The 60,901-nt window shown below is 46.9% G+C and overlaps 5 protein-coding genes across 8 annotated transcripts in view; 2 read left to right on the top strand and 3 right to left on the bottom strand.

Moving 5' to 3' along the window:
* LOC117412925 (rho GTPase-activating protein 7-like) overlaps positions 1-17,599 on the top strand; it is a 32,834-nt gene extending 15,235 nt beyond the window's left edge. The window contains exons 2-15 of one of the 3 annotated variants that reach the window (XR_009308255.1): positions 8,448-8,519; positions 8,757-8,838; positions 9,166-9,229; positions 9,523-10,853; positions 11,186-11,356; positions 12,131-12,290; positions 12,592-12,790; positions 12,880-13,096; positions 14,659-14,773; positions 15,049-15,252; positions 15,530-15,747; positions 16,166-16,339; positions 16,725-17,122; positions 17,185-17,599. Coding sequence is in view for 2 of the 3 variants with exons in the window: in XM_058997233.1 (XP_058853216.1) it covers positions 5,477-5,489; positions 8,448-8,519; positions 8,757-8,838; positions 9,166-9,229; positions 9,523-10,853; positions 11,186-11,356; positions 12,131-12,290; positions 12,592-12,790; positions 12,880-13,096; positions 14,659-14,773; positions 15,049-15,252; positions 15,530-15,747; positions 16,166-16,339; positions 16,725-16,833 (3,129 nt within the window). In the remaining variant the exon portion in view is untranslated. Of the gene's footprint in view, positions 1-5,141; positions 5,490-8,447; positions 8,520-8,756; positions 8,839-9,165; positions 9,230-9,522; positions 10,854-11,185; positions 11,357-12,130; positions 12,291-12,591; positions 12,791-12,879; positions 13,097-14,658; positions 14,774-15,048; positions 15,253-15,529; positions 15,748-16,165; positions 16,340-16,724 lie in introns of those variants that run through there. The other 2 variants (XM_058997233.1, XM_058997231.1) reach the window with 2 other exon arrangements.
* Positions 17,600-17,893: 294 nt separating this feature from the next.
* On the bottom strand, positions 17,894-27,829 carry LOC117412940 (arginine--tRNA ligase, cytoplasmic-like). Its single transcript, XM_058997234.1, has 15 exons — positions 27,682-27,829; positions 26,818-26,952; positions 26,263-26,451; positions 25,936-26,044; positions 25,079-25,179; positions 24,622-24,743; positions 24,109-24,229; positions 23,570-23,699; positions 22,630-22,734; positions 21,898-22,076; positions 21,606-21,715; positions 21,015-21,120; positions 20,429-20,601; positions 19,968-20,215; positions 17,894-18,094 (listed from the first exon to the last, which is right to left on the bottom strand). Exons 1-15 carry the CDS (start codon positions 27,724-27,726, stop codon positions 17,985-17,987), a joined length of 1,983 nt encoding a protein of 660 aa, XP_058853217.1. The 5' UTR covers positions 27,727-27,829; the 3' UTR covers positions 17,894-17,984.
* A 3,831-nt stretch (positions 27,830-31,660) lies between these two features.
* On the bottom strand, positions 31,661-49,590 carry LOC117431506 (protein KIBRA-like). Its single transcript, XM_058997230.1, has 22 exons — positions 48,504-49,590; positions 44,412-44,521; positions 44,043-44,246; positions 43,203-43,279; positions 42,331-42,410; positions 41,216-41,345; positions 40,827-40,973; positions 40,520-40,593; positions 39,905-40,147; positions 39,373-39,462; positions 38,157-38,695; positions 37,612-37,729; positions 37,345-37,509; positions 36,969-37,161; positions 36,716-36,841; positions 36,078-36,178; positions 35,563-35,713; positions 35,229-35,393; positions 34,044-34,130; positions 33,441-33,674; positions 33,035-33,153; positions 31,661-31,940 (listed from the first exon to the last, which is right to left on the bottom strand). Exons 1-22 carry the CDS (start codon positions 48,620-48,622, stop codon positions 31,874-31,876), a joined length of 3,339 nt encoding a protein of 1,112 aa, XP_058853213.1. The 5' UTR covers positions 48,623-49,590; the 3' UTR covers positions 31,661-31,873.
* An 842-nt stretch (positions 49,591-50,432) lies between these two features.
* On the top strand, positions 50,433-57,103 carry LOC117413509 (ADP-ribosylation factor-like protein 9). Of its 2 annotated transcripts, none has more exons than XM_058997228.1 (4): positions 50,433-50,682; positions 51,166-51,331; positions 54,135-54,310; positions 56,748-57,103. In XM_058997228.1, exons 1-4 carry the CDS (start codon positions 50,539-50,541, stop codon positions 56,868-56,870), a joined length of 609 nt encoding a protein of 202 aa, XP_058853211.1. In that variant the 5' UTR covers positions 50,433-50,538; the 3' UTR covers positions 56,871-57,103. The 2 variants fall into 2 exon arrangements, with proteins under 2 accessions (XP_058853211.1, XP_058853210.1); XM_058997227.1 differs by lacking the exon at positions 56,748-57,103 and adding an exon at positions 54,672-56,700 and having other exon boundaries at positions 50,435-50,682.
* Positions 57,099-60,473, bottom strand: LOC117431508 (nucleolar protein 16-like). Its single transcript, XM_058997229.1, has 5 exons — positions 60,244-60,473; positions 59,555-59,663; positions 59,221-59,290; positions 58,922-59,028; positions 57,099-58,455 (listed from the first exon to the last, which is right to left on the bottom strand). Exons 1-5 carry the CDS (start codon positions 60,348-60,350, stop codon positions 58,312-58,314), a joined length of 537 nt encoding a protein of 178 aa, XP_058853212.1. The 5' UTR covers positions 60,351-60,473; the 3' UTR covers positions 57,099-58,311.
* Between the last annotated feature and the right edge of the window lie 428 nt (positions 60,474-60,901).

Raw genomic sequence — 60,901 nt, 5'->3', positions numbered from 1 at the left:
TGCGTTTCAAATACAAGCACATGTCACTGTCTCTGTGCTTCATCTTCACCAACGCACGGTGATTGGGGTGGTCAGGGGCGCGTACCCTGCAGCCTGCAGCAACGCTATCTTACACTGCACGCCACAGAGCTGCGGCGTCAGACACAGGGAGATTGAATTGAGACAACCACTACCGCCCAGGACAGAGGAAGGTCAGCAGGCTCTGAGGAGACAGATGGCGACAAGCTCCAGAGCTTCCAGTCCCTCATAAGCAGTAAATAATTAAATTTACAGATTTAGCTAAATACTCAGTTACAGATTGCAGGTACTGATAATTAGCATTAGCAAACCAAAAATGTTTAGTGGTCTGAAGGTCGGGGGAGTGGATGACAGCAAAGGGCAGGTGTTTGAAAGTGTGGGGAGGGGGTGGGGGGGTTCAGCGGCTTCTCAATTCCTTAAAGCACCCCAGCCCTTATTGCTGTGCATCCTCAGCCTGTCTTCCTCTGCAGCGCTGTAGGATCTGAACGGAGCCAGCGTGTTCATGCAGCGCTTTGTGACAGGCACCTGGTGGGAAGGATTGGGTTGGTCTTCTGCCCAGGAACTGGAGGCTGTTGTGTGTGTGTGTGTGTACTGTATGTACCCAATGTGACATGCCTCTCAGTGGACAGACCGTGCTAAAAGGATTTGCAGTTGTTGTCTGCGTTCCCCTGGCTCAGCGTCTGGCATGCCATTCAAATGTGATTTTCGAATGGAAATCAATTCATTTCATGCAGGGTTGGTGTGACCTTGAACTATGAAAGCAGAGCAGCTGTGCAGCATCGATGCCCAGCACGCTCTTAGAATGACCCGTTTGGAAAGAGCTCCGCAATTAGCTAATGCAGTGCTCATGAGCTAGCTGTATTTGTCTGTTTCCTGGACCTTTCAAAACCATCCCAGCACGTCATCGTCAATTTGCACAAAGCCTCACTCTGTAGACACACGAGGCTTCAATTGCATTTAGTGTATTTGCTTTTTTTAACCAGTTCTAAAAAAAAAACTGATTGCAGGTTGTGAGATTAAATTACCTGCTGTAATTTGCCATTTGTTCCTATATTGGATTTTATCATGCATGTAGACTACATAAGTAGTCCAAACTACTTGACTGCTTCATTGATATGAGTCTCTGAATTCCAGGCTCCACAGCTGGTTTTAAACCTGGGCGTGAGCCTTCATTGATTCTGATTTAGCAAGCGCCTCTAGAGTAGAGAGCGTTATCCCGAATCAGCTGGGGATACAGCTACAGATTCATACCATGTCAGGCACGGGGGTACAAGAGCATTATGCTAATTGTATTGGTTCCAGCAGCAGGGTGAATGTAAACAGGCACCAAGGACAGCCTGTTTTACCCATGAGAGATGTGTGAATGATACAGAGCCTTTCCTCTCCCGGAACACAAACCCACCTGATCTCTCTGACGTTAGCAGCTTGATTGTGCTGGGCTCCTGGGCTGCCAAATGCCCGTTCATATTCCACACACTCACTATCACAAAGCATGCACTACATAGATACAGAGCCTGTTATACTGACATAAATACATACATCTTATTTTAAAGCTAAAAGCAATGACTGCAATCATCCTGATTGTCCGAGCACACAGGGTGATGATGTCATACCTCCCTTCAAAAGCAAGCCTTTCCTTGTTTTCAGGCCCAACGCTTTGCTGGAGTTTTCCAATAGGATTCTGCAGTGAGGTCCCTGTGTCTGCTTGGAGACGGGAGAACAGAAAACAATAGATACAGCATATTGACTATATATACATATATATATATATATATATATATATATATATATATATATATATATATATATATATGAGGGATATGTGTGAGAAATATAATGCAATGCAATGGCTGTTTTCACCTGATAACAGGTGCAGTGTTGTTATGTGAGTGGCAGTGCTTTCACCATCTGGATCTGCAGGCTTGAATTTTCATGGCATTGTCAGACTCCTAATATAACTCTGATTAAAAGTGACTCATCACACCCTAGCAATCTTTCCATCAGCCTCTGCTAATGTATCCTCCTGTGCTGCTGTGTCTATGCCAGGCAGGAATCTCCCTCGTTTCTTTAGATAGCGTCTAGACAGCAGAGGTTTCTTAAAGCAGAGTGGATGCATCACAGAGCCTGGGTTTCCCCTGGGGGTTTAGAGACTAATAATTGCAGCCACTTATAATGATTGTAAACATCATATAAAGTTGAGACAGTAAAGGAAATATCTAATTTATTGGGGCACTGCAAAGGGTGAAGCAGGAGTCTCTGATAGTCTGCTACCGCAGCTACTGTACGTTTCCTGTCCTCGCTCACCCTCGAATCCTATGCATCTGCACTAAACGGTTAACAGAGAATGCCTTTGATACCCTTGAAGGCAGCGATGTTGTTAAAAGATAATGACTGTCGTTATGCAGCTGATGAAGCGCGTGGTACACTCGGGAGAGGAAGAGAGGAATGCATGCAGTATAAACACTCAGAGCTCTGCAACAGAATCGGAAATACCAAGCCAGAGCCTCAATGGCTGGCTTTAGATGAGTACCCTGGAGAGCTGTGCACAAGAGCACACTGTACACAGGGCTTTGCAGGTTCAGTCCAGGGAAAGGACTGCTCACATTCTAAACTATTTAACAGACTCCAGCACATCAGGAGTGCATGATTCTAAATGATGTCAGCTGCCATCAGGGGCACCAAGCATGAACCCATGAATCCATACAGTGAACATGAATCCATGAATCCATACAGTGAACATGAATCCATACAGTGAACATGAATCCATGAATCCATACAGTGAACATTAATTCATACAGTGAACATGAATCCATGAATTCATACAGTGAACATTAATCCATACAGTGAACATGAATCCATGAATCCATACAGTGAACATTAATTATTATTATTATTTGTTTATTTAGCAGACGCCTTTATCCAAGGTGACTTACAGAGACTAGGGTGTGTGAACTATGCATCAGCTGCAGAGTCACTTACAACTACGTCTCACCCAAAAGACGGAGCACAAGGAGGTTAAGTGACTTGCTCAGGGTCACACAATGAGTCAGTGGCTGAGGTGGGATTTGAACCGGGGACCTCCTGGTTACAAGCCCTTTTCTTTAACCACTGGACCACACAGTCTCCTATTAATCCATACAGTGAACATTAATTCATACAGTGAACATGAATCCATGAATTCATACAGTGAACATGAATCCATACAGTGAACATGAATCCATGAATTCATACAGTGAAGATGTTCATAATGTTTCCACAAGGCCTTTCATGCATCAATATTTTTTTTTAAATATTAATTTTGGAATAATGTTGCATGAACATGGCTTTTCTCAACACAGATCCATTTTAAGTTAGACAGTAAAATGTCCCTCTTTTCTCCTGGCCAAACAAAAGCCACGTTAAGAAAGGCAACGACAGATCGTCAGAATGCTTCCTTGATTAATAAAGTAGAGTCTGAAAACAGCCGGCTTCACTCTTCTTTCAGCACCAAGAGGCACGTCGACTGAAGTAACGCTAGGAGAGAAAACCACGTCAGAACAGCCCTCCTTGCCCTGAGGAAATCGTAATTAAACAAGCCGATGTATGGGTTCCACTGGGTGACATCATTCCTGGCTGTATGGACAGTGCAAAGGGGTGCAGAGTGGCTGTGGTGCAGGCCTCACTGCAGGAGGACCAGATTAAACAGAGATCAGCAGTGCATTAATATGTGTCTGTCCAAAAGACAGCGGATTCATACTGCATTCACAACACATCAGTGAACAGCCATCTAGCATGTTTCTAACATTTTATTATATAAAACTAAAACTTGCAGAGGAAACTTGGATTACAGAGGTTTATTTCTCTCTCTCTCTCTCTCTCTCTCTCTCTCTCTCTCTCTCTCTCTCTCTCTCTCTCTCTCTCTCTCTTTGTTTGGCCTCTGAAGGAGTTCACCAAGGTGACTAGCATCCTCCAGCCAGAGGCGTTCAAAGCATGTTTTCCTGTGTTTAAATTCCTCCCATTTCCTTTGATACAGTGGGTAGTGGTTTAGCATCCAGGGGGGTCGTATTCAGCAGGGTCTGTTCCCAGCTCCCCTGTGGTGTGCACAGTTGAAAGCCGAGCTCAGCGCTGCTATGGATCATGCTGTGCTGTCCTCACCACCAGTGAGAGGCCACCATTTCCGGGAGAGTGCCGTGTTTACAATGTCTGTGTTTACTGAAACAGAGTGGGGTGGGGCAGCTTAAAAAAGTCTGGAGGGTCAGCAGAATCAGCGCCATCAAAAGATTCATCTTGCGCGTTCTTACTTTCAATAAAAACAACTCCCACTTGAAGATGGGTCCTTCTTACCCTGTACGAACGTACAGGAGATGGGAACTTAGCAAACCATTCATGCAGCTGCTAGTCTGTGAGAAGCAGCAGCTGTGTGCCATGCATCCCACGCACCCTCTATGAAATCACTGGAATGAGGGCGCTGGAATTCGTAGCAGGAACTATGCGATATAACTAGAGAATGGTGACACCTGAGAGGGATAGAGAAGACTTGGCAGCCCAGTCTCTGATATCTGAAACACAGTATGTCTCGTTCAGTGTCTGAGCCCACAAACAGGTTGAAGCACTGCGACAACGAAGCATTCCATTCTTGGTACATTGTTACATTTACTTTACTTTAGACAATATAGGGTACAGGGTTCCAGATTTTCAAGACCCTAGGAATCATCACTACAGAAACTAATAAAGAGCGCTTCAACATGAACATGTGTTTATGTTAGTGGGTTCTCTTTCTTATTCTGGGAAGAGACAGAAAACAGCCAAGCGCGCAGCGTGAACACAGTAGTAATCTGTGAGTTACTTTGAAGGCACTTTTCTGAAAGATAATTAATTGACTAATCTATAACAGACAGTGACTGATTGCTCCTCCAGAGCCATTGTGACAGTGTGCAGGTGTTGGGGAGGAACATCTGGGGTCAATGAAATGCAGTGGGGGGGGGGGGGGGGGAGGAGGGGGTCTAATACACTGGAACGCTCCATTCGTTTATGCCGGGGGAAGGTACTTCAACACAAACTCGTTCTTCTATCTCTGTAGATTTATTTTAGACGCTTGCTGCTTTGTAAATTTTGCAAGCATACGCAGTGGCACGCTACGTTACTGCTGGTTTTAAGGTTTTGCGAATGTTCTTATCACCACTTGAATCAGGCTTCCATTATGAATCACCCCCGTGAAGGCTGAGTGCAGTTGGTATAGTCCACCGGGAGAATGCGAATGCCTCTGCTTTCATTTCACTCCTAAACCAGATGTGCGGAAGGAGAGCTCTGTGGTGTTGGGGATCGTTTGGTAATAACATTCAAAGGCCAGTTGGGATTTATTGAGAAAGCAAACTGTGCAGGCTAGTAAAGATGTGTCTTTAAAAAATAATTCAAGAGAAGGAATAATTAAGAACCATCTGGAGATTTAATAGCTTACATTTAACGAGGACCGGAGAGAATGATCTTAACAAGTAAGTAAAGGCTATGTGCTTTCAATGAGTTTTTATAATCTTTTAGTAAACGGTAAACGAATGCATCAGAATATGTGATCTGTCATTCTCTCATAATTACTTATTGCCTGGTATAATCTTTGCTTATTGCATTAACTAGGTTGTATGAAGCATAGAAATACTCCAGTCATGTGTATTCATATTTTTGTATGTGTAGTCAAGAGACCATTAGGACTAAAGTAAGCTAATGTTTTAAATAAAGTATTGAAGTCTCATGAGAGAATCGTATGAACATGACATGCTGGCTTGGTAAAGAGCTCACTTCTTCTGGTTTGGTTTTTACTTCTGTAGGAATAAGTTTTGGGTATCTGACCAAGAAAGAGCTGATTATCTCTTACAGTGGTGCTTATTGATTGGGGTCGTGTTTAATGAAAAGATTAAAACCAAGTTAGTTTACTTTACAGTCAGAGCCAACCTGGCACTGCTTATTATAACAGAAACAACGACTTGAAATGTGTCAGCAATTAAAAATGATTCAAACCAGCTGGGAAATGTTTTCAATGACAACACTGCTTCCATGCACTGGGTATTATAAATACAAAACAGATCTGTTTATACAACGTGTGTGTGTGCGTGTGCGTGTGCGCGTGTGCGTGCGCATCAACCCTAACCCTAACAACAACACAAAAGTTTGTGTTAGTGAAGGATGTGGTGGAGCTCAGTTCAAGAGCATGTTAGTGGAGACTGCAGAGTGTGCAACACCACAGACAGCAAGTGAGAGTTAACCTGGGGGCAGGGCTAAGGAAGGAGGAGGACAGGACTGTCATTGGGTACAGTACAGACTAGATACAGAGATAGATAGATACAGTAAATACTCGAGATATTCCTCTGTATAGTATGTTTTTGTATAGTGGGTTGTGTACAGTACAGACTAGATATCTACTGTAGATATGCTTTTGTATAGTATATTTTTGTGCAGTGTATTGTGTACAGTATATATTGTGTGTGTTATTTTGTTTATCTATTGTGACATGTACCCCAGACTTATCAATGCATTGGCTATATTCTATTCCTTCAATACAGTACATTTACTGTACTGCATATCCCACACAGAGAAAGCGGTTTTCAAATAGATATTTTAAGTTCTGTCGAAAGTGTGGAAAGATATATAAAATATGCAGAATATTCCATGCCCTATTGTGCCCCCGTCCCGTCCCGTCCCGTCCCGTCCCGTCCCGTCCCGTGTGCCTACACTGTGATCCGAACAGGGGTTCACATAAGGATATCATATTATTTTGGAGGGTAGAGAAAGCTGCCCTGTAGTGATGCATCTCTTTCCTGTGAGTTTGACACATCAAGCTGGAATGTCCTGCCTCATGAGCAATTGAAAGGGTAGACTGCGCTGCTCTAACTCTGGGAATCCTGCCTCCTGACCCCGTGGCAGATGGGGGGCTGTTGTTAGCAACCAGTTCAGACAACAGAACACTCGGAGAGTGACATCACGCTGGGAGCCTCTGCCAGCTGCAGCGCGATGAGAAAGAAAGAAAGCAAGCAGGCCTGCGGAAGATCAATGTCAAATAACTCAGAATGGGGTCCAGTGTGGCTGCAATGCTCTCAGCACCTGCTGTTATTAGCTGGACGCATCACATGGGGAGGCTGCGCGGGGAGAAGGGGAGGAGAGATCTCCCCCCCCCCCCCCGGGAAAGCAAGCAGCATGCCTGTCTGAGGCCAATCTACTCTTAAAAATAATAATAACCAACCATCCAACCAAGCAACCATGTAGACTTTAGGAATGCATTCCCTGCACGGCAGACAAGGCTGCACAAGCCTCTGAGTGTAGGCTGTGTGGTATGCAGCACAGGCGAATCTGCACGTAGCTCTCTGAGTACCACCCTATCCAGCTCCTAGCAGCTCTCAGGCTTCCTGAGGGAGGGGGCTGGGGGGTGCAAACTCCTGATCTGTTATCAAAGGGCCTTCAGACTGGGAAAGAACTTCCTCTGAGGGGATCCGGTGTTTCCAATGGGAAATGCCTTTCTACATTACATTTGTTTGAACAAGGCAGATATGATCGTTCTCCTGGCGTAAAAACACAGCGTTCGGTCAGCCCGCTCTTCTGTTGTGATCTATTGCACTGCCACAGTACAAGCACACACATGTGAGGCTGCCCTCAAAACGCAATCTTTTATCCAGAGACTGGTAGCGCTGAACAGCTGTTTCATATTAATTTTATATTTCCATGTGCTTCTCATGGGCCATCCTCTTTTGTGGAGTAACCACAGTACTCCCTAAACGTTCATGGGGTGTCTCCTGCGTCTTACCCTTAATCTGCTGCAATGTTAATAACATGGTTAAACCTCCATATCGAAATGGCTGAAGAGTTATGCATTTCAACCCGATTGTCCATTTTATTGTAAAAACATTTGCAATTTAACTGAATTACAGTTGGAGGTTAAGCAGTGAATGCTGGGCCATCTATAGGCAATAGCATAAACTGAATGTTACATTATCACAAAAACCTTTCTGTTTTGGGTGCTACAAGAGCCCTATTGTCTAAACTCTTTCACAGCTTTCCACCTTCTTTTCTTTTCTCCAAAACAAAAACATGAAGCTATCTGGATGTTTGGAGAAATGTCCCCAGCTGCCATTGTTCATCCATTGGGAAAATGTTAGTACACTCCCAGACGTCCTCCTCTGACACAGTGCTGGTGGCGAGCCCATGGGAAAGTTACCACCCCAGCACAGAGTCTCAGAAATGTCCTGGGATCGCATCCTTAATGTCTACCACCTGCTCCAGGCTGTGTTGTGATGTCATTAAGATTTGCACAAGTGAAGGCAGATGGCTGGAGAAGGAAAGCAATGTGTTAGAATGGGAGGAGGCCGGCTGATCCGTGCACCAGGACTTTATTTCTATGTGTTGAAAATGAACCTATTCCAGGCATCACAGAGTACATGTTTGTTTGTTTATTTATTTCATTTCAGAGATTGAAACAAAGGAGGCTTGTGACTGGCTTCGGGCAGCTGGATTCCCTCAATATGCCCAGTTATTTGAAGGTAAAAGTGATTGGTGAGAGTTCTTGACATCATGTGGGGGTACGGACTGTCTCATCTGATGTGGTTCTTTCACTGTAATCTCCCGCTACTTGTGCCATGTACTGTGCCATCCTACAGCATTTTCTGTGCAGGAGTTGCCCTTTGCCCATCTCTAAAAAGCACTGCTTGTTTGCTGTTTGGTTTGAAATGCAGCCGATCACTATTCACAACCTTTAAGCTGTTGTTTGTTTCTCATAGATTCCCAGTTTCCTATCAACATAGACCTTGTGAAAAACGATCATGAATTCCTGGACAGGGACTCCATCGATTCACTCTGCAGGTAAGCCCAACCCCCAGTCTAAATGATCAGTCTTAACAATATTATACTTTTCATTGGACTGAGCAGAACTAGGGTTTCATTCATGCAATGTGTGTGAGAAAGGATTTGATTGTTCCTGCTGAGCGGTTAAAAAAGGAAACGCCCACGTTTGTAGATAAACAGTAACCGCTGAACTGACGCAAAGCCCGATCCTAAGAGTACATGTTTCCACTTCTGTGTAGTTTATCTTTAACCGTGTCAAAGCATCACATTCCCTCTCGTGGGTTTTCTTTCTGTTATTTAGACTGAATTAAATACTAAATGCCTGTGTTTTCCCTTGCATTGTAGGAGATTAAATACTTTAAATAAATGCGCGGAAGTGAAGCTAGAGCTTGGGCAGCCCAGTCGAAGGGTAAGTCTGTTCTTGTGGCTATAAACGTTATTCATATATGCAGGGTTAATTGCTTGGTTTTCAGAGATGCAAGCAGACAAGCTTCTAGGCACTTGGCTCAAGCACAGTCGATTGAGTTTCATAAGAGGCTACAGCCACCTAGGAATTTAACAGTAAATCCACCAACGTGACTTTTTTTTTTTTTTTTTCACTGCAAGTTAAATTTATTCAACCTTGTTTGGATCTGTTACAAAGCAACATTTCCATCACACCCCGCAGCCACTCAAAACACACTTCTGTCTCTCCTGTTGCAGAGTGAGGATTCAGAAGAGGAGGAGCCTTGTGCCATCAGCTCAAAATGGGCCTTTGAAAGACACAGCAAAAGGTGGTCCCGCTTGGAAAGTCTGGAGTGCTTCAGCGTTTTGTCTCCGGAGAGCTTCTACCTCAAAAGAATGGACAGCGTTGACACCACCTTGGACAGCGGAGAGAAGCAGGACGCATGCTCCTTGCACAGCTCCAGCAGCGACGGATCCTGCGTTCAGAAAACAGCCCTGGACAACTTGGAGACCAGCAGGAGCTCTTCCAGATGTTCCTCGAGCAAGCCAGCGTCCCTGGACACCTCCTTCAGCGGACCCCCATCCCCGAGCGAAATCCAGAGTTGCGGCGGCGAGGAGAAAGTCCTGGAGAAGCCTCCAAAGAAAAGAGGAAAGAGCCTGCTGAGGAAGATGGAGAAGCTCCGAATGCACAGCTCCAGCCTGAAGAGGCCGCCCCGCGGCAAAGCCAAGCCGCTCATCAGCGGGCCGGTCCCACAGGAGGGCTTCGACGAGGACAAGCTGAGGCGCTTCAACTGCGTGGACATTTCAGAGCTTCAGGGAGAGCAGAGCAGGAGCAACTTGTCACTTTCCAGGCTGTCGTGCAGCAGCAGCAGCAGCAGCATCAGCCCGTCCGAAAGCAGCAGTGCCGTGAGCACGCCCAGCCCCGTCACGAGGGTCCGCAGTCACGCCAAGAGGGCCGGGCTGCGCGAGGAGCAGGAAACGGCAGACCTGTCCAACGGGAACGAGAGAAACCTACAAGAGAACCTCATCTTTCAAATCCCGCAGGGGCATAAGCCAGGGACTTTCCCAAAAGCGCTCACCAAGGATGTTTTGTCGCCCATAGACAACACCTCGGTGAACTGGAGAACAGGCAGCTTTCACGGGTATGGAGGCAGAAGGTCGAGGTCTTCAAAAGACCAGGAACTTGCCTGCAGCCCCCTCGCTGTTGCTGACCACCGGATCAGCATTTATGACAATGTTCCAGGTGTCCACGTTCATCTCAGAAAGCCGGGAGAGATCGGTGACGACGATGTTTTTTCGGAACTGGATGAGGTCATGGAACGCATCAACGGCATTCAGCAGCTGGTCAACCAGTGGACGGAGAAGATGTCCGAAGACGGAGACTCTGACTTTGCCAACGACTCAATCTCCCCCTGCCCGTCTTCTCCGAACGAAATGCACCTTGAAATTGACAAGCATCTAGAGGGGGATGACGTGGGTTCAGAAACAGAGGTGGATGATGCAGATAAAAATGCCAACGAGCTCCAGTCTGCAGAGGTCAGCTTTGTCAGAGATTCTGGAGTTGGATCGTCTTTAAGACATCGCAACAGGTTAGTTCTGTAATGAATTTTAAAAAGTTTTTGATCTGAGAACTCCGTGGGTCAACTTGTAGGTTCCCCGGAATACTTGCAAGCGCCTGGATTCTAGGTCAGTATTGTGTGCTGCCACTATAAACGAGATACAGCATTTTTGGCATTAATCATTTCTACGAAACGATGCTGAATTCACAGCAGAGTGCGCTGTGACCCTTCCTGAGTGAAACGGAGGCAGCATTCTGGTTACACCTGCTCTCTGTATAATACAGCCTGGTGCCTCGGGTACATGAAAACAGGGATTGTGCACAAATACAGAAGTATTAAACCTTGCTGTCTTTTCCTCTTAGGCAGCAGAGGTTGCACTGGTCCGGCGAGCACAATCTCCACTCGCAAACGTCCTGCCTGCAGATTGACAGGCAGTCAGCAGCTCAGCTGAACCTGCTACAGAAGATGGCTCTGCTGAAACTCACAGCCCTGATGGACAAGCACTCCCCCTGCAGCAGGCAGGGCTGGAACTGGTAAGGGATTAAAGGCAGCTTCTGTATGTACTGACGCGCACGACCTTGCAGGCCGCCCGCGAGACCAGACAATAAACAAACACTGGACAACAGGAGCTGCCAGCTCCAACAGTGCCACTGCAAAGTGGACCAACACAAGCAATAGCGTGAACAGCATGCGGTGGCGTTAGCTTGCAGTTCAACTCCTCTAGTGCAGTTCTGAAGCAATCTGCCGTGCAGAGCAAGGGAGAACAATAAAACATTTGATCATTTTTCAAGTAGTTCAGCCAAAGGCGGCTAAACAGAGACTCGGTCCTCAGCGCAGCTCTTCTGTTAATATTTATTTTTCATTTCAGTTTTGATTGTGATCAGTGCTGAGAGACAGTTCATCAGCGCAACTCATTCAGCGCTAATGTGCCGGCGTGTGCTTCCACAGCTCGCTTCTGCAGTTACTCCAAAACATTAGCCGTTCCTTTTCATTTGTTTCTGTAATCGTCTGAATTTAAACCCAGACAGAATAATGTAATGGAGTTCTTTCAGAAGGAGGAATAGTGATTGCGCTGTCTGTCTAGCAATCCTCAAGCTAAGCAGAACAGAAACAGGCACTGCAGATTCCCAGCATTTCCATCGATCCTCGCTGCTTTATTCAGGGATAAACGACTGGATTTCAGAAGGTTGGGCTTGGTTCTGAATATCTGGAATATGATAAGCCAGCGTGTTACACAGCTAAACACTGCCTGCTGAGAGGCAGCCCCAGGGTTATTCTCTGTCTCACATCATTCATCTTTTTTTTAGGACAGTTCCCAAGTTCATCAGGAAGATAAAGGCTCCGGATTACAAAGACAGGACTGTGTTCGGTGTTCCACTGCTTCTTAATGCCCGGAGAACAGGGAACCCTTTACCACCGAGCATACTGAAGGCAATGCACTACCTCAGAAACCAGTGCCTTGACCAGGTAAATGTGCTTACTGTATAGCAGGGGTGCTCTCCATTGCAGGCTCTTTCACTGCACTGCAGTGCAGCATGCTCTTCATTATCGAATCGAGCAGCTCAGAGTCTTGACCAGGTAAATGTGCTTACTGTATAGCAGGGGTGCTCTCCCTTGCAGGACAGTAGAGTTTTGCACACGCTGCTTTCTGTATTAAATGCTTCTTGTATAGTGCACAGATAGCGGCTCCACTGTCATCGGTTTTACAAAGTGCAATGACTCAGCAGCAGAGTACTGACTCAGCTTGTTTGCTGTCCTATTCCCGCAGGTTGGACTGTTCAGAAAATCGGGAGTGAAGTCTCGTATCCAGCACCTGAGGGAGATGAACGAGACGGACCCGCAGAGTGTGAGCTACGAGGGCCAGTCAGCCTTCGACGTGGCTGACATGGTGAAGCAGTACTTCAGAGACCTGCCTGAGCCCATCTTCACCAGCAAGCTCTGCGAGTCCTTCCTGCACATCTACCAATGTAACCCTCCTTCACAGTCTCCCCACCTCACGGCTCTCATCCCCACAGGCACTGCAATGACACGCTTCTTCCTATGTGTTTCATTGCAGATTTCCCTAAAGATCAGCAGTTGTCGGCAGTTCAAGCCGCTGTTCTCCTGCTCCCAGACGAGAACAGAGAAGCTCTCCAGACCCTCTTGTGTTTGCTCCGTGACGTGGTGGCATGTGTTGCAGAGAACCAGATGACTCCTACAAACATCGCGGTCTGCCTGGCTCCATCTCTCTTCCACCTCAACACCTTGAAAAGGGAGAGTCCGATAACGTCCAGGTGAGTCGTCATGGGCCGTCGAATCCAAGCAACAGTCCAAGGAAAGAAAACAGACATCTGTGGCTTGAAGAGCTGAATCTGTAGCTTTGTTGTGTTCCTCTGGTCACCCCAGGTGTTGAGGGGCACACTGCCCATTGTTCAGAGGAAGCTTCTTCCCAAGCTTTGCTAATATTTATAGAATAATCTTTTGCTGTTGTGGGTAGCAGTGGAGCTCAACTTGAAATTGGGAACATTTGGAATGATTAGTTTCGTCTTTGTTGCAGTTCATCCATAAAGTTTGAGATGATCATGAAACTGTTAAAGAGGCCAACAGCAGCGCAGGACAGATTCCCCGTCTTCAAAATGTATTTCATTCATTAAAACAGAATTGAAATGCTTTCTTTAGACGGCATCTTAGCCTGGTAGAGCCGATCTCTTTTTGCACATGTTTAATATGTGCTCCTTTCACTCGCTGAGCAGCACATTCTTAACCTGCTGTATTAACCTATGTGACCCCCATAGAGCTGCGGTACCCAGTCCAGCAATTACCATATCAAAGACAGCAATATTATTCCAGGCCTGCTCTTTTATCTGGGAATGACATAATAAGCACATGGGGGGAAAAAAAACACAAAACTGTGCCTTGCATTGTGGGCGGCTTGGCACAAGCCTGGCTTATGCAATGCATTGCAGGCATACATTCCGCAGTAATTACTTGCCGACAAAGTAGAAATTGTATCTGTAATTCGTTTGAGCTGTGTATGGAAACGCGGCACAGCTGGAGAAAGTGTCTTTATCTTTGAACTCGGTGTACTCAGATGATTCAGTGCTTGACGTTGGGGCTCGTTCTTCAAAGTCAAGCGATCTGGGAGCTTGGTCTCCAGAGCAGTGAAGCCGACGGGCTCTTATCAGCGCCGGCTCCGCTCAGAGTGCATTAGAAAGAACGTCCCGCGATAACTGGAGTGCAGCGGAAAGCAGCAGAACCGCGATGATGTCATGCAAGGACAAACCAAGAAGGGAAAGGCTAGCAGCAGCAGAAAAACATTGCCATTGAGCTTCGGGTCCTGGTTCCAAACACGTGCAAACACCAAGGCTGACTGCACCCAAGTCGTTTCTTGCTAGTATTGTTCAGTTAAAATTGCTTTGTTCCTTTGCCTTCATTTCAAAATAGGACTGTTTGTGTTGAAAAGCAGAAGTGCTGATTACAACATGTGAGGCCCTGCTCCTCTCAGTACACAGCGTTCTCTTTGGAAAGCCCTGAATACCTTCACCTTCAAGCCAGGCCTTCATTACTGTTTCACTGTGTGTATCTGTGCCTGGCAGTATTGTGTGACACTGCCAATCTGTATGAGACGAGGTGAGGGTGAGAGCTCTAGAACCACGAATGCAGACGAGCCCGGCTCTTTTGCACAGCGGTCAGGACACTCGTTTGCGGTGCGCGGGGTCGCCAGTTCCCTCCCAGTCTCTGCCCTGTTACATACATCAGAATGGTTTAACTACATGCATTGGCACAGTAGGCTTCAGTTTCCATGTGAGCAGTGCTGGTGTTTAACTACAGTTTTTTTTGTTCTGTTCTGATGCAGGTCTAGCCAGAGGAAGCACAGTCTAGGGATGCCAGACCAGAGAGACCTGACTGAGAACCTGGCTGCCTCTCAGGGGCTGGCGCACATGGTAGCAGAGTCCTCTCGGCTCTTCCAGGTACGTTCTACACCCCTTCCGGCACGAGAACAGAAGAGAGCAATCAGGAGCATGCAACCTGTTCAGCCCTGCCTGCTTTATGAGATCAGGAGCGTGCAACCTGTTCAGCCCTGCCTGCTTTATGAGATCAGGAGCGTGCAACCTGTTCAGCCCTGCCTGCTTTATGAGATCAGGAGCGTGCAACCTGTTCAGCCCTGCCTGTATTAATCAGAAGGGCAGCTAAACCAAATGTTGGAATCCAAGTATAATGGAACATTTCTATGCATTTCTTCCAGGTGCCAGAATACTGGCTATTCCAGAACGAGGACTCTTTCAGTGATGAGATGAGGCAGAGTGAAAGGGGGCAGTGTCCCACACAGAACAGCACGCAGGCTTACCTGCACGATTCAATGCAAATCGTGCTGACGGAGGCCAGGGATAAATTCAAAGGCTGGACGACCTGTGTTGCCTCAGAACAAGTGGAGCTGGCTTTCAAAAAGGTACCAATGATTCTCAATCACTGTCCCATCGACACAAGCAGCTGCTGTGAGCACACATCCACAAACAGAAGACACTCTTCTAAAGGAACAAGAACAAAAAACAGCAGTTTAACTTCCTAATCCTCTCTATTAAATGCCATTACATTTAGCATGCCAGAAGGGCTGTTTTTATTACAAAATGTTTCCATTGGCTCCTGTGCGCATGCCATGTTCTTTAAACCCGATAGGGGTTGACCTTAGCAATAAATGTAATATATTATTAATACATTATAATCAGGTAGATGACGCACATCCCTTGCGACTCTGGAAAGCATCGGCCGAGATCGAGGCGTCCCAGGGGGAGGTCCTCAATCGAATACTGAGGGAGCAGAACATTTGGGACAAGAACTTCCAGCAGTCGAAGGTCATTGAAGCCCTGGACAAACACACTGAGATATATCACTATACAACACAGAGCGCCGTGTCTCAGCCACCCCGAGACTACGTTGTGCAAAGGTAAGCCAGACCAGTGCTTTATCCTGCAAGCAACAAGCTATCACAAGAGCCAGGTGACCCTGTGTCTCTCCTGCACTTCTGAATCACTGCAGACTAAACACTGGAAACTGTGCCATGCAGCAACCTCTTTATAACCCCCTGTTTAAATGACTCAGTATAGTACAGTGGAAAGCATATTCATGAGCTGAATGATCACTTCTTGAGTCTCAGATGAATTACACAAGCTTGTCCATTCACAGCAGTGTACTGTAAATGATCCACACTGTAAAGCATGTTTTGATATTCTGCTGGTGCTTCCTATACAGTACGTATCAACATACTTTTACAAATAATTGTTTTAAAATAAATACACATAAAAAGGTCCTAAGTGCTTTTCATGGGAAGTGCAGTGAATGTACGCGCCTGTCTTTCCTCCCAGGTCCTGGCAGGCTGACATTCACACAGGAACCTGCGTTTTAGCTGCTGCCTCTGTGGAGCACGCTGGCGCCATGTGTGAGGGGATCAGAGGAGAGGTGATGGCGTGCCAGTACCTGATCCAGACCACGGGACTGCGGAAAACCAGGCTGACTCACATCTGCAGAACAGACTCCAGGTACTGCAGCTCAGAGAGAACGACAGCTTACTGACAGCGCTGGGTAACAATTAGCTGCATTCACCAGCATCTGAGCATTGCAAGAAACCAGAAATCATTCCTACATCGACTTCACACGTCCAGTTACTTAAAATCAAACACCTGCTGCTCAGTTGGATTTATGAACTGAATCTAATGCAAAACACTGATTGGTGCAGCAGAATGTTATTTTAGAATACAGTGTGGGGCTCTAGTACACAGGTGAGGTGTTACTACTGGGGCTAGCTGTGTGTCCTGCTTAAATCATCTCACCCTTTGCAAAGGCGTGCATGTTTCATTGATGCCCCTTTCCACCTTTTTACCTGCTTTGTCTTGAAAGAGTTTCTTCTTGTTCCCTTTTCCCCAGGGGACGAACCCCAGAGTGGTACAATAAAGTGTTTGGACACCAGCATGCTGCAGAGCTGCTCCGGATACAAGACTCCTTCAAACCCGAAATGAAAGAGACAAAAATCTAACCTTCCTCTGTGGAGGACAATGGACAAACAAACAAACACAACACAGGCACTTTAACAACGTTAGCAAACCAGGATGAGGAACTCTGCCAGCCCAAATAAAGAGGGATGAAGGGCTTCTTCAGAACTCAGTCCTACAGTAATATAGACTTCTGTGTCTGGGCTCACAATGACGATTGTTTGATGAACTGATAAGTGTATCCAGTGGCTATGCATGATCAACCCTGAGAATGAAGGCCCAGAGCACGAGCACACTCAGGCTCTTAGACTGCATTCAGTTCAGCTGCATGAGGTCCATTCTGCAGCGCTCTGAACCCCCAGGCTCTTATTCTGCATTCAGTTCAGCTGCATGAGGTCCATTCTGCAGCGCTCTGAACCCCCAGGCTCTTACACTGCATTAATTTCACCTGCATGATGTTTAAATCTACCTCTTTGAGGAAATACCTAATATAAATAGATTCTAGACACATATACAATATAGCAGCAGGGGGGGGGCACTGCTGTTGTACCCTTGAGCAAGGTACTTTACCTAGATTGCTCCAGTAAAAATCCAGCTGTATAAATGGGTAATTGTATGTAAAAATAATGTGATATCTTGTAACAATTGTAAGTCGCCCTGGATAAGGGCATCTGCTAAGAATTGTAATAATCTGCTAAGAATTGTAATACAACATATATTCATATATATATATATATATATATATCAATGTAAAAATAAACAAATGTAAACAGATTGAAATGTAAGAAATAGAAGGATCACACTTCACCATCGTCGTGTTATTTAATTGCTGTTATTTGTGTGTCATTTTTTTTTCAAAACATCTAAAAGTCCTGCTAGAAACACAAAGCTTTCCTTCCCTAGTTACTTAAGGAATAGTTTTTCAAAGCTTTTTTTAAACATAATACAGTTGCTATTCAGAAACGTGCGCAGAAGAGTTGAAGATGAAGTTGTTTTTTGTCCTAAGATTCTTCAGGAATCTTCAGCCCTCGCTCCTTATCCTGCTGGACACATCATCACACCAAGACAATAACGAGAAGCAGCGGGTTTCATCACACCCATGTCTTTGTTTTCTTTTTTATTTAAGATACAGTAAAATATAAGAGCTGATACAGCATGTGCTGTGAGGAGTGGCAGGCGCGTGCGCGGCTTCATCCTACATCCTCTGGACTGGCTTGATCCCCAGGATGTCGAAGCCCTTCGCCATGACGATGGCCGTGGCATCGCACAGCAGCATGCGCCACATATTGACCTTCACCACGTTACCTGAGGGGAGCAAAGACAACACAGGGACAAACAAAGGCATGTCAATCAAAGAAAACACAAACATTACAGGACAAGTCAAACACAGCCCTGAAATAAACAGGGACATTACAGGACGAGTCTAACACAGCCCTGAAATAAACAGGAACATTACAGGACGAGTCAAACACAGCCCTGAAATAAACAGGAACATTACAGGACGAGTCTAACACAGCCCTGAAATAAACAGGGACATTACAAGACGAGTCTAACACAGCCCTGAAATAAACAGGGACATTACAGGACGAGTCTAACACAGCACTGAAATAAACAGGGACATTACAAGACGAGTCTAACACAGCCTTGAAATAAACAGGAACATTACAGGACGAGTCTAACACAGCCCTGAAATAAACAGGAACATTACAGGACGAGTCTAACACAGCCCTGAAATAAACAGGAACATTACAGGACGAGTCTAACACAGCCCTGAAATAAACAGGAACATTACAGGACGAGTCTAACACAGCCCTGAAATAAACAGGAACATTACAGGACGAGTCTAACACAGCCCTGAAATAAACAGGGACATTACAGGACGAGTCTAACACAGCCCTGAAATAAACAGGAACATTACAGGACGAGTCTAACACAGCCCTGAAATAAACAGGGACATTACAAGACGAGTCTAACACAGCCCTGAAATAAACAGGGACATTACAGGACGAGTCTAACACAGCCCTGAAATAAACAGGGACATTACAGGACTAATCTAACACACAATGCAATACGGTCTGAATTATTTGGGTTTAGATTTTGGTTGAATATTTAAGCATGGCAGCCTGGTTTAACTGCACAGCGTGACATGACCTTTACTGCAACGCAAGTGACTACAAGCAAATAGCACACATTACAACCACTGATCTCATCCACTGCTCCTGGACAGAATAATTAAACACAACTCTGGAAACGCTTGCATCACCGACCGACTGCATTTGTTTTACACTCTCCTGTAATGCACTTAATGCCTTTAATCTATATTGTTCCAATTAATCCGTCCCGTCATTTCACATCGCTGGGAGGAAACCGTGCCGCTGGCTAAGAGTGCGTTGTGAGGAATCCCAGCTCGGAGGAACTGTCTCCTTGCATGTGTCTGTGCTTAAAGGGCTTCATCCTCATTTAAAATGGAAAGAGGAAAAAGGGAATGGACGTACGGAAAACACAGAAACATCTGCACGCGTGTTCCTTTATGGAGATCAAGCAGAATCATGAAACATCTGCACGCGTGTTCCTTTACAGAGATCAAGCAGAATCATGAAACATCTGCACGCGTGTTCCTTTACAGAGATCAAGCAGAATCATGAAACATCTGCACGCGTGTTCCTTTACAGAGATCAAGCAGAGGTACCAATTGAATTATTAAATCAGATGCCGTAATTCAACGCCTTTTACAAATTTCAGGAGAATGCGTGTTAAATAAAAATGATCACATCAAGTGCTGTGGGCTGTAAAGGATGATACTGCAAAGACAATGAAGTGAATGTTCAGTAACACATGACAAACCACACACTGAACAACAGCGCCACCTGCTGGAATCAAATGAACTTCTTCACACACACACACACACACACACACACACACACACACACAGAATACAGAAGAATAACCCAGAGGAACTCATTTTCATGTGCCCTATACACCGTGCAGATACATGAATCTCCAATGTGCTGAGAGAGCACTTTGCACAGGTTAACAAGAACATGCATCACGTGCAGGGCTTTTTAAAGGGACCAGCAGAGCAAACCCTGAATGCATTCTGCAGGGGGGGCTCAGTAAAGCTGTAACAGGGTTACCAAGCAGGAGTCCCCTGCAGCAGCGGCGGCGCGCACGCCCTTACCGGTGTGCCGGTCCTTCTCCACGCAGTAGCAGTTGTCGTAGAACTCAGTGAAGGTGGTGGCGAGCTCATACAGGTAGTCACACAGCGTGTGGAGCAGCAGATCCTCCAGGATCTTCTGCAGGATCTCAGGGAACCTCAGGATGCACTTCCCCAGCTTCCACTCCTTCTCGTGGTCCAGGACCATCTCCGTGCTGCCAGCCGCCTTGCGCAGCGAGGCCTCGTCGATGTTAGCCAGCCGTGCGATGGACCTGCGGGGGAACAAGCGGCGCACTTTAAACACCTTTCAGGATTCACCAAATGCTTCAACTGAAGAGGAGCCACCAGCTGATTTGAGTTTGTTCCTGATGTATTTGCCCTGCACACTTGAACATGAACACAGTGCTCCCTAGTTATATTTCACTGTGTGATTATTCTCAGTAACCTTGCAGCAGACAGCCCTCTGAACACACTGGCTGGCTCACCTGATCCTGGTGAAGGCGTACAGAAGGTAGGCTGCAGTGTTCCCTCGGTCATCCAGCATCTTGTCAAAGGAGAAGATGTAGTCGTTGATGCGGTTGTGCGAGAGATCCGCGTATTTCACACAGCCAAACGCCACCGCCTTCTGGGCAGCTTCCAGCTCTGCAGGGGTTAATACCTGCAAGAGACAATGACCAGGTGGCGTTTCCTAAAGCACTGCAAGACTTTCTGAAAATCTAGCTAGCGCTTTCCAACCTGGAGTTTTTTTCAATCGACTGCTTTTTCATGGTAGATTCATTCCAATTAAAAAAAAATGAATAAATGGAATCTTGCTAGTACTCAAATTTGTAAAAAGTAAAAAGTTCTTTGTTCCAGTACAGGTACTGTGATCTTTCTCCGGACTCCTCTGCTTGTATTGCATGCCTTTTAATAACTAATGCTGGATGAGACTGATGCATTGTTTTATTAGGAGTTGTACTGCTGAGGCCAGTCTTCAGGTTTTTCTTCATGGCTCAGTATGAGAGTCCCTGTATCAATGCAGTCCTCGCCTTGTCTCTTTCCTATCAGTCCCTGTGTCAATGCAGTCCTCACCTTGTCTCTTTCCTTGTCCTTCAGTTTGTCCATGGAGCGCTTCAGTCCCTCGTCCAAGAGGTCCATCAGTCGAACCGTGTCCCCTGACCTGGTCTTGAACTTCTTCCTGGAAGCACATGTAACACCAAGAGGAATCAGGAAAATTAAACAGCATAATAATAATAATACAATAGAGCTGTGTCACAATGAGGATGGGTCACTTCAGGAGCTGTCTGCTACTGAACTGACAGAGGATCATGAGCACACGTTCCTCTTCATGGGAGCAATCACACTATTAACACAGGGGTGGAGTCCACACCACCCAGCAATAGAGTCTGAACTCATTTCAACACTGAAGACACTGAGAAAGACTGCCAGTGGAAACGCTAGGCATTGAATAATTCACACTGAAGACACGGAGAAAGACTGCCAGTGGAAACGCTAGGCATTGAATAATTCACACTGAAGACACTGAGAAAGACTGCCAGTGGAAATGCTAGGCATTGAATAATTCACACTGAAGACACTGAGAAAGACTGCCAGTGGAAACGCTAGGCATTGCATTCACTGGGTTTCTTGGAGTTTTTCTAGCCCTTTCTGAACAGCACTTACTTGTCCTCCCCCAGCACTACTCCGAAGCCAGCATGCTCCACTCTGGTCACCTTGGGGTCGTACCAGCCGATCATCTGTGCTGCTGCGAATATGATCTGGAAGTGACCAGCCTTACACAGGAGGAGACACAGCCTTAAACATCACGCTTTGAAATGACTCTGAAACTCAAACTGCATTACATTTTATGGGTACCTCCTGAAGCAGTATACTGGTCTATCGTTTATAAAACAAGTTTCCACACAGGTGCTTCCATAGCTCCCAAGCCTCTGACTTGACCAGTCTGCTGTCTCACCTGCCCACTGTCCGTCACATAGATGATGATATCTGCCTTCTCCTCAAACAGTCTGTGTCTCAGAGCTGCCAGGTCCGAGGTGTCGTAGGTGTAACCTCCATCTGACTTCACAACCGTCAGGGGCACGGCACAGCCCGGGGCGAACACCACTCGACGCCCTTCATCCACCTGCACTAGCCCTGCACAGGAGGAGGGAGGAATCTGTGACAACACTGCCCTCTGCTGGAGGAACATCAACACACACAAGCTTTGAAAACTACACGAACCTGTGCATTGCTAACCCAACCCCCTTAATCGCCTTATTTAGTTAAGCCACAGGTATGTGCAAGTGCACAATATTACTGGTTCACATACGGCTTTATATATATATATATATATATATACACACACACACAATGATATTCTGAGGTGATATTCTTAGAAATACCAAACGTAATAAATGTAAAGGTAAACGTTTAGACTACAGTACTCAGGGTCTTCAGTTGTATTCTGTCTTCACTGAAAACACATTTGTCATTGAATGTATGAAGTTTCTTGGACAGTACTTCTAGATATTAAACTGTTGCGTGTCTAATAGTTACAGACAATGCACAGAACCTTGTTGAGATGTTCAGGACCAGACGAGAACATGCTGTTTTTATGATGGAAGCCCTTACTGAAACATACAGCACTGGTATGGTCTCTGTTTCTTCTTCAAAAGCACACTCCTATAGTCTATTTAAACTGCGCTACCTTTGTCTTCAAATTCCTTCACCACTTCCGTCATCATATCCTGATAATAAGACTCGCCCCTTTCAATCAGCTGGATATCCAGACAGTCATAGACCTTCTGAAACTCTGAGAAGAGAAAAACAGATGATCAAACCAGGGGCAGTGACCACAGAGCAATCCTCTGAGAGCAGTGAACACAGAGCATTCCTCCGAGAGCAGTGAACACAGAGCATTCCTCCGAGAGCAGTGACCACAGAGCATTCCTCTGAGAGCAGAGACCACAGAGCATTCCTCTGAGAACAGTGACCACAGAGCATTCCTCTGACAGCAGTGACCACAGAGCATTCCTCGGAGAGCAGTGATCACAGAGCATTCCTCGGAGAGCAGTGATCACAGAGCATTCCTCGGAGAGCAGTGATCACAGAGCATTCCTCGGAGAGCAGGGACCACAGAGCATTCCTCGGAGAGCAGTGATCACAGAGCATTCCTCTGAGAGCAGTGGTCACAGAGCATTCCTCTGAGAGCAGTGAACACAGAGCATTCCTCTGAGAGCAGTGACCACAGAGCATTCCTCGGAGAGCAGTGATCACAGAGCATTCCTCTGAGAGCAGTGTCCACAGAGCATTCCTCTGAGAGCAGTGACCACAGAGCATTCCTCTGAGAGCAGTGACCACAGAGCATTCCTCTGAGAGCAGTGACCACAGAGCATTCCTCTGAGAGCAGTGACCACAGAGCATTCCTCTGAGAGCAGAGACCACAGAGCATTCCTCTGAGAGCAGTGATCACAGAGCATTCCTCTGAGAGCAGTGACCACAGAGCATTCCTCGGAGAGCAGTGACCACAGAGCATTCCTCTGAGAGCAGTGTCCACAGAGCATTCCTCTCTGAGGGATCAGAATCTCAGCCTCATGAGCGCTTCATACAGAAAGGATGTCTGTGTGCTTCTCCCCTCTGTAACTCACCTTGCCTGGAGACGTCGCAGATTGAACTCCATGCTTTAATAAAGGCAGGGTCTTTGCTCTGCAGCTTCACCACACACTGGTACGCACGCTTTTTGAACTCTTCCTCGTTGTCAAAACGCTTCTTAGACTCCTATAAAAATTAAACAATGCTGATAGAATTCAGTTGTCTAATCTATACTGACTCTGTGTCCACAGTGATGATCAGAGAGCACTGTGTGATGAGAAAGTGTGGTTTTTAGCGCAGACCCTTCACTGATGAATTTGTGGATTTTACAGAAACAGCACTGCACTACATAATGCTGGGTTTCAACAGCCAGAACACAGCTATAATAAAGGTTAAAGGAAGGCCAGTGTCTGTCATGTGGGTAATGTAGGCACAAACACAAGGGTCATACCAGTCAGTGCCCAAGTGTGATGTCATCTCTGGCTCAAAGATCTCCAGCAATGTTTAAAACAGCAATGCCATGTGAGGCGTCTGCATACGTGTGGTGCATGGGACGGGTTACCACAGGGTTCTATGAAAGCTAAACCCAACGTACTTTGTAGAAGGCCTGGAGGTCTCCGATGGGTGGAGAGGCTGTCAGGTAGTCTGGGAATGTGTCCTGAAGGTGTGCGATTAGCATGCCGAACTGGGTCCCCCAGTCACCTACGTGATTTAATCTAAAAAACAATCAATCAATCAGACACAGAGTGCTCTTATCACACAGTATGGATCAATCAGACACAGAGTGCTCTTATCACACAGTATGGAACAATGAGACACACAGTGCTCTTATCACACAGTATGGAACAGTGAGACACAGAGTGCTCTTATCACACAGTATGGAACAATGAGACACAGAGTGCTCTTATCACACAGTATGGATCAATCAGACACAGAGTGCTCTTATCACACAGTATGGATCAATCAGACACAGAGTGCTCTTATCACACAGTATGGAAGTGAGACACACAGTTCTCTTATCACACAGTATGGATCAGTAATGGGTGAGGATTGTACTGTACTACACATCATGTTGCATTGGGCGCAGCCCTCATTATTTGGTAGTGACCTTATGACTTCGTGTCCCAGAAACTCAAAGAGCCTGCACATGCTGTCTCCGATGATCGTGGACCTCAGGTGACCCACGTGCATCTCCTTGGCAATGTTAGGAGAAGAGAAATCCACAACGACCTGGGAACGAGAACCAGAGCCACTGTTTAAAACCACTGCACCTGTGAAATGCTAATCGACGCGTCGGCACGGTAATCGACGTGTCATCGAAACGGTTCCTTTATACCAGAACACACCTGCACTGGAACCTGACAAAGAGAATCCCAGAACACACCTGCACTGGAACCTGACAAAGAGAATCCCAGAACACACCTGCACTGGAACCTGACCAAGAGAATCCCAGAACACAGCTGTGTAGCCCGTGGAGGACACTGTTTGAAAAGCACGTGGTCTGTATCACTGATATGCATGAAGGGTAAACACAGTGAATCAAACGCTCCATTCACTACTCATACCTTTTTCTTGGGTCCTGCTGCTGCAGGCTGCACACCGTTGACCAGCAGGCTTGTCAGCAGTTTAGACACAAAGTCCTTTCTGAGATGCACATTGATAAACCCTTTAATCCAAACACAGAGAGGGGCCGATCAGGCATGATTTCTAATCGGCTACACAGCAGAGCTACAGTCACAGTTTTCAAAGGTTAGTGCAGTACAACCAATGCTGTGCGCTTTCTTATTGAATTTCACAATACTGTCACTTTAACATTGAACATGCTCCTGTGAACAAATGCACGGGAGCTCAGCTGTTTGTCTGCAGCAGAAATCTGAACTTTTACTATCGCTTCAAGCAAACACTAAGAATGAAAGTCATTAATGGATTACCAGCCTAAGGGAAATATCGAGAATTCACAGGACAACATAATTAGCTTATTGATTTGTCAACCCATAAAAACCAACACAAAAAAAGAAAACAGGACGTCTGAACAAGTTTGCTGTTAAGCCCAAAGCATGTTAACACCTCCCATGTCTGCATCATTCTCTTCCGCAGTTATAGGTTATTAATATCCTAGTGTTTTACTGCATGACACAGCAGTGGTGGCTGCCAGTATCAAACAGACTCAAATACATTCGACTCAAATGAACTTCTCATTCCTCTCTGGCAGACAGGAGATCTAGCAAAAGATGAGGTTTGTTGTATACGTGGGATGCAGAGACGATGCAAAGACATCAAGCCAGCTCTAGGTTTGCGGTTTGGGAACCCGAGTTTTAAATGGTTAGGGCTCATGCATGCACTAGTGGATGACCAAACAGAAGGGCACATGGGTTATTCATGAAAAGGGAAAAGGAAGAGCTTTTCTTTTCATTGTAATTACCTGGTCCGGCGATCTCCACTTTCTCAATGATCTCATTGTCAGGAATGTTCTTGACAATATTCTCTGCAATTTCCCTCGGACTGACCTTCTGTCCTTTTGACTTCATCATCTGGAAGATACATTTCAATTCAAAACACTCCATTAAAACTGAACAAGCACCTCTGAAAAGTGAATATCAGGCAACGCTGGCGATCACATGAGATACATCTCCAGGGCTTGCAGTCAAGTGTTCAAAGATGACAGAACAATGACAGAGCGAGGATGTGCTTGGTGTCTGAATGGGGTGGACTGAAGCATCATCTGGGTCTCACGCAGCAAGCGCCTCACCTGAGCCATTGCCATGGCACTGTTGCACTGATAATCTCCGAACCTGGGCTGCTGGTTGGGAGTCACAGCCAGGGGGGCGTTCTCCAGGTGTGGGTAGGCGGCACGGATGGCGTCCCCGAAGGTTTCCTGAAGCCTCTCATTGATGTTGATCATGTTTTTACTACACTTGCTGCTTTCCTCCTGGAGGCTCTGTGAACAACAAGCACAAGTTACAGTCCACACAGCTCCCAGCAGCTCATACAGTGGATTCACTGCACACAGAAGCTCATACAGTGGATTCACTGCACACGGCAGCTCATACAGTGGATTCACTGCACACGGCAGCTCATACAGTGGATTCACTGCACACGGCAGCTCATACAGTGGATTCACTGCACACTGCAGCTCATACAGTGGATTCACTGCACACAGCAGCTCATACAGTGGATTCAGTGCACACAGCAGCTCATACAGTGGATTCAGTGCACACTGCAGCTCATACAGTGGATTCACTGCACACTGCAGCTCATACAGTGGATTTTTTAAGATAAACGATGAGGAGTATTTGCAAATCACCTTCTTCAGAATATTCAGACGATATTTGAGTTTTGCGTTCTCCTCCCGTAGCCCTTCCAGATGTGACGAGAAGCCTGCTGTCTCCGGATTCTTCAACTTCTCAATCTCAGCAGAAAGAGATCGGACCTCGCGCTCCTGTTAGAGATACAAGCAGCACACGAGACTCTTACCAAGTGTTCCCGATTCACTCTCTGCGATCACAGGACTACTCCAGAGATCTGTAGATCGTAACTAACCGAGCTGTGGAGTGTTCCCGATTCACTCTCTGCGGTCACAGAACTACTCCAGAACTTATTATCAAACATTTACATGCTCTGTGATGATGCTGTATATCCAAATCTGAAGTTTCACTTTCACTTGAACGATACACAACACTAAACAAACAAACACTAAGCATGCAGAGGTCATGGAAGTGCTGGTACAGCAACTACTTATCAAGTATACCAGTAACATTAACATGGGTCAAACCGCTATGCCTTGGGAGTCTTCCATTCATCCCTGAGAAACATTTACACTGTAGTGTAAGTTCAGAAGAAGGAAAATGGGTCGTTACATATACAGTATTAAGAAAGTGCTTCGTACAGCTACTGGCAAAGCAGCTGGATGAAGGCATCCTTGACATTATGATATACAAGCTTATACCGGGGTCGCAATGTACCGTTGCGTGAGGTGCATGCAATGCAATGCAATGCAATGCAATCCACACTGGGATACTGCGCCTTTAAACTGCCAAGCGTGCAGCGTGTCCAAGTATTGCATCAGACGCAGCGCTTTGCACCAGCTGTGTGATCGAGTGTAACACAGCTCCGTACTTTTATTTGTGCTAATAAATAACTCCGGTGTGCTTGCTTGGGCGGTACTGACCTGCTGTTGAATTCGGGACGTGTATTCCGCGACACGGTCTGCCATTCTCTACACTGCGCCAAGCTCACAACCCACTCCCCTCTCAATCTCCACACCGCTAAGCCACCCGGCCTGACGCTTCCTGCTGACGAAAAGAGAAAGAAAAACAGCGCGTCCCCTCCAAACAAAGGAACAGATCTCCACACTCTGCCCTCTTGTGGCGTGTATGTGTACTTGCAGTGACTATAACTGTACACTATACTAAGAACATAAGAAAGCTTACAAGCGAGAGGAGGCCATTCGGCCCATCTTGCTCGTTTGGTTGTTAGTAGCTTATTGATCCCAGAACCTCATCAAGCAGCCTCTTGATCTGCTAGCCTGATAATAACAAGTACTTTAGTAAAATCTATTGCTCAGCATATTTAGAATAGATTATTATGGGTATTTAATATTAGAATGTATACTAGTATTATTTACCTAGACAAGTATTTATGTTAATGTTTGTGGTATCCTAGTTGCCAAGGATACTATCTGAGAAAATATTATCATTATTATTAGGGAGACTAGAGAGCAGAGGTATCAAGATATTTAACACAGACCCCATCATCTCGTGCGCTGCAAATCAATGCTCCCACAAGCTTGCATCGTAGGAGCCGTATTATACAGAACCTTCTGCTCTGTGGTATAGAAGATTCATTTCTTACTGGACTTGAACTAAGGGATCCACATCGGTTCTGATCAATACAACCTTTCAGCATCGAAGAAGTACAAAGAAAACACAACATACAGGAAAACAATGGATAGATTTTTATTTCTTTAACTACAAAACATTGTTTGTGCTGCTGGTGAAGTATTATTTACAGGACTGGTGAACGTACCTGGCATGATTAAAATTCACAGCTTCTACAAATCATCCAAACAAAATCAGGACACGAAAATCCAATAAGTGCAAGAAAACCAGCCTGGATCTGAGAACTCTTGGAATGAGTGTATCTGTACTGCCTGGAGAGCCAGCACTGAGATACAGCACACATGCATGTGGATCTGTACTGCCTGGAGAGCCAGCACCGAGACACAGCACACATGCACGTGGATCTGTACTGCCTGGAGAGCCAGCACTGAGACACAGCACACATGCACATGGATCTGTACTGCCTGGAAAGCACTGAGACACAGCACACATGCACGTGGATCTGTACTGCCTGGAGAGCCAGCACTGAGACACAGCACACATGCATGTGGATCTGTACTGCCTGGAGAGCCAGCACTGAGATACAGCACACATGCATGTGGATCTGTACTGCCTGGAGAGCCAGCACTGAGACACAGCACACATGCACGTGGATCTGTACTGCCTGGAGAGCCAGCACTGAGACACAGCACACATGCACGTGGATCTGTACTGCCTGGAGAGCCAGCACTGAGACACAGCACACATGCATGTGGATCTGTACTGCCTGGAGAGCCAGCACTGAGATACAGCACACATGCATGTGGATCTGTACTGCCTGGAGAGCCAGCACTGAGACACAGCACACATGCACGTGGATCTGTACTGCCTGGAGAGCCAGCACTGAGATACAGCACACATGCACGTGGATCTGTACTGCCTGGAGAGCCAGCACTGAGACACAGCACACATGCATGTGGATCTGTACTGCCTGGAGAGCCAGCACTGAGACACAGCACACATGCATGTGGATCTGTACTGCCTGGAGAGCCAGCACTGAGACACAGCACACACGCATGTGGATCTGTACTGCCTGGAGAGCCAGCACTGAGACACAGCACACATGCATGTGGATCTGTACTGCCTGGAGAGCCAGCACTGAGACACAGTAGGAAGGCGGATGGGAGAGTTAACCTTGCTATTCAGTATATAGAATGTTAATGTCATGAGATGGAAAATGAAACAAAGGGAGGCTTATTCTTTATGCAAACACAGAACACAGAGGAAACAGCAGAAGCAGTGTTAAAAAAAAGATTAGAAAATATATCTATTAAAGGAAAAGAGCCATGCCAAGCTGCTCTGGTTGCTTAGCAGCAATTTAGGAGCATTCTAAGAGTCTACCTAGGAGCGTTCTAGTGGCTGCAGTCCTCCTTGCAGCTGAGCTGAAGCAGTGTAAGACAGGACAGCGCCCCCTCTCTGGGAGTCTGGCTCAGCTCCAGTATAAAGGTGTGGAGGGGAGAAGCCTGCGGCTGAATCTGTTTGCACTCGGAAGGGCATCCTGGTTTACAAGGGGAACTCGTTTCAAGAACGAGAAGCTTATCAGCACAGCACAGCCAGGCAAACACACTGATGTGAAAACAAATACAAATGGGAGCTCAAGGCAATCACATGCTTGAGGAACAGCTGACATAAGGATTATCATGTACATCAATACAGTGTTAAACAAAAACACAAAATCAAGAAGGATTACATCATTGTTCCAAAAGCGTAGCTTAATATATATATATATATATATTAACAGGGTGGAGTCTGGGAGTGACCCGGCGACCCCACACACCGCGAGCAAGCGCCTTAACCACAATGCAAAAGAGCCGGGCTCGTCTGCATTCGCAGACTCAGTAGTCTTTCACACATTATTTAAGTTTCACAGTAACCCCTGTTCCCCTGTTCCCACGCCCTAGCTCTGTAGCACAGCCTGAGTCGATGCCTTTGATCTCGTTCCATCTCCCAGTTCTACTTGCTTCTCACTATTCCTTTGCCTACAATAAGAATGAACAATTCGTTTGGAATGCAATGAAACAAAGCCTTATCCGACAGATACAGCACTTGTGCTCAGACTATTTTCTTATTGAAATATCATCGTCCTTCAAAAATTGCAGGGGAAAAACAAAAAAATTATTTGACTACATTCCAGTCACATAGCTTGCTAGAAAAGAAAACAGTGGCCTGTAGGAAATAATACAAAACTGAAACACTGACAAGGAATCAATCGAGTGCTGCAACTTCAAAATGAAGATCGACACAAAAACTAAACACACATGTGAAGAACATACACAGATCATACTTCCTATCATCAGAAACACTCTGCTGGTACCAGTAAGGGTTTTTCTTTGGAAAGCTTTTCCATGGAGAATTTAACCAAATGAATCAGTAAAGGGGAGCCACCGACACATGAACAGCAACACGAGGAAACTAACATTGAAAAAGTGCATGTCTGTTACTTCACAGTACCTGAGGTATGCTGGTGTCCAAAACACTAAACAACTACCTAATGAAAACAAGTACGAGAGACCCGGCTCTACAGTGCAGTACTGAAGGAAACAAAACGCTAGGCGCTGGGGATTTCCTTTAGAGTGATTCAATACCTAATAGCTTGTCCTGGCGTTTCACTAAATGCAGTCAGGGATGGCAATGCGACTCCTATTGCACAGCAGTTTCACCCATTCCAGGTTTTAATACAATCAGACACAGTGTACAGGTAACAAGATCAGGCGTGTCGGATTAAACCATGAGTGGATCAAACTGCTATGCAATGGGAGTCTTATTTCGATCCCAATGAAACAAAGCTTTTATACATACATACATGTAATATCGACAGTAAAGGCAATTCCGTATGTGCTGTGGTGCTGCACAGCACTGTGACCGTCACAGAGTCCTGTGCATGCCAGCAGTCAGGGATTGAGAATGGCTGCTCCCTATTGGAACACTTGCTGTATAGTTTATACTGTCCTGTAAGAAATCCCACAAGACTTGAGATGCACATCGATGCTGCAGCTCACTTCTCTCAATTGAGATGCACATCGATGCTGCAGCTCACTTCTCTCCCCTCTCAATTGAGATGCACATCGATGCTGCAGCTCACTTCTCTCAATTGAGATGCACATCGATGCTGCAGCTCACTTCTCTCCCCTCAATTGAGATGCACATCGATGCTGCAGCTCACTTCTCCCCTCTCAATTGTTCTCAGTTAAATAAGGAGTGTAACTCTTCCAATAATGTTAAAATAGCATAAAAACACACATTAAAATAATTAGTACAAGTGACAAAAAGTAGTTCAAACTGTTTTTGTTCTTTGTGCATTTTATACAAAAACTACACAGCCGAACAAATGACAAATAAAACTCTAACAGATCTGTACATTCAAAGGGTGAGCATCGATTTCTCATGTACATATATTTCTTTTCTTCATAAAACCACCACAAATAAAATCAGTCTGGGTATCCATGAAATACAGCAGTTGAACTTTGAAATACTTGAAGAGTTTTAAACATCCTCCACAGGTAGATCGGGTATATTAATCTTCGCTCGGGTGAAAAATGCCATCTTCTCTCTAAAGCAGACAAGAAGAAAAGAAACACACAACAAATGAAAGACTTCTCTGGTTTGTACAGACAGCATCCAAACCAGTCTGCTGAGACCCTGCGGTTTGTGCAGAGAGCATCCAAGCCAGTCTGCTGAGACGCTGCGGTTTGTACAGACAGCACCCAAACCAGTCTGCTGAGACCCTGCGGTTTGTACAGACAGCACCCAAACCAGTCTGCTGAGACCCTGCGGTTTGTACAGACAGCACCCAAGCCAGTCTGCTGAGACCCTGCGGTTTGTACAGACAGCACCCAAGCCAGTCTGCTGAGACCCTGCGGTTTGTACAGACAGCACCCAAGCCAGTCTGCTGAGACCCTGCGGTTTGTACAGACAGCACCCAAGCCAGTCTGCTGAGACCCTGCGGTTTGTACAGACAGCACCCAAGCCAGTCTGCTGAGACGCTGCGGTTTGTACTTTTCATTTTGAACAGAATGGCAGCGGTGGAAGAGCTTGCATAGTGTTGATTGAAATACAGCTGTGTGCAAATGTACTGGACACCTCAAGATGATGTCACTGATGTCCTTTATATAGAGACCTGCATGAAAACCTCTGCGGGGAGGATTTCACCTTTCACTCAGTAATCAGTGATAGAGATACAATAGGATCTCGTGGGTGCACATGCGAGACCACTCTGCTTTAATTAGGCACTTTAACAACTTCTAAAAAGTCTCAAGCATGTGATCATTTGTGGCTGTGTGTTAATTTTCTTACTATTTTAAATGAATTGCATGTGCAAGGCATCAATGAAATTACACAATCACTATTTCCCCAGATTTTCAGTTTTCAGTGGTTTGATTTCATATGCACAACAAATCAAAACTACAGAAGCAATGGGGGTGTTCTAATAACTGTGTGAATTTTCATGAATGTTAGAATGGGGCTGAACGTGTATAAAAAGCACTCCAGATGCACTAGAAGAAGAGAAGTCTTCTGCAAGCCTATCGAGTCTCTCTTGCGGGCTGGTTTTGAACACATCACACCAGGTGACTTTACAATCATCTGCGTATCTTCAGAGAATAACAGTAGAAGTGGAGTCTCACCCCAGGGAGCCCCTGGCCTTACCGGAAACTCTGCACCTCCAGATCCCCCTTGTGGCTCTGCCCTCGTATCCTGTGCACGTCCTTAGCTGCCGTCTTCATCATCCTCTCCACTCGCTGCTCCTGCGTGTGCTCTCCTGGAGTCTGTTCCAATCAGAGCGCAGGGAATAAGATTCACGAGCAGCGCAGTGCCGTCACATTCACTCACAAGCACACGAGGAGTGAAACTCAAGCTAAGAGAAGGGCGGACCCACCCTCACACTGTCACCAAATAGCAAACAGAAATAAGAAAGTGGGGGAACTGGTTTGATATTTTCACAAGGAGGAAGTGCTCTGGGGGTTCAGTATATATGTATAGAACTACATACTGAAACCTAAACACTGCAAAAAGTCATGCTTAGATTTCGTAGGGTAGAGTGAGCCTCTCCCACCTGTTTCTCTGCTTGTCTGAGGAGCAGTCTGAACCTCTCATCCTCGCTGACCCACTCGGGCAGCTCCGTGTGCCCCCGTGCCTTCGCCTGCTCCAGCTGCTCCTTCAGCTCCCGCAGCACCAGGACCTCCTGGCTGAGCCGGCTCTCCCTGGTCCGGGATGCCTGCAGGTCCAGCTCCAAATCCAGGGATGTGCGCAGCAGCCCGCCCTCCAGAGCCTTCGCTTCAAGCAGAGGCTGGGAAAAAATTAAGGAATGCCAATGGACCTTTGCAAAGTTTCATGTGGGAAAAGCCTTTACGTTGTAGCTTGTGAATTCCTAGACTGACTCTCTCAACACTGCAGACCTCTAAAAGAGATACCAGACACAGAAGTGACTTGACAAAGCAGAGCTGTTAATCAGACCCTGTCTCAGGTCCTGGGAATATCCCTGTGTGCTTTCTGTGCTCCCGTGTGCTTTCTGTGTGATTCATTAACATACAAGACACTGCCACTGTTTATTCAGTAATAGCAGTGTTTGTATTTGTTTTGCAGTTACTTGGTGCTGGAAGAGGAAGGTATTGTAGGTGTAATAGAATGTTCTTTATCCCGTGAGCGACGGCCTCACCTTCTTCACCCGGACGCTGCGTCGCTCGGAAGCGTTTCGAACAAAAGCACCCTTCAGGGTGGAGCTGTCGCTGTCGCTTCTGTTTATCTGGGAAACAATGAAGAAAAGAAAAGTCAGAAAAGTGTTGAATATTTCCCAGATATTTACCCCCTGCGTTTACACAGGACACATCCGAATAACAACATAGAAATACACACAAAAAGAATACGTTTTCTTGTTAATATATATTTGGGGGGGTGGATATTGTATATCTCTGATTTGGTGAGCCAATTGCATGTGCTTAGCTACTGATACCAACTGTCTGTCAAACCAATGAGATGCACAGTGCACATGTGCTTTCTTACTCAATGGGATGCACAGTGCACATGTGCTTTCTTACTCAATGGGATGCACAGTGCACATGTGCTTTCTTCCTCAATGAGATGCACAGTGCACATGTGCATTCTTACTCAATGAGATGCACAGTGCACATGTGCTTTCTTACTCAATGGGATGCACAGTGCACATGTGCTTTCTTCCTCAATGAGATGCACAGTGCACATGTGCTTTCTTCCTCAATGAGATGCACAGTGCACATGTGCTTTCTTACTCAATGAGATGCACAGTGCACATGTGCTTTCTTACTCAATGAGATGCACAGTGCACATGTGCTTTCTTACTCAATGAGATGCACAGTGCACATGTGCTTTCTTACTCAATGAGATGCACAGTGCACATGTGCTTTCTTCCTCAATGAGATGCACAGTGCACATGTGCTTTCTTACTCAATGAGATGCACAGTGCACATGTGCTTTCTTACTCAATGAGATGCACAGTGCACATGTGCTTTCTTCCTCAATGAGATGCACAGTGCACATGTGCTTTCTTACTCAATGAGATGCACAGTGCACATGTGCTTTCTTACTCAATGAGATGCACAGTGCACATGTGCTTTCTTACTCAATGAGATGCACAGTGCACATGTGCTTTCTTACTCAATGGGATGCACAGTGCACATGTGCTTTCTTACTCAATGAGATGCACAGTGCACATGTGCTTTCTTACTCAATGAGATGCACAGTGCACATGTGCTTTCTTACTCAATGAGATGCACAGTGCACATGTGCTTTCTTACTCAATGGGATGCACAGTGCACATGTGCTTTCTTACTCAAACCTGTGTATTGGTGTTCAGTTGGGATCTTACCCTGCATACGTATCGACTCTGGGCCCCGGGAGAGAATGTTTTTGAGCGGATGATTGTGCTTCCTCTAATGAAGGGGTTCTGCTGGGCAATGGGGCCTCGTCTCTCCTTGGGGCGCACCACCGAAGCAGGCTTTGCAATGCTGTCAGTGTTGGTCTCTTTATCCACCTGGAGAAATCACACCCATAATAATTACACACTTCATTCGGAGATTCAACCAAACACCACGAATGAGCACATGGCAGCCGTTCAGCATTATGGAGCTCATTGATTTAGCACTTTGAACCATTTCAGACTCTTTCCTGACAGGCTTGCAGAAGAGGCTCTGCAAACTTGCCTTTTCTGAAGCCAGTTCCTGCTCTCCCTCCCAGCCAGCTGTTTCTGTGCCAGACTCCTCCTCCTCTCGTCCCTCCTCTTCCTCCTCCTCCTCCTCCTCGTCACTGCAGCCTCCGTCCTCCCAGAATTCAGCCTCTAAGTGCTGCCTGTGCCTGTGGAGAAGAAGGAACTCGTTATGAGATCTCTCTGCCATTAACACACCAATAACGCTTCATTCTCACGAAGGAACTCGTTAAGAGATCTCTCTGGACAACGATTCTGTCCTCACTGCCATTAACACTTCATTCTGTCAGTCCTGAACCTCAGCAGTGTGACCACTCTACGCAGACATGTGTACAGTCGCCCTCCCATTGCATAGCAGCTCCATTTCTGGTTTAATAAGACACACCTGAGCATGATACCTATCCACTATGGCTACTCAAGCTTGCATTAAAACCTGGAATGGGCAAAACTGCTATGCAATAGGAGTCTTATTTCCATCCCTGAAGGGTCTTTATTGAACTCTGAAATACTGACCACTCCTCCTCTGCAGTCGGTGTGTTTTCTGGATCGTCCGCCCTTTTCTCTACAGCTTCCAGCTCTGCTGCAGTTTCCTCCAGGAGATCAGAGACAGAATCCTGCAATAAAGGGACGAAGATCAACACATGCCTCCCGGAACGCACGACAATACAAATAAAGGTTAGATCAGCATTGTCATGAAACACAGCCGTGGCTCCCAGCCTTTTACAAGATAGAACCACCACCAGCACGGCATGAACAAAATACATCTAGATACAGGTACCCGTGCCACACTGATCCAAGTGCTAAACTAAAATACATCTAGATACAGGTACCCGTGCCACACTGATCCAAGTGCTAAACTAAAATACATCTAGATACAGGTACCCGTGCCACACTGATCCAAGTGCTAAACTAAAATACATCTAGATACAGGTACCTGTGCCACACTGATCCAAGTGTAAAGCTGCAGCATAATGCACTGCATTATCAAACAGCAGCACTTTGCAACGTTTCACAAGAAAGGGATTCGTTCTTGTGCAGTAATTGGATAAACAGCAGTAACCATTAAACATGCAAAGAACAATAGTTAAAATCCAGCATGAACTCCGTTACCAATCACTGCAGTTTTGAAATCCAGCTTTGAAATGAGCTACCTCTCCCTCCGTGTCTGTGTGCTGCTTGCTGAGCTCCTTCACGTCCTTGTAGTTGAGAAGGTTGTACCAGCTTGTAGACCTCTCCCCAAGGCTGCTCACTTCAGCAAGGCTAATCTGAGCCCCAGCCTTTAAGAGACGGAGCACAAAGAGGATGTTACTGGAATACAGACCTGGATGAAAACCATCTCAAACTGCAGCGCCTTCAATCAGGCAAGCGGCCGAGCAGCTGCACCGCGGCGGTGCGGGTACGAACCAGGCAGTCCTCCCGATGAGATGGAGTCGTGCAGCAGACGTCCACTCGCAGAGTCTTCTGTCGCAGAGCGCTGTGCGACACAGAGACCCAGAACACCTCACTGAACTGCAGGCTCTCGCAGGGGAACAGAGGCCTGCTTCGGAAGAGACAGCTGGTGGTTTCGGAGCAGGGGAGCACCGCGGCACGGACATACCTGCACCGGGGGGACAGCAGTAGGTTTTAGGAGAAGATTATCGGACGAGCCTCATCTACGTTGTCTCTTGGTTCAAGTTGTGTTTAACAAGCTGTAGAAAGGAGCTATATGAATGTATGTATATATATAAATACATCTGATTGTGCGGTTTTGTATTTTGCACTAAGCACGCTCTTTACTTACACTTTCTCCTCTGGTGGCACTGCCAGCGCTGCGGCGCTGCGAATCTGCATTAGAAGCAGTGTGAATCTCTTCTCTTTAGCGTCGTACTGCATTCCCAGCTGGATCTGCGCAGTGCCCTGAGATCCTCCTTCTTCACCGTGAAACACATCGGACGGCTGACTGGGTCTAGAAACGGATGAGGAACGGTTTTAATCCAATTCGCACAGCGCTGTAACGTTAGGTGTCGGTGGGGTTTTGTTTTTTTAACAAGCTACTGTTGTTAAGTACCGTGGCTCTGACGGCTCGCACACTCCACTGTCTCCGGCCACTGATTGGTCAGACACTGCTGAAGAAACCCCTGCCTTTCTCAACACGGGCCCCAGAATCTTCGCTTGGGCCCCGGCTTCTGGAAATAAGAAATAACAACAAAAACCATTTAAAAAAAAAAATAGTAAAGATGATTTCTGAAACAATTTTACATTATTTTATTTGTTTATTTAGGAGACGCCTTTATCCAAAGCGACTTACAGAGACTAGGGTGTGTGAACTATGCTTCAGTTGCAGAGTCACTTACAACTACGTCTCACCCGAAAGACAGAGCACAAGGAGGTGAAGTGACTTGCTCAGGGTCACAAAATGAGTCAGTGGCTGAGGTGGGATTTGATTACAAGCCTTTTTCTTTAACCACTGGACCACACAGCCTTCCTCAAATATGCATTAGACATGCATATTTTATTGGGTGGCTTTTTAACAGAACAGCCCCTTACTTGAACACAAAAACACTAAAGCACTGTTTGCAGAAAAGCGATAACCATGCAATAACCGCGCAGTACCTTTCGCTACGGCATGCTGTTTGACCCCAGGCTCCTGGCCGCTGCACTGATCCGGGGGGACAGGTCCTGCATCTCCTCCCCGGCTCTCGTGGTTTTCCGAGCGGAGCTCCGGAAGCCTGCTCTGTACCTCCAGACTGAGCCCAGCGCCGTCCTGGCTGAGGAAGGCGTCTCCAGACAAGAAGTGAGAGTCCGTCACCAGCGGGGAGCAGGGGGGGGACAGGGAGGACAGGGAGGACCTCGGAGACAGACGCAGAGCCTGAACCTGGGAGCTAGGGTCCAGGTTGGGGGTCTTGATCACCTCGTTCTCGTGGATGGTTGTGATGGAGCTGGACGGCCGGAAGCCAGCGGTCCCCTCCTGCAGCATGAAGTCCAGCTTATACTGGTAGTCACAGTCGGACGGCTCCAGCTGCTCCAAGTACAGGTCTGTGAAGCTGAGCGAGGAAGAGGAGCCCTGGCTCGAGGTGGTGAGGGAACCTCTGCTGGAGCTCAGAGACCCCCGACTGCTGCCCGAGGAACAGGACAGAGTGCTGGCAGAGAGGCTGTGAACGGATACCAGGAGGGTCAAACTCAGCAATCGCTACTCAGCCAACGACTGCTCAATAAGCAGGCAAAACCCCCGGACACTGAACACAAACTATTAGAGCCTTTAGTTGCCCAGCAGGGATGGGAATAAGACTCCTATTGCAGAGCAGTTTCACCCATTCCAGGTTTTACTACGAGCTGGATTAGCTAGAGTGTATAGGCTGCAAGCTCAGGCATGTCATAGTGAAAACCACGAATGGATCAAACTGCTGTGCAATGGGAGTCTTATTTCCATACCTGCACAGGAATGTTTTTCATTTGTTTGACTGTGAAAGTATGTGTAAAAGAAATGTATAAATACAATCTAAAACGATGCGAGTGTTTCTCCTTGTGATGCTGTCGTGCTCCAGCCCCTGTGAACCCTTATCAGGGCTTTGTAACACTAACCCCCCAGATTCAATCAGACATACATCAGACCAGGCCATCTTCAAGGACTACATGCACCATGTGAAAGAGAGCAAGACATCCAAACTTATATTGAATCTCATTCAATCCAAGTGGCACAGAACCCCTGGATTTAAAATCATTCTCAACCCTAGAGAGTATGAAGCACGCATTGTCATTATGGGATTCAAATGGCTTTGGGATTCGCTGCAATTTGAACTCATTCATGTGCAAGCACAGACACCATCACCTTTTCAGCTGGGAGTGGAGCGAGGAGGCGAGCCGCGCAGTTTCTTCCAGTTCTCTGACTAACTTACTTCTCTGGGAATGCAACTTCAATCTAAATAAACACAAGAAAAACGAAGAGGCTTGCTACTCCAGAAACATGAGCACACAAAGCACATGTCTACAGTCAGAGACGGGAGGAAATGCGGACACTGCCCTAGGTCAAACTACATCCATCTTGCATGCACAAATAAAAGAGAAATGTGTGACTTGAGAGAGGAGATACATTTACGCGCTTTGTCACAAATAAAAACATTACATTACAGAGCACAGACACACACACACACACAGGCAGAGACACACACACAGGCAGAGACAAACACACACAGACAGACAAAGACAGACACACACACACACACACACACATATACAGAGACAGACAGAGACAGACACACACACACACACACACACACACACAGACAGAGACAGAGACACACACACACAGACAGAGACAGAGACAGAGACACACACACACACAGACACACACAGACACTGACCTTTCCGTCAGTGCTTTACTCTGATTGGCCCTGGCTGTCTGCAGGTCCTTCTCCAGCCTCTTCCTCTCTGTTTGGAGCCGCGCAGCGTCACACGCAGCTCGCTGGCGAGGTTTGGTGTACTGCAGCTCTTTCAGCAGCTCCTCTTTCTCGTTTATTAAGATCAGCCGGTCTCTCTCGGGGTCCATTAAGCCAGGCCAGGCCTCGCTGTCCAGCTTTGCTATCTGCACCTCAATGTTAGCTATCCTACAAACCCACACAGAAACACACCTCGTCAGATACAAGGCAGCCCTCTGGGCAATCACAAGATGGGCACAGGTTTTCATACAGACTGCTACACACGTTTCAGAGACGACCTTGTGATACGAGAGTAAACAGCACACACAAAATCCACCCACCGCGGACGCAAACATGAATCATGACTCCTATTGCACGGCAGTTTCTCCTTTTACAGGTTTTATTACGAGCTTGATTAGACACAGTGTAGAGGTAACCTATTAAACTCATAGTCGAAACTAGGAATAGATCAAACTGCTCTGCAGCCAGGCCAGGGTACGGTCCTGAAAAAAACAGCAAGCAAGAACATAAGCACCAAATAACAGGGGTTTGTATCGTTACCTCCTCTTAGCATCTTCATACTTCAGGCTTACTCGGACCTTCTCCGCCAGCTTATTGTTATTGACAGATACAAACTGCAACACAAATAAACAGCAGTTAGGAAGAACACACAAACACAATTCCTACTTTCTTTCAGTAACTGGACTATTTCTATTGAACAACTGCTGCTTGAAAATCACCGGTAACTGCAGTTCCCATGCTTTGAGTGTTTGGGGCAGCTTTCAGTGGCACGTACAGTTAGGCTGATAACGAACCACATGAAGCCATTCCCAGAGAGCCCCCCCCCTCAGCACACACAGCGACTCACATCTCCTGCAATGTCAGTCTGTGACCCCGCATCCGAGCAGAGTGCAGGAATGGACAGCTTGGAATTGGCTAGGGAAGAACTGCTGGCCCAGAGGTCTGACTGAGATCCAGAGTCGATCTGGAATCCATCCTTGAGCCTGGCAAGGGTCTGAAACAATGAGAGGTTTATCGAGTAAAGAATGACAGTAAAGGGGTAGAACCACAGACAGCAGCGTGGTTACTGTGCTGCAACATTACAAACGCCACTGCTTTGAAGAGTGTCGTTGCTCAACAGAATGCAGCACTGCGATGTTTAACGTTACCTTGCCAATGAAAGCTCTCTCTGAGGCGAGTGCTGGCTGTATTGATCAATAAAGTCTTGTTGCTCTGTGCCATGTTTCACTTCTTTACCTGCATGAGTTCGTGCTTCTCTTTCTCCCCTGAACGGATAGCCTTGTTGATAGTTTTCACCTCGTTCAGAATGGCCTGTGCTTCGTCTAGTCGATATCCACACGGAGCGCCGGACATCTTCTCATCAATCCTGTCGGGAAAACAAAGGAAATCGTGCTCTAAGGAAAGGAGGGGATGGAATGAGAAAGCCGGTTCATATGAACTGTGAAGCAAGAGCGTGGAAGAAAGTGACTCTGGATACCCTGTGTGCAGAGCCTGCCTGCTGCTCTTAATGTGAATATAACAATGAATCCCACAGGCACAGGTTTGACTGCATTCCCAGCAGAGAGAGCAGCACAATGGACAAGCCCTCCAGCTCTGAAGCACGAGGAAACAAGATCTCAATGCATTCCTCTTGAACCCCACAGCATCTCCGCTATGCCACAAGCCCTCCAGCTCTGAAGCACGAGGAAACAAGATCTCAATGCATTCCTCTTGAACCCCACAGCATCTCCGCTATGCCACAAGCCCTCCAGCTCTGAAGCACGAGGAAACAAGATCTCAATGCATTCCTCTTGAACCCCACAGCATCTCCGCTATGCCACAAGCCCTCCAGCTCTGAAGCATGAGGAAACAAGATCTCAATGCATTCCTCTTGAACCCCACAGCATCTCGGCTATGCCACAAGCCCTCCAGCTCTGAAGCATGAGGAAACAAGATCTCAATGCATTCCTCTTGAACCCCACAGCATCTCCGCTATGCCACAAGCCCTCCAGCTCTGAAGCACGAGGAAACAAGATCTCAATGCATTCCTCTTGAACCCCACAGCATCTCGGCTATGCCACAAGCCCTCCAGCTCTGAAGCATGAGGAAACAAGATCTCAATGCATTCCTCTTGAACCCCACAGCATCTCCGCTATGCTTCACAACAACTCCTCCGTTTATCAGCTTGCATTTCCCTCCCAAACAGGAAAGTCTCGGGGGAACACATCTTTTTAGATTGGGCTACTTTTCACACCTCTGTTTCACCCGGTTTGAAAATGTACTTCGAAGATCAGAAACGTGTTGATATTTATTAACGTGTTAATATCAGGATATTTGCCTAAATTCAAAGGAAAACCGGGTGTATCGCTCACCCTTTCAGTGTTTCATAGCCCTGCTCTTTATACTGGAGCTCCTGACGCATACAGGACAGATCTCTCTTAAGCTTATTAACCTAGAAAGCAAGAAAAAAACACAATCATCTCGTGCACAAGAGACTAGAAGATACAACAGTTAAGACTCACAAAGCTAATCTTAATTCCACAAGTGAGGGTATGGAATGGGCTACAGCCCTGTGCATCCTGAAACGTTTTATGATTTTTCAGTTTTAATTTATAAAAGTGTGGCTAGGTTGGGACAGCAGCTGGGCAAGGTATCAATGTTTCTAATTGAACAGCATTTTGAAAGATTGACTTGTAGTTTTGGAAATATTAAGGAAATAAGTAGCCAAAGTTAGCTAAGGGGGTCCAAAGTATATACATTCCTAGTAGTTGCAATTACTGTTGTTAATGATTGAAACGAGTGAGTTTGTTATGACTGTTATAGTACCAGATGTCTGTTATTAGGGGGTACTGTCCCTCATTCATCTGTTATCCCTCATCTGTTTTGTGTTCTCTTTCATGTGGTATGCATGAATCAGTGGAAACAGACAGGCTTTTTAACCCCTAATTATTCTATGTGTTATTTTTCATTAGAGACCTCAGAACCACTAGCACAAAAAAATAATACAAACATTTAAGTACCAAAAACAGAAATAAACAACTCACACGTTTAATTTGTAAGGAGTCGAACACTGTTCACTATTTGATTTCTATTGTAATTGATGTTTTTTTTGTAGCTTTGAGAACATGCTATGGACTAGGGATAGTTATTAGTTCAGTAGTCTAATTGAAGCCTGTATAAAAAGGTCCACAAACTTTCACTGCAAAAATGGCACAACTGAAATGAGTGCAGGTTTAATCCTTACCCTGATTTTTGCCGTCACAATCTCAGCTTTGAGGATCTCAGGGTCGTACTTACTGCTGGAGGAGGATCCTGAATTTACTGCAAGGAACAATTACATGAGGTGCATCTGATTGGAACATTTACATTTCTCATGAGGTGCATCTGCCTGGAACATTTACATTTCTCATGAGGTGCATCTGCTTGGAACATTTACATTTCTCATGAGGTGCATCTGACTGGAACATTTACATTTCTCATGAGGTGCATCTGACTGGAACATTTACATTTCTCATGAGGTGCATCTGATTGGAACATTTACATTTCTCATGAGGTGCATCTGATTGGAACATTTACATTTCTCATGAGGTGCATCTGCCTGGAACATTTACATTTCTCATGAGGTGCATCTGCTTGGAACATTTACATTTCTCATGAGGTGCATCTGACTGGAACATTTACATTTCTCATGAGGTGCATCTGATTGGAACATTTACATTTCTCATGAGGTGCATCTGATTGGAACATTTACATTTCTCATGAGGTGCATCTGACTGGAACATTTACATTTCTCATGAGGTGCATCTGACTGGAACATTTACATTTCTCATGAGGTGCATCTGACTGGAACATTTACATTTCTCATGAGGTGCATCTGACTGGAACATTTACATTTCTCATGAGGTGCATCTGACTGGAACATTTACATTTCTCATGAGGTGCATCTGCTTGGAACATTTACATTTCTCATGAGGTGCATCTGATTGGGCACTGTGTTTTTTACTGTGTTTGCGGTTTGCAGAGACGCTCGCTTGCCGGTCCGTGTTTTGGCTGGTTCTTGATTATTAATTCTCTCTGTACTTACAGCTGGTCCGGGAGGCTGATTTGTCCCTCCATGCCTCGCTGAGTTGCCTGTACTCCTGCTGGGCGAGCTGCAGCCTCTGCTCCTTCACCTGGCAGATCTGCTTCTGAGCCACCAGGGAGTCCTGAGCCACACCCAGGTAGTCCTTCAGCATGCTCTCCTGCTCCCTCTGCCATTGCACCCGCGGGTCCTCTATCTGAGTGCACTCTGAGGACCAACAATAACCTTCATCACATCCAAGCACACACAACCATTCAACACGCCACCACCGCGGCGCTACAGCAGAGACACTGAAATCATAACGCAATCCCCCTCCAGTCTGCAAGGAGTCCGCTATGCAAACCCGTTCTATAGCAGCATGGCAGCACTCACGAGTATTGTGGTCCACGTAGTAGCTCCCGACTTGTGGGTCATAGGCTTCTTCCCAGCCCACTGGCAATTCATCTCCGATGCAGTCTGCAAACGATAGAGGCTTGGTGTTCCTGTTGGGGGAAGAGAGATTAAATATGTCTTTATAAACATGAACAAAAAATGCCTTTGATTAAAATGAATCTTTTAGAGCACGTTAAGCACAGTGTCAGTGTTGAAGAGCACATTGATGTCTTTCACTACACAGGTAACTTTTCATCTACTGCGGTTTTAAGGAAATGTTTTGCAGCGCGTCCATGTACCGGTACACGGTATGTTGTTTGCCTTGACAGGGTGCACGTAGCCTCTAGGGAGTCCCTCTCCCCCGACACCACACAGTTAAGCTTTTATTAGAACACTTATCGTTTAATACAAGCTTTGATGGCCAAACAGTTTATTATTGTTAGCCGTTACACTGTGGTTTAATTGTTTATTGAAATGATAGTCATTTCATGGATAGTAAGCAGTGCAGTATATCAGTCAGGGATTTAGTGATCTTCCTCAAATAAAAAAACTCTTGAATTACATGATGCATCAAAGCTGTACCCTGCAAACTGCACTGCAGGCCAATGTTCCTGGAAGACGCTGCTGCCAAGTGGAGTGAAGCTTACAAAGGGACAATCCTTCACTGAACAAAGACATAGAGCAAGTGCTACAGAAAGGTTCACCTTGACTAAATCAAGAACGACGCCTTTTTACAGAAAAGCATCAAATAAATGATACCCTCCCACCGACCCACCCACACACCCAACCAACCACCCACACACACACACCCACCCACCCACCCACCCACCGACCCACGCACACGCACACGCACACGCACACACCCAGACACACACGCACGCACACGCACACACACACCCACACACGCACGTACACGCACGCACACACCCACCCACCCCCACACGCCCACACACCCAACCAACCACCCACCCACACGCACGCACACGCACACACCCACCCACCCACACACACATGCACACGCACACACCCAGACACACACACGCACACACCCACCCACCCACGCACGCACGCACGCACGCACGCACGCACGCACACACGCACACTCCCCAGCACTTGCTACTTTAGACTATGGCAGCTACATGACATTGTAATTGCAAGAAGAATCGAGCCGCAGCAGTCCTGCGAGACAGTCAGTGCGAGTGTATTATTATTATTTCATTGATCTGAGTGGTAACGAGGGTTGATCTGACAGAAAGCATGTGCAGGTCCCTCCTGAGCTCCCGCTGTGCCGTGCCCAAGGTGATTCACGTGCATTTCTCTCATGCCTGCCATTGCTTAAGGAACGAGAGAATGCACTCCTTTCACCCCGAGGGCAGCTCCACACAATACACAGCTCTGCCCAGCAAGCGCTCGGAAACAAAGGCACGCATTCCAGCAGCCATGCCTCCATATCTCCAGAGGCAACAGCACTTCAAAACCTCCGCAGCAAAGAAGAAACAATTACAGCGTGCGTGTTTGTATTCTTTTTTTATCTCAAGGACTCGAAGCCTGTGTCAGGACTACTTCATATCTGAAATCAACAGAGCAGTGTGGGAAGGTTCCCGTCGCTTCAATGAATACTGGAGCTGGTATCACAACACTAGATAAAGGGAATTAACAGTGGAGGTTCAGGGATGGTATAAGACTCCCATTGCATAGCGCTTTGATCCATTCCTGGTTAATAAAACACACCTGAGCTTGTTACCTATATACACTGCGACTAATCAAGCTTGCAGTAAAACCTGGAATGGGTGACACTGCTATGCAAGACTTACTTCCACGCCTGCTGAAATGAAGCACAGTCCAGTGTTATTATGAAGGCTGATTCTTATTACAAGTTACAGTGAATGAAGTCAGAGATGCTTATCCCAATATAAACCATGGGCTGGGGTCTCATGTAATGACAGCTTCAGCCAGTGAACACTTTAGTTTTTGTAACTGATTCTGTGTGTTGTCTTTCAGCTCGCTCCTCATTCAAAGAAGATGCAAAGTGTAATTCACACAGCGGTTCTGCTCGATCTATGCAAACCCTTCCAGGGGACATACAGCACATATTCAACGTGGTTCCAGAGTGCTTACTGTCAGTCCAGGGCAGGCAGGTTCCTCTAGTCCATGTCCTCAATTGCTTACCTGAATCTTACAATGTTACCAAATTCAACCTGAAATGGAACTGGCCATTAATTCTCAGAAGATTCCTTTACAAACGAGATTCCAAGGCTGCCAAGCATGCGTGTGCGGCTCCCTGTGCACTCAAACCCACTGCACTAGCCTGTCACTTTCTATGTGTCCTTCTTACTATTACAAGCACACATCTGTATCGAGTGCAGGGACTCTGTAAATACACACAGCGCTCCCATGGCAGCGCTGCACAACGCTGTATACTGGTGAGGCAACACTAAAAACAGCTCCAGCAGTTCAGCTTTCAATGCAGCAGTGTTTTTACCCAAGGTCTCAATGTGAAATTGAGTAGACCAGGCCGTTCTGTGACAATGGTACACTTGTCACACTAGTAAGTCATCCTTATCACATGAATGGCATGCCCGAGATGTTTGTGGTCGTGGGTTTGTCCTTGTGATAAGATAGGAGTCTGATGATGACTAATCTAATGCAACAAACACTGCATTTTCATGGAAGGCACCTGAATGGATTGGCCATGTTCCTTTTCAATGATGCTGAAAAGCAAACACTGTGCTGGCCATTAAAATGCAGAGCAGATGTTTCAATAATTCACGAGCCAAAGCTAGCGGAGGGTTCTATGTGGAACGACAATAAAATCAACAGACCCGTCCGCTACAGTTCATCAGGAGACGGAAAACAAGGACGTCCAGTCCACAGGACAGGTTCAGCTTTGAACAATTTATCAATCTAACCAAATAAAGTCGCCGAGCACACAGCACTGTAACGAAATCCGCTTGTCAGATTATTACTCGCACCGTTCTGTTTTGCTGTGTTGTCACGCTCTGCTTCCTAGTTACCTGTAATAAAGGAGATGCCATTCACATACCTGGCATACCTGGAGTTCACCTATAATACAGTCATGAAATGAATTACAGTAATACAGGAGGTCGAACAAAGTTCAAAGTCCCGCTGCCTCCTCCACTGTAATGCATTCTAGGAATGTGGTGCTGGTGTCTTGTTTCCTTTCTTTCCCTTCTTCGTATCCAGGATACCAAGGTGACCTGCCACATTCCACCGAGCCAACACAAGCCAGCCTGTGTGCGTGCGTGCGTGTGTGAGCGTGCGTGTGTGTGTGCGTTATCATTACACCCATTCAACTGCTCTGAAAATACCTTCCATCCCTAACACAAGGGTCTGCACAGCAGCTTGGCTTAAACTTCTCATTAATGAAGAGCAGACGTTTCTGACCCCAGTGGAAATTGTTCAGGGGATCTCCTTCACTAAGCAGGCTGGCAGGCAGACTCTGGAATTCGCTCATGATTTGAAGAATTCAGGTCTACAGTAAGCTCTTAAGCAGATCGGTCTGTGTGCATACCAAACAAGCACACCGAGTCATCTCTGCCAATGTATTGTACTGTGCAACTTCCGACATTACTGCATGAACACTTAACAAGTGCTTCAAGAACGAGCGCTCTCAACTCCACCAGCTGGGCTCTACCTTATACACAGCACACAGCGGTTTGGAGCGTCATTCCTGAGCAAGGTGGGGTATTAGCAACGCAAGTATCGACAGATAAACAGAAAGTGCACCTGGTATAAACCCAATCCAACATGCTAGCGGCTTTCATTCTGACAATAAAGCCGGGGGGTGACACCGTGAATACCCCGTGTCAGTTTCACCTGTGCATTAACCTTGTGCACTGAAGTGAGACTGAGAGCTCCGTGTTTATTCAGAACTGCTGCCCTACACAACACATGCTCAGCCCACTGTCTCTCTGACCCCAGTTTGGAGTCCAATTCCATTTTTTTAAAGACACTGTATATATATATATATAGCCTACTACAGCACACCCGCACAGCGGCTGTGTCCGTTTCACGGTCACGGTCACGGTCACGGATCAGCGCGTTCGATATTCGTGACGTCACCGCTCCTACCTGTCTCTCGGGTCGATCCAGCTGGTGGCTTTGTTCTTGTGGTCTATGTAATAAACTTTCCCGTCGAAATCCACAGCCTCTTCCCAACCCTCTGGCAATGGCAGCTCCTCCCTTGGCATTTCAGGACAGTGCCCACATAGTCTCCTCTCTACTGCATCTGAGTAACAGTAATTATACAGATCAGATCAGCAACGATCCCAGTTTGAGATGTCTTCTGTTATGTTTTAAAAGTAGCGTTATTTTTGTGTAGATGCTGCTACTGTTTCTTGAATCCTTCACGTCATGAAACCAGACACACAAGTTTTTTTACATTTAAATATATTTTTAAAAATCCACAATCTTCTTCCATAGCGTTTTTTTTTTTGTATTTCCTTTAAAAATGTGTTTTTATAAAGCACTGCTTCATATTAAAACGTGTCTTCGCTCTTGCAGCAAGTAGATTGTGTTTTACTGTTTCCTTTGTTACCCGCTTTGTATATTATTATTTAAAACAAAATGTAAATTCTGAAATGCGTGAACAAAACAATCTCAAAGTTTTCCTTGTGGTTTCTTTCAATGCATTTCTGCTCGACTGTGTCCTGCTGTGTTGTGTTCAGTCCGTTCGCTTTGTCATTCATTCAGCCTCCCGTCCGTATAAACTCGTTGATACAAACAACCGCTAAGCCACTGACAGTGTCACGGTGTGAAATGTGCGCCTTCAAAAGCGAGAAGGAGCTCGGCTCAGTGTGTAAGATGCTTCTCTTAGCTTTCCCCCACAACGTCCACCATATTTATCATGCTCCCTCACGACCCAAATTCAACCATTCCAGATCAAAACCTGATTACAGTACTTTGCAAGCTAGCTAGACTTTGCACCGGCAACGACATTCCTCTCATCCTTAACCAAGAGCTTTCTTTGCGTTTTCCTTTCTTTCGTTCTTTTTTCTCTTTTCTGTTCTCTTTTGTTTTTTTTTTCTTGTTAAATGTTTTTCTTAAAGGGACAGCGTCTGTCGCTCTCTCGTCTCTGTGCCGGTTGCTTCTGTCGTCGTGATGCGGCTGATGCAATTACGTCATCCAGGTGATTACCGTAATTCGCATAAGAGTCAGACTAGCACTATTACTGTAAATAATGTAACAGAGCGGCAAGCCGGCAGCGTGTTGGCACGGTACATTATATTATATTTGGTATTTTCCTAAGTAACTCAGTTAGATGTTTGCTTCAGAAGAGGGAATCAATCGTAAAACAAGCCCCTGTTTTATATCCTATGACTGATTTGTACCTCCAGGGCAGTCTAAGATAATTATAACTAAGCAGGTAATATAACCCAGCACTGGAATGGTGTGTTATTATACTCTGGCTCAGTTATACCAAGGTTCATGGTAGCGTGGCTTTTAACACTCCCTCATTAATATTGAATGAGATAGGGCCTAACTAACACAACAGAATGACATCAGATTAGTAGCATCTTTTTCTTTCTTTCTTTATATCTTTCTACAGGTTTTTTTTTCTGAGTGCATGGCACCACCTCCTGGTCGCATATCGGAACTGCACCAAAAAAAACATTCTGTTAAACAATATGCAACTTTGAATGTGCTGAAACAAACAATTGTGTAAATGCACGACAGTATATACTGCAGTGCACACGCGATGAGCTGTCGTTGATGGAGAGGGGTGCCGATTTGTTTTTTCACTCGTGGTTCCTTATAATTGGAACTTCATCCAAAGATATCACTTTTAATAGCTTAGCCAGTCGAGTACCAGTGCTGATAAACACACATCATTAACCCGTTCTGCTTCGTGCTTACAGCATGTCGCTTCATTCCACACGCACTAAACACGCAAGCATGGTGCGTGCACACACTTCAGTGCCCTTAATTACCACACTTCCCCTTTAAAACGCGTGTTCGCCGACACCGGCCTGAGGGGGCGTGGCAATGGGCGGTTCTGAATGGACAGTGCGGATATCACATGACGCGGTGGGTGCGCTGTTTTCCAAACAGACTCTAGTCGGCTTGCCATCTGGGTGTTTTGGTGTCCCGGGCGTCGCTGACACACATGGTCCTGCTCCGGCAATTCACCTTGGCCATCAGCGCCGCGGTGGCAGCCCTGGGCTCCCTGCTGTTCATCGGCTGGAACTACTTCTACAGGAGGCGGTTACCGGTATGCGAGTCGGGGCCCCGCCGCCCTGCAGCCAGACAGGTGAGGAAGCAGGAGCCTGGGAGCGGGGTGATTGGCTGAGGCAATGGCTGCTTACTATCGAGCGAGGCTGGAAATGATATAGTGACATACATACGTCATTATACTGTGGACCGCTTGAGCCGGACTCGCTTTGGAATAGATCGACCATGTCCGTATTCGCTCATGCAGCAGGAGTTCTAAATGACCGTGTCAAAAAAGCGATCATGCAAAGGAACCCAGCGCATGTAGAGATGTGAAATAATAAATAACACCCATGCATTCCACTGGGGTGGAAATAAGCCTCCTATTGCACAGCGGTTTCACCCATTCCAGCTTTGACTTCAGGCTCGATTAGCCGCAGTGTAGGGGTGTGTTAGTAAGCTCATAGTAAAAGCAGGAATGGATCAGACTGCCGTGCAATGGGAGTGGTATTCCCATCCCCGGGAGTGCTGTGTTTGGGTTTTGCGGGGCCCTGCAGTGCTTGCTGACGCGTGTGTCTGGCAGGTGTGTCGGGAGAGGCAGGTGCTGGTGCTGGGGCTGGATGGAGCTGGGAAGAGCAGTGTGCTGCGGTGCCTCTCTGGAGCAGGGGTGAGCCGAGGCTCTGGACCCACCTGGGGCTTCAATACGGTCTGTGTCAACATCCCGGGCTGCCAGCTGCACTTCCTGGAAAGTGAGTGAGCTTCCTTCTACAACAGGGAGAAGGGGGGGAGAGGGGACTATTACATGGGTCAGAATACATTCTCACACATAATCTACGTCTCGATGGATTTGGGCAGTAACGCACGAGCGGTGCCTATGCACAGACACACCGCTGGATGTGTGGCAGTAATGTCTGTTTGACTGAGAGCTGAGCTCACTGCGCCTCCCATTACTCTGGGAAATGTGTTTGCATTACCATACTGTCAAGACAGACTGCTAATCCCAACAGCCCAGTTAGTAGCAGTGTGTGTGAGTGCGGATTCCTGTGCGCAGGGTTCATGCAGTGTGTGTGAGTGCTGATTCCTGTGCGCAGGGTTCGTGCAGTGTGTGTGTGAGTGCTGATTCCTGTGCGCAGGGTTCATGCAGTGTGTGTGTGAGTGCTGATTCCTGTGCGCAGGGTTCATGCAGTGTGTGTGCGAGTGCTGATTCCTGTGCGCAGGGTTCATGCAGTGTGTGTGTGAGTGCTGATTCCTGTGCGCAGGGTTCATGCAGTGTGTGTGTGAGTGCTGATTCCTGTTTGCAGGGTTCATGCAGTGTGTGTGTGAGTGCTGATTCCTGTGCGCAGGGTTAATGCAGTGTGTGTGTGAGTGCGGATTCCTGTGCGCAGGGTTCATGCAGTGTGTGTGAGTGCTGATTCCTGTTTGCAGGGTTCATGCAGTGTGTGTGTGAGTGCTGATTCCTGTGCGCAGGGTTCATGCAGTGTGTGTGTGAGTGCTGATTCCTGTTTGCAGGGTTCATGCAGTGTGTGTGAGTGCTGATTCCTGTGCGCAGGGTTCATGCAGTGTGTGTGAGTGCTGATTCCTGTGCGCAGGGTTCATGCAGTGTGTGTGCGAGTGCTGATTCCTGTGCGCAGGGTTCATGCAGTGTGTGTGAGTGCTGATTCCTGTTTGCAGGGTTCATGCAGTGTGTGTGTGAGTGCTGATTCCTGTGCGCAGGGTTCATGCAGTGTGTGTGAGTGCTGATTCCTGTTTGCAGGGTTCATGCAGTGTGTGTGTGAGTGCTGATTCCTGTTTGCAGGGTTCATGCAGTGTGTGTGTGAGTGCTGATTCCTGTGTGCAGGGTTCGTGCAGTGTGTGTGAGTGCTGATTCCTGTGTGCAGGGTTCATGCAGTGTGTGTGTGAGTGCTGATTCCTGTGCGCAGGGTTCATGCAGTGTGTGTGTGAGTGCTGATTCCTGTTTGCAGGGTTCATGCAGTGTGTGTGTGAGTGCTGATTCCTGTGTGCAGGGTTCGTGCAGTGTGTGTGTGAGTGCTGATTCCTGTTTGCAGGGTTCATGCAGTGTGTGTGAGTGCTGATTCCTGTGCGCAGGGTTCATGCAGTGTGTGTGTGAGTGCTGATTCCTGTGCGCAGGGTTCATGCAGTGTGTGTGAGTGCTGATTCCTGTGCGCAGGGTTCATGCAGTGTGTGTGAGTGCGGATTCCTGTGCGCAGGGTTCATGCAGTGTGTGTGTGAGTGCTGATTCCTGTGCGCAGGGTTCATGCAGTGTGTGTGTGAGTGCTGATTCCTGTTTGCAGGGTTCATGCAGTGTGTGTGTGAGTGCTGATTCCTGTTTGCAGGGTTCATGCAGTGTGTGTGTGAGTGCTGATTCCTGTGTGCAGGGTTCATGCAGTGTGTGTGAGTGCTGATTCCTGTGTGCAGGGTTCATGCAGTGTGTGTGAGTGCTGATTCCTGTTTGCAGGGTTCATGCAGTGTGTGTGTGAGTGCTGATTCCTGTGCGCAGGGTTCGTGCAGTGTGTGTGTGAGTGCTGATTCCTGTGCGCAGGGTTCATGCAGTGTGTGTGAGTGCTGATTCCTGTGCGCAGGGTTCGTGCAGTGTGTGTGAGTGCTGATTCCTGTTTGCAGGGTTCATGCAGTGTGTGTGAGTGCTGATTCCTGTGCGCAGGGTTCATGCAGTGTGTGTGTGAGTGCTGATTCCTGTGCGCAGGGTTCATGCAGTGTGTGTGAGTGCTGATTCCTGTTTGCAGGGTTCATGCAGTGTGTGTGAGTGCTGATTCCTGTTTGCAGGGTTCATGCAGTGTGTGTGTGAGTGCTGATTCCTGTGTGCAGGGTTCATGCAGTGTGTGTGAGTGCTGATTCCTGTTTGCAGGGTTCATGCAGTGTGTGTGAGTGCTGATTCCTGTTTGCAGGGTTCATGCAGTGTGTGTGTGAGTGCTGATTCCTGTGCGCAGGGTTCATGCAGTGTGTGTGTGAGTGCTGATTCCTGTGTGCAGGGTTCATGCAGTGTGTGTGAGTGCTGATTCCTGTTTGCAGGGTTCATGCAGTGTGTGTGAGTGCTGATTCCTGTTTGCAGGGTTCATGCAGTGTGTGTGAGTGCTGATTCCTGTGTGCAGGGTTCATGCAGTGTGTGTGTGAGTGCTGATTCCTGTGCGCAGGGTTCATGCAGTGTGTGTGAGTGCTGATTCCTGTGCGCAGGGTTCATGCAGTGTGTGTGAGTGCTGATTCCTGTTTGCAGGGTTCGTGCAGTGTGTGTGTGAGTGCTGATTCCTGTGTGCAGGGTTCATGCAGTGTGTGTGAGTGCTGATTCCTGTGTGCAGGGTTCATGCAGTGTGTGTGTGAGTGCTGATTCCTGTTTGCAGGGTTCATGCAGTGTGTGTGAGTGCTGATTCCTGTGCGCAGGGTTCATGCAGTGTGTGTGAGTGCTGATTCCTGTGCGCAGGGTTCATGCAGTGTGTGTGTGAGTGCTGATTCCTGTGCGCAGGGTTCATGCAGTGTGTGTGTGAGTGCTGATTCCTGTTTGCAGGGTTCATGCAGTGTGTGCGCTTGCTTGTTTGACAGTCGGTGGCAGTGTGAACCTGCGCACGTACTGGACACAGTACCTACAGAGCGCGCACGTCCTGGTCTACGTGGTGGACTCCGCTGATAAAGAGCGCCTCCCTCTGGCCAAGGCGGAACTGCACCGACTCATGGCAGCGGACTCACAGCTGCCCCTGGTAGTGCTGGGGAACAAGCAGGTGAGGCTTTATTCTTTTCAAGCGCGATGACTTCTGATATATATTAAAATAAAAAACCAAGTGAGCTCGATGAAGTAAAGATATTGAATGTAATGAATCTATGACACTGTACAGTGCAATACAAACGGACCTCCACTCAGACAGCTCCCCTCTCGTGAGCTCACAGGCCACTGACCTTGAGACTGATTCCTGTGTGTTCAGAATCTGTGGTTAAATAAGCATGATTAAACAGTACAGCTCATTGTAATGTGACGTCATTCCCATCTGATACAAAAGCCAGTCCCTCTTTGAAAACAGTACTGGGAGCAAACTCTTTTTACTAACTCAGTTGTGGACCCTGTTTCTGACTGTCCCTCCCCAGGATAGACGTGCAGCCCTCCGTGCCCCTGAGCTGCAGGAAGCCTTGTCCCTGGACGCTGTGGGGGATGAGAGGAAGTGCTTCCTGCTGGCTGTGCAGCTGGATTGGGACGGTGTGGAGCTCCCTCACAGCCTGAGGGAGCTGCAGGAGCTGCTGCTGCAGCTGCTCTCCCTGCGCTGAGGTCAGCAGGCAGGGGGAGAAGGAGTTTTCAGAGCCGTTCCATAAATAACTTGAAGCATCAAGTCACCGGACGTTTTTAAACTGGACTTGCAACGCCACCCATCTGTGTACGTTGGAGTTATGAAACTAGTTCAGAACACAGCTTGTTATGTGCAATGCTTTGTAGAACCACCAGAGGGAGCTAGAGTGCCTCAAGGAGACTTGAGCGGAGCTTCAGAACAGCCACACTTGCACAAAGCCGCCTGTGTTTAAGCTGAAGAAACACATTCAAAATGGTTATCAAGGATTGCAAGGTTTTTTTTTTTAATTATTTTGCACGTTTCAAAGTGAATATGTAATTCGTTTTAGACACTATGTTTAAACAGGTGTTTTAGACCCTCACAGGGACCCCATGGTGAATGTGTGAAGTGTGTTTTCAATGTATTATTCAAACTCGTGCCCATTGCTGGATCCGCGTTAACAAACCATTCAGCTGCACTGATATCTGCTTGGAACGCAGTCCTTAAAATACAATTCTGGGAAATGGATCGGCATTACAGAATGGTGTCTTTGTGAGACGCATGGGCTGCACACAAACCTGATTAAACACAACTAGAAACTTTAACTGAGCAGAGAGCGACCATCATGAAAGATCTGAAAAATGTAAGATATTACTCTGAATTAACAGAGGGGCAGGGACAGGGAACTGCACATCATTACTGAACTAGATACACACCAAATGACTTCCACAAAGAAACAAATCATCTACATTCCTCTCGTCGCACTCTCAAGTTACTTTACTTTTCAACTTTGACCCTTGAACACGTTGTACCAGTCTGTCCCGGTTCCATTGAACACGTTGTACCAGTCTGTCCCGGTTCCATTGAACACGTTGTACCAGTCTGTCTCGGTTCCATTGAACACGTTGTACCAGTCTGTCCCGGTTCCATTGAACACGTTGTACCAGTCTGTCTCGGTTCCATTGAACACGTTGTACCAGTCTGTCTCACTTCCATTGAACACGTTGTACCAGTCTGTCCCGGTTCCATTGAACACGTTGTACCAGTCTGTCCCGGTTCCATTGAACACGTTGTACCAATCTGTCCCGGTTCCATTGAACATGTTGTACCAATCTGTCTTGGTTCCATTGAACACGTTGTACCAGTCTGTCTCAGTTGTTCCATTGAACATTCCTTTTTCCCCAGTCCCTGTCCGAAGTCTTCCGCGTTGGAAGCTAATTCATGTGTTGGTTGTTTTTGTCTGCTATGTATACTCCCTATTATTAACAAAGACCAAATGCCTAAAATCTTATTTTTGATCTTACTACATGTTGATGTTGCCTTAACGCTGTGTGAACATTTTGGGGCCTCCTCAGAGTTGCATGCAGGGCAGTCTTAAAACGCACAGCCAGGGCTGTCACTGTACTTTGTAACGACCAACAGACCTGCCAAAGTCTTTCTGATTGAATCCAAGCCACGGTCTGTTTCAGATGCAGACCAGGCATAGTTCAATGTGTAACCGAATCCAGGACATTAGGTTGCACTTTTTTTTAACACGAATGCTCTCTATTGTTTTTTGAGTATTTGTTTAAGTAGTCATGGAGGGCATTTTTACGTGAATCACTGTATTTCAATCAGAACTGCACTTTTCAAACGGTGTTACTTCATGATTTCAGAACTCGATCCTACATTATCATGTTCCAGTAAAGCACTGCTTTGTTCAAATTGTTATTTTTATTGCCATTATTCTATTTGTTGTTTAAATGTCACAATAGGAAACCTCTGCTACCTCAAACTTGGTGATGTACTACTGATAAAAAAAAAAGAAGTTTACACTGCTGTACGATTAACAGAAATTAAAATGAATTCTTGAACGCAGTGTGTGTTTATTACTGGGTAGTGAAGCTGTGTAACATTGCAGGATCAACACCGACAGGACGCACCATCTAGAATTGACAAGACTGGTTTAATCGAAGGAGTTCTACCCATGCTGCTGTGGACTGTTAGCAGAAACAATAGATTTATTTGGGGGGTTCGTGGTTGAGTTCCACGGTGAGTATCCAAAGGGAACCCCTCTAAGAGATGACCTTCTGCACACAGCAGAGAAGCACTTTGTACAACACAATGGTTTTTTTCCATTTGTCAGATTTTTGGTTAAACACATTTATACAGCCAAGCTGTGATACACAAACATGGTAAACTGTGCATCAATCCATCAAACTTTCATCAGTACCTGATCAACTCAAAGGAGATGAATATCAGAAACTTAAAATGCCCTTAAATGACACAGTTTATTGGAGCTAAGGAAAGTACATTGATTCGACACCTTTGTCTACAACAGGTATCAAACATTGCAGGGTGAATAGCCCAGCTAGTCTTTCAGTCAGGAAGAGAAATCCCTGCAGCACCAGAGCCCTGGGCAGCGCAGACTAGGACAGCACCAGAGCCCTGGGCAGCGCAGACTGGCACAGCACCAGAGCCCTGGGCAGCGCAGACTAGGACAGCACCAGAGCCCTGGGCAGCGCAGACTAGGACAGCACCAGAGCCCTGGGCAGCGCAGACTGGCACAGCACCAGAGCCCTGGGCAGCGCAGACTGGCACAGCACCAGAGCCCTGGGCAGCGCAGACTGGGACAGCACCAGAGCCCTGGGCAGCGCAGACTGGGACAGCACCAGAGCCCTGGGCAGCGCAGACTGGCACAGCACCAGAGCCCTGGGCAGCACAGACTGGCACAGCACCAGAGCCCTGGGCAGCGCAGACTAGGACAGCACCAGAGCCCTGGGCAGCGCAGACTAGGACAGCACCAGAGCCCTGGGCAGCGCAGACTGGGACAGCACCAGAGCCCTGGGCAGCGCAGACTGGCACAGCACCAGAGCCCTGGGCAGCGCAGACTAGGACAGCACCAGAGCCCTGGGCAGCGCAGACTGGGACAGCACCAGAGCCCTGGGCAGCGCAGACTGGCACAGCACCAGAGCCCTGGGCAGCGCAGACTGGGACAGCACCAGAGCCCTGGGCAGCGCAGACTGGGACAGCACCAGAGCCCTGGGCAGCGCAGACTGGGACAGCACCAGAGCCCTGGGCAGCGCAGACTAGGACAGCACCAGAGCCCTGGGCAGCGCAGACTGGGACAGCACCAGAGCCCTGGGCAGCGCAGACTGGCACAGCACCAGAGCCCTGGGCAGCGCAGACTGGCACAGCACCAGAGCCCTGGGCAGCGCAGACTGGCAAAGCACCAGAGCCCTGGGCAGCGCAGACTGGCACAGCACCAGAGCCCTGGGCAGCGCAGACTAGGACAGCACCAGAGCCCTGGGCAGCGCAGACTGGGACAGCACCAGAGCCCTGGGCAGCGCAGACTGGGACAGCACCAGAGCCCTGGGCAGCGCAGACTGGGACAGCACCAGAGCCCTGGGCAGCGCAGACTGGCGCAGCACCAGAGCCCTGGGCAGCGCAGACTGGGACAGCACCAGAGCCCTGGGCTGCGCAGACTAGGACTGGTCCATTTTCTTTTTGTTCAGAGACTGCATGAATGCCTCGCACTCCTGGGGGTGGTAGCGTTTGTACAGCTCCACTTTCCTCCGGATCTGTTTGGGTGTGTCCTGGTAGTAATTCTTCTCGTCCTTTGCCATTTCCTTCAAATCACAGAGAGAGAGAGAGAGAGAGAGAGAGAGAGAGGAGATGCATTAGCACATCAGAGTGCAATAAAACAGACTGAAGACACTGAGCAAAACTTCTAGTCAAAATGTTTGTCACTGAAGTTTCTTTCAGTAGTTCTACAATACAAATAATTCATAATAAATGAAAAGACTACAGCTACAGCACTGTGCAGTTTACTTACTAGGGGGCATAACAATTCACTGTATCGATGAATCGTGATACTTTCTTTACATGACATTCGTACCATAGAGGTATCGTTTGTATTGCGATTCAAGACCGCAAGCACAGCTCATTGTAATTCTCCAAATGTTTCGCGAATAGAGAGTAAGTATGTTTTATAGTATTAATACAGCTCCCGATCTCATTTCTTTTTTGTCTCTTAAAACAGTCCAGCACTAAATGACCATATGAAACGTGCTAACGGGACGGTCAGCCTCGTACCTTGTAATTGTCTCTGTGATGCTTGATCATGTACTGCACGTACTCAATCATGTCTCTGGAGATCGAGTGTGTGTCCTTCTCTGGGAGACTGGCCTCCGCGACCAGGGCTGTGGAACAGAAAGAACCAGGAGGAAAGGGCATGAACGCTTCATAAGAGCCTGTATGTATCGAAGAGCAGTACTAAGCACTTCACACACCCCGTGCACAACACGCTACACACACACCGTGCACAACACGCTACACATACACCGCACACAACACGCTACACACGTTTTAATAATGCAATTCCTTGTTCTTACCATTCACAACGTAAGGTTTCTTCACCAGCGCTCCACTCGCCTCCGAGGGATCGATCTCCATTGGTGCCACCTGCAAACAAAACACACAACCGGTCACAGCCACAGCATAACCTGTAACTCCAAAATACATCGTCTGAAAGAGGCATTATACAGGGTGGAGACCAGACTCCCACTGCATAGCAGATTAACCCACTCCAGGTTTCAATACGAGGTCGATTAGCGACAGTGTGCAAGCTCAGGTGTGTCTTATTAAACTCCTACTAAAACCAGGAGTGGATCACACTGTTATGCAATGGGAGTTTTATTTCCAGCCCTGCTTGTACTGTGTACGCACCTTTTTCCTGAGGACGGGGAGCGCCTTGTTCGGGTCAAACGCCAGGCCCATTTCTGCCAGGTTCTGAGACACGGACTTCTTCTCATTCCACGCATTCCTGAGCTGGGCACTGAACAGGAGACACGACACGAACCGGAACACGATCAACTCACTGATATCAATGTACAGACACCAGCAAAACCTAGCAGGAGTCTGAGCTAAATCCACAGCGGCAATAACACTGAAATCAATTAACCATTACAGTACAATGACAAATATTAGACATGTAAAACTACTGTGATATGTATTGACGATACAGTTGTAACAAGTTAACTTTTTTAAAAGTAAACATTGCAAATGGGCTGCACAGGAAACCTGCATGTCCCCTTCTCACGGGAATATATTAAAAACCACAAAAACAAGGCGTCCTCCGCGTCGGGTATTGAGGAAATCACAAATGCGTTGACTCGCAACCAGTTTGCTGTTCAGAGGCCTGTGTCGTCCTTATCAAACCGTTAACAAAATCAAATGTGATACTAGTGATATGAACAGACAGGTCTGAGACTGGCTTTAATATATAACACGAGTGTTTTGTCACTGCTTGTTTTGGGCAGTACGGTTCTAAAGCTGTAATGTCTATCTCCTCCAGCCCGCGGTAGTCCCGACAGAACGCAGCCCGTGTTGACGCACTCGTGGCCGGCCTCACTCACCACTCAATCCTCGGCGCCGCGGCTTTTATCGCTTTTGTTTTTAACTTCCTCCTGTTTGTGCTGTAATTGAACTTCTTCCTCTTGTTTGCTCCTTTTGCTTTCGGCATGCTGCTGGTAGTATCAGTGTTATTATTGTAATGTAAACAGATTTCAGGGGACGGTGCTGCTTTACTCTCTCCCGTCTCACACGTGTTGTCGCCCAATCATCTGTGCATGTGTGTCTGACCTGCGACCCTTCACCTCGTTAATATTAATGAGAAGGCGGGGGATCTTTTTGTGATCTGCGCAGTTCTGTGCAGCCGACCGCTAGACGCAGCTTCGGCAATGCTGGCTGCGCAGATCTTGCAGCCGAACACGCAGCTAGTTTTACAGATTTGTCTGAAGCTCAATGTTTAGGACCTATCTTCTACCTATCTAGCGAACACGAGAGAATGGTCTTAACATCCCACAAGCTCTTAAGGCACACAAGGAATCCAGCGCTTGTTCAAACGGTTTCTTCTTAAAATACATTTGAGAGTGAATCACGTGTCGAGGAGACTGACAATGTGGATGCCGAGATCCAACCTATGAGTACATTAACCTGGTTCGTGCGCCTCATTGCAGAATTAGCAATGCGCATGTGCACAGTATTGATATTATCGTAGTGTTTAACTTATTA

Source organism: Acipenser ruthenus, chromosome 23 (assembly GCF_902713425.1).
Source record: "Acipenser ruthenus chromosome 23, fAciRut3.2 maternal haplotype, whole genome shotgun sequence".
Classification (NCBI taxonomy): Eukaryota; Metazoa; Chordata; class Actinopteri; order Acipenseriformes; family Acipenseridae; genus Acipenser; species Acipenser ruthenus.
The sequence above is the reverse complement of the archived record's forward strand: the minus strand, read 5'-3'. Positions and strand labels throughout refer to the sequence as shown.

Excerpts from the sequence above, each read along its gene's own strand:
- LOC117412940 (XM_058997234.1), bottom strand. The coding sequence starts at position 27,726 with ATGGCAGACCGTGTCGCGGAATACACGTCCCGAATTCAACAGCAG. Across the intron at positions 26,452-26,817 it reads GTCTGAATATTCTGAAGAAG|AGCCTCCAGGAGGAAAGCAG; the intron begins GTGATTTGCAAA and ends TGTTGTTCACAG. Across the intron at positions 21,716-21,897 it reads ATGTGACGGACAGTGGGCAG|GCTGGTCACTTCCAGATCAT; the intron begins GTGAGACAGCAG and ends CTCCTGTGTAAG.
- LOC117431506 (XM_058997230.1), bottom strand. The coding sequence starts at position 48,622 with ATGCCAAGGGAGGAGCTGCCATTGCCAGAGGGTTGGGAAGAGGCTGTG. Across the intron at positions 40,148-40,519 it reads TATGAAGATGCTAAGAGGAG|GATAGCTAACATTGAGGTGC; the intron begins GTAACGATACAA and ends GTGGGTTTGTAG. Across the intron at positions 34,131-35,228 it reads AGAGTCGATACGTATGCAGG|ATAAACAGAAGCGACAGCGA; the intron begins GTAAGATCCCAA and ends ATTGTTTCCCAG.
- LOC117413509 (XM_058997227.1), top strand. The coding sequence starts at position 50,539 with ATGGTCCTGCTCCGGCAATTCACCTTGGCCATCAGCGCCGCGGTGGCA. Across the intron at positions 50,683-51,165 it reads GCCGCCCTGCAGCCAGACAG|GTGTGTCGGGAGAGGCAGGT; the intron begins GTGAGGAAGCAG and ends TGTGTCTGGCAG. Across the intron at positions 51,332-54,134 it reads CCAGCTGCACTTCCTGGAAA|TCGGTGGCAGTGTGAACCTG; the intron begins GTGAGTGAGCTT and ends CTTGTTTGACAG.
- LOC117431508 (XM_058997229.1), bottom strand. The coding sequence starts at position 60,350 with ATGCCGAAAGCAAAAGGAGCAAACAAGAGGAAGAAGTTCAATTACAGC. Across the intron at positions 59,029-59,220 it reads GAAACCTTACGTTGTGAATG|CCCTGGTCGCGGAGGCCAGT; the intron begins GTAAGAACAAGG and ends TCTGTTCCACAG. Across the intron at positions 58,456-58,921 it reads ATCACAGAGACAATTACAAG|GAAATGGCAAAGGACGAGAA; the intron begins GTACGAGGCTGA and ends TGTGATTTGAAG.